Source organism: Macrosteles quadrilineatus, unplaced genomic scaffold (assembly GCF_028750875.1).
Source record: "Macrosteles quadrilineatus isolate MER2022 unplaced genomic scaffold, UCM_ALF_1.0 Scaffold_2__2_contigs__length_208266976, whole genome shotgun sequence".
NCBI classification, from domain to species: domain Eukaryota; kingdom Metazoa; phylum Arthropoda; class Insecta; order Hemiptera; family Cicadellidae; genus Macrosteles; species Macrosteles quadrilineatus.
Window position 1 is genome coordinate 192,057,318 of NW_026542595.1, and position 72,089 is coordinate 192,129,406.

Here is a 72,089-nt window from a genome sequence, read left to right on the forward strand (position 1 = left end):
TCGTTCAAAATTTAGAGGTACTGTATTTGGTCCAGCAGTTTTTGTGTGGTAGCAGTTAATTTTTAAGTAGCGGATATAACTAATTTATTTTTTTAACCATTAAATTATGCTTAAACCCCCCAATTTCATACATTACGTTGCAGGGCTACAATTATTATTGTTTACAGAAATGTTTGGACTGCAAAATACAGAACGTAATCTTCTATTTTACCTTACGACCAAAATAAGCATTATAAATATATTTTCTGATATACAACGGCTCTTCAAATTGAAGAAAAACAAATGGTTGTTCCCCGCGTAGCAGCACACCTAAATACTCTTTCACAGTGTTATTTTTATCGCGGAACATTGCTTTTTGCCTCGTTGCCTAAAAATAAATTTCGATCATGCAGGTTTGCAGCAAAGGGAGGTGTTGTATTTTATCTTACTATCGATTGTCTAAGATCGTTAAGTGCGTGCCCCTGACCTACATATTAAACCCTAACTTGAAGAGCTTCTTTCCTAAAATAACATTAGTTTAGATTATTAGATAGCGAGTATTTGAAAGAAAAAAGTTATTTTGGCCAAACATTGATAACACCTATGTTCGTAGGTTCAAAAAATTATATTCCCTTAAATTAATGTACTAGCATAGATAAAAGGAGTTGACACTACTATTTATCTATAGTCTACTCCTTTTATCTATGGTACTAGTTACTTTTCAAGGTGCATAAATAGTATGGAATATTGAGTTCCTCCAAATGTTGAGTTTACCTTCTAAATGTATTATTATAGTATAGTTTTAAATCATTCAATATTACGGCAGTATAGTTTTAAATCATTCAATTTCACTATTTATTTGAGAAAGTTGTTCACAGTTTGGATGCCAAGGCTCACGAATAGGTAGTTTAATTAATCTTGTAGTTTGAAAAAAAAGTCAAAAGGGAATTCAAAAAAGAAAAAAACGCCGTTTTTTAATATAACGCGTATGGTCTTTTTCCATGATTTTGTTTAGCAGAAATTAATTTAGTTTCTTTATTGTTTAAAGATTCCATCCATTGATTTAATAATTTTATTGATTAATTCCATCAACAAATTTCAATTTTCAACATTGTATAAAATATATCGTTTGGTCACATAATAGCTAAAAGGTAAATAGAGTAACAACGCAAATATAAAATATGACTCTCAATCCTAAACCATTATAAACCGACGTCATTAACCAACTCATACTTTGTTTGGCTGAATGATTCAGAATCGATAAGCTTTACTTCAAGGCAAGTTAAATCACGTTCATGAACTGATAACGATTACCCATGTAAGGTTTCAGAAGAGCAAACATAACCTCAAACTCCGCATCAGCTGATTGTCGCAGTCTTCAACAAACGGTCAGCTGATCCGATGTGCACCGCCGCGGGCAGTTTGCCGCCAACCTCACAACCCGAAGGACAGGTTAGGTTATGTTTAAAGTGGTTTTAACTTGAAATATTACGAATCGAATTTCTTTTTAAGAGTGCTTGTAGTTTTTAGGATTTTCAGTCACGTAAGTAATTTTTTCTAGTGTCACAACTTTATAACTTTTGTTTTTAAGTTAAGTTTTCTAAACTCATTTTAAGGTAAAAAATGAAATCTTTTATTGACAAAAAATGTGATTGTATTAAATTAGCCTTAAAGACAATTATAGTGTTTTAGGTTTGGAGTTTGGATGGTAAAAGTACTATTTTTTATTTTGTCCCATAAAGTAGTGTTTATGGTCAGAAATATAGTGATTAGTTCCTAATTCAACTGTATAGTCATACACGTTTTATAGTTTAAGTAATAATGTCGAATGAGATTTAGAATTAATATACAAAAAAAAAATTCAAATAATAATAGCATCCCGATCTTTCTACTAATACCTCATGGTAGATTAAGAAAGAATAATCTCTAATAATAACAGTAGGAAGTAACAGTTTGTCCTAACTCTTACACCCTTGCTTAAGAAAATTCATAGTCATGTCCTAAACCTGTATTATTAAAAAAATCAAACAACTATATAATAAATATTTATATAACAAACTTCTTTTGGATAAACATCACTGAATTAACAGTAGTTTTTGTTATTACGTTGGACGAAAGTGAAAGTGTTAATCTTTTAAACCTACGGATTATTTCATAAACGCTTTTGTAAATGAAGGTGAGTAGAATCAGGTAAACAACTTACAATTTAAACTGTAGTTGTACGCCATATCTTGAAGATAAGATAAAGTCTATCTTACTCATTTGGCCCCAGTCACACGTAATGCTGGCAATTATCTACGTAAGTTTTGAGTGACAGCAAAATGTTTATAAATGTTGACATCATTATTTTTACTGTTTCAATGATAGCAAGTTAATTTAATCGTTTTTGTTTTTGTTGTGAGCTATTTGTTGATTTTACAGTTAATCAATTTACTTTAAAAGGATTAAAATTTATTCACTTGATTATTTTAGTAAGAATTTTGTTATATTCATGTAGAAATTCGTTGTGGTATGGGCACCGACTTAGTGATGATGACATAAGCTGATTTAAATCCACATCTTTCGTTTTGACAACATGTCGCTTCCATGAAAAAAATAAAATCAGGCCACATATAATTGGTATACTCATATACCTTACCTTGTTTGCAATTAAACCAATTGCCAGCTTGTTTCTGCAAGATTATATACATACAGCATGTACACGTTTCATTAAGTAATTAATTTCTATATTATTTAAAAAATAACAAACTTTTTGAAGAATGAGCCTACACGTGCAAACTTGATAGCGCTTACGGTGCAATAGGGTAAAGCACATGACTATAATTTACTGCAAAATAAGGAGAACTTATTTCAGTCAACATAAGCACATTCACACTAAACCTGAAACTTCTTGTTCTACCATAGAATTACGAGTACATATTCTAAAGTCAATGGCTATAAGTGTTGTTTGTACAGAAGTGGTTCCGTTGACAAAATCTGTAGATTAATCTAGGAACTTGACATCTTATCTTGTTCAACTACACAAACACATGTTTATAATTTCACATAGGCTGGTAGGTCATCAAAAGTGTTTTTTATCAAATGATACTAGTACAGGATGAAAACATTGATTTGACAAATTTTACAAAAATATATCCACTAACAAGCAAACTACAACTGTTTTCTTTTTATATTAATAACAAATGTTTTAATGATTAACATGGAAATTAAATGTAAAGTTTTTGAGAATTTTCTCCTAGCCCAGGCAAATTAGACATATGCTCCCCAAAAATCGTCTAAAGCTGGAAAGTGTTTTAATACCTTTTGGGGGTCCCAAATAAGAGTCCTGTGAGTTTGCGACGGATTCTGACGTCTGCTTAAGTTTTGGGAGTCGAAAAACTATGAAAATTTTGCACTTTTTTCAGTTTTTCGCTTATAACTCCTAAATAACGAATCCTACGGAAAATGTTGTTCATAGGTCTCTTTTAGTACATTAAATCCTGCGTCGATTGGTGTTAAATACGTCAAAATCGGCTGAGCCATTTAGCCGCTGTAGCTTTTTAAAGTTAGGTCATTTTCATCAACATGGCCAAAAAGTTGATTATTTGACCAGTTTTCGGCTTACAACTCCTAATCGACGCTTGCTATACAAAAATGCACCTGTAGTGAGTTTGGAAAACACAAATTTCTGCGTAATATGTTTTTTTACCAATCAATAATGGTAATTGATTGCTACCTACTTTGTATGGTCGCCATTTCATTGAAAAAATATTAAAGTTAAAGTTGGAAAATTTTACTAAAACTAATATTTAGTATTAATATTTTTTCAATGAAATGGTGACCATACAAAGTAGGTAGCAACCAATTGCCATTATTGATTAGTAAAAAAACATATTACGCAGAATTTTGTGTTTTCCAAACTCACTACAGGTGCATTTTTGTATAGCAAGCGTCGATTAGGAGTTGTAAGCCGAAAACTGGTCAAATAATCAACTTTTTGGCCATGTTGATGAAAATGACCTAACTTTAAAAAGCTACAGTGGCTAAATGGCTCGGCAGATTTTGACGTATTTAACACCAATCGACGCAGAATTTAATGCACTAAAAGAGAACTATGAACAACATTTTCCGTAGGATTCGTTATTTAGGAGTTATAAGCGAAAAACTGAAAAAAGTGCAAAATTTTCATAGTTTTTCGACTCCCAAAACTTAAGCAGACGTCAGAATCCGTCGCAAACTCACAGGACTCTTATTTGGGACCCCCAAAAGGTATTAAAACACTTTCCAGCTTTAGACGATTTTTTGGGGAGCACTCCCTATATTTGATCTAATTTGCCTGGACTATCCGTTAACTTTTTTAACTGTACAAAACACAAATTTTTTTTAAGCTCTAAACGATGGTTGCAAAGGAAATTAGGCATTTAAAGGGCAAAAATAAAAATAAAAACTTAGAATATTTCAAAGCCCCATAATACACCCGATCTTGCTGGTTCGCAAACTTATTCAAGTCAATTCATCCCGCCCCTCACCTTCAAGCCGAATTTTATCAAAATCTAACCAAAACTAATCGAGCTATCCCGTTCACGAACACACATATAGGCTACATACTGTATATGCGAATTTAAAAGAAAGGTGTTTTTTGACTTCTGGGGACCTGAAAAAAAAGTATATCGGTCCCGGGTCTATTCCTTTCACTGCCACCTACGGTAGGTAGGCCTAATAGCTTCGTTCCTATAGTGAATTTTGCTAAAACTGAAAGTTCCTGGTATTAATTATGAGAATTAAAATAGTTCGAACGTAATTGGGTCACAATTTAGCACGACAACTGTGAATATAGTAGTCTAGTTGGTGTTCATCATTTCAACGCGTAGGCTACCTTGTAAAACAATACGGTACCTTCATACAGTACTGATTTAATTGTATTGCTAATTTTTGTTGATGAAAATATTAGTGTATGTGGTTTTTAATGTGAATAGTTACATCCAACCGAAATTTAACTAGTATAATAAATTAATGTTTCGCATATTTTTCTGACTTTAATATGTGTAATTACAAGGTAAGTAATTATATTTCATTAAATGCTTGATGATATTGTAAACTATTTGAACACTATGTTGGTTAGTTTTGAAAAATAAAAAAATGATCGCTGATTAAATTGGTGTACTTTAAGTAGAAATATTTAGTAATATGTTCTATGAGAAAATATTTAAAATAAAATTAAGAATACATTTTTTCAAAACCACATTTTCTCATTGTTTCAATTTTTATTTTAAGAATATTTTTGTCCTAAGATGCTAGACACGAGCCTGGGACTATTTTTCACATTACTTCGGGCTAGACCAGGGGTTGCGGAATTTTAAATCAAATCCATTGGTGAATTGGCGGGATTTGAACCCGGGACCTCAGAGACTGGCTCACTCCCCATAATATTTCAGCATAAAAATATATATTTTCATCGGATTTGGTATAGCATATGATTTTAAATTTTAAAAACAATAAGCTATTTTCGGGAAAATTATCATTAAAATATTTTATGGTTAAAAAATGACTGCTATTGTAGTTTTTATAACTTAATTTACTAAAAATGAGGCTGATGTTAGGACAAATGTTAAGAACATTTTTATTTCGACATGACTTAAATTTAGTTCAGTGTACTGTACATCCCATTTAATCGTTGCCTTTTCCAAGTTGTAGGTAATGTTAGATCGATACATGCTGTTTGTAAAAGTATTCATTGTTATTGGTTGTTATATTTACCTATTACTGTACTAACACTTTCAAACTATTATTTTTTAGTTTTACTGTATAATTTTTGATGGTTTATCTATTGTTTATGTCTTTCTTATCAAGACTAAATCTAAATCGTAATAATCGAGTGTTTCGTTGACAACAGGGTTTAGACTAGGAATTTTATACTTTATCTTGTTAGATTAAAAACCATGCGTATAATTTCACATAGGCTAGATATTTGACGATAACTTACCAGTTTGACTACAGTATGTGTATGATTCATTTACCTCAATATATGATGTTTTCCACTGCGTTGTCCACACCATGGATTGATTCCAAGCAGTTATTGGTAAAACAGACAAAGGCGCCTCCTACGTAAATATGTAAGCTGTAAGAGGGAATAACATGTATTCACAGGCCTCTCAACAAACACAGAATAGGTTTATTTATTCTATGGAATAGGCCTAAAACCGTGTTATTCACAAAATTCTGAATCGTATGTGAATAAGGGAAGGTGACAAGTGATTTGATAAACCTCTAGAATATTGTCAGCAACAGCGTAAGTATTTAATACTCGTTAGAATTTAAATGTTATATTTATATTTCTGTCAATGAGAATTAAATTTTTACAAAAACTAAAATTCTTCAACTTTCTTAAATTTTGTTAAATTTTCATTTGCCTGTTTTTGATTGATTTGTTCCAGATTATAAAAGTTAGATATCGTTAATAAAGACCAGTTCTGCCAATCTAAAAAGGTGGTTAGAAATTGTTGCTATCTACAGTTGACATTATTAAATATTATGTCCTGTTCCGGTAGAAGATTTGTCAAGCCTATGGATCCGCCAAAGGCAATTTTAAGTTGTTTGTTTTTTTCGGTGTGTGCTGAGTATTAATTTCGCTCTTAAAATAGTTTTAAGACTTTTTCTGTGATGTGCAAACTGCGATTTAACGCTTTGTCACGTCTTGTTATTTCATCCATAGACTATTTCACGGGTAAAAATAAAATGGCTAAAGAAAACTCCCATTAACTGTTGTTTTTTCTTGCATTATAAAACAAAAACAAAGCGAACCTTGTAAAGTCTAACCTTAAATTAACAATGTAGTAAACCTTAGTGATCTCAAACGTAATTGAAGGACATGGAACACTTGCCGAAACTTCATAGATCGTACAATATGATGAGACGTATGAAGTATCTAAAGTCAAAATAAATACTAGGGAAATCTTGAGCACAAGTACAATTTCCTCATATGAATATTAATCCATCCATCTATTTATCTATTCATCTTCTATGATACAATAAGGGATTTCTCTGTAACATCCCCTTTTCAGCCATCCTAAAGGGTGCGCACCCGATTTTAAAGATTGAATTGCCATTGTAAGCTTATAGTTTAGCTTAGTGACGAATAATAACTAAAAAGCTAATTTCCTTAGGTCTTTGTCCACCTGTAGTTTGATTATTTACACTTGCTTTCGAAGATTCAGATATACTGACCAACTCTCTTAATAACCGTTTAATTTGTGATAGGAATTTAAATGCAGCTGATCATTCATTTGAATGTCTGACCAACAAGAGTTTAGTAAACAAGAGACAAAACATTTGAAAACTAATGGATTTTAAATAGCAACTTTTTAAACTGTAAGCTCATTGAGGTAGGTAAATCTCTCTTCTTGCTAAAAGCAAACATTTAATTTGTTGTACATTAGTAGTTTATCCCCTAATAACTGTCTCAACCATATTTTAAAAATATTAGGAAATTGCATTATTCGTGTTGCCTCGGAATTGAACCATTTTGCACAATTTGCGTAGGGGCCCCTTCGTGTTTATTTATTTCATTAAGCTGGGAAAAAGTTGAAAAACTATAACCCTTAATCAACAGTTTCTCAGGGTACCTATACAATTGTCCAAACGAGACTGAGCCTTGTAGAGATTTAGCAATGATTGCAAGGGTCATCTTGACCACCTGATTGGTAGATTGCTTTAATTAGCTTTGTCCCCTTGTCTACAATTAGAGCATAACTCGCAATCTGGCCGTATGTAGCGCTAGTGCAGTGCGTAGGGCCTACCTAGCGTTGACTGACTATGACACATTACTACAATAATGTTAGTGAACATTCCATTCTTGTGTAAAAGTTGCAACCTAGATTATAATAAGAGCATCACTGAGCTGCCAAAAAAGTGCGATTTTATTGTAAACCTACACTATAAATAGTTATTAAGTAGGCTACTGTGAAAAGACGGAATGATCCAATGCTTGATTGTGTTATTCCATTTATAGTGTTTTAAATGGGTGCATCTAATAGACATGTCATCGGCGAAGCCGAGGACGGGGGTAATGGATCAATTGCCGGGAAATAGCTTTCGGTACGAGTTATAGGCGATACTTTTCATCACGACGCAAATATGTACACAAATACCCTACAGAATATTAAAATCAGTAATATTCAAATAGTTTTAGACCACTCTTTATCAGTAAAAATCTACTTCACAACGTATAATGGTGTTATGATTATATTTTTTGGATAAATTATATTAATAAATACTTTCACCTACTTTATTTGGTTAAACATTTTGTCCGTTGTAGGCCTACCAGTCCGTAAACTTCCTGTATTCATCTTCATCTTTCCCGTAACTTCTGTGTTGCGAGGTGTTTAGTTATCTCTAAAGCTTTTGTGATAAAATAATTAGGAATTCAAAACATGTGTTTTAGCAATTTCAAACACGCATTACGCTAAACACACAGCAAAACAAACTAATGCCGGTTTGTGGATTCATTTAGATTGTGCAACAATGAAAACAGCTGATTTAAATCATTAAAATTGACCGTATAAACACTATTAGCCTGCGTAGTGGGTAAATGGAGAACTAATTGAGAGCGAGGGAAAATCAGCTGATAGTTTCTCCCTCGCACTAAATCAGAGCTTGGGAAACAACAACTTTCATTGATGTCAGCTGTTATCGAAAATGATTCCTTTCGACTTGGCGAGTGATGAAAAAATTGTTTCGTTTCGCATTTCTCCTAAATTCTGGAAATTTCTTTACGAACCCGGTGTCAGTACACTTTGTTTTGTCAAGTGTAACAAAACTTTGTACACGTTAACAGTCTATTTACTTCAATGACTCCTAGTGTTTCCAAGAAGGCTGCGTAGCTTTACGTAATGAGTTATACAAGCTTTAATAGCCTACCTGAAATGCTCAGAAGTAAGCACAACCGCAATCGGACAATTTGGACACACGTCAAGGTCATTTCCTCACTCATATAGTCCTTGTTACGCAGCTGTTTATAATTGCTTATTTGGCACATTTAAGGAAGAAGGACGTGAGAAATAAAATGAAATGAATGCAAAAAGGAGTAGTAGAATAGAAAGGAACGAAGAAGAATGGAGTATGAGTCTGAGACCATTTATTTGTTTGTTTTCCGAAAACAACAGTGGTCTATGTGAGTCAAACCTATTCTACAGAATTTTACCCCCGCTGCAGCAAACCTGCCGACTAAGCGAATTTCCATTTGCCTGGATTGATTTTCAACTAATCTATTAAATTAACATTTATGTAACGAGTACCTAGGATAGCTGCTACAGGGAAACTAATAAAGTGTGTTTTAAGACCTGGCCCCGGGACCGATTTAATTTTTCGTTTTGAGGCCAAAAACACCATCCGTTCAAATTCATAGGGGTATGTGTCCGTTTGTACAATAACTCGAGCAAAAATGATCCGATTTTGACGAAATTTGGTTAAAACGTGTAAACCTACATTTATTCGAACGAGTTTGCGAACCAGCATGATCGGACTATGGGAACGGGGTTTTATGGGGCAAAAATTTGTTTCCCCATTTTTTACCCCAAAAAACATGGAATTAAGCAATTTCTTTTCAAACCATTTTCTAGAGCTTAAAAAACAAATAATGTAGTATGTTAAAGCGTTATTATGCGCCTAATGATTACAGAAAAAATTCCAAAAAATGGTAAATTTAAAATTCCCAAGTTATTTTTATGGAAAATAAGTAAACTGTTGTAGTTTGCTTGCTTATGAACATAAAATAAATTTGCCTACAGTTTACTGACAAAGTGGGGTTTTTGCACTGATTATAGCACGCAAAGTAGCTAATTTCTGCATTTAATTACTTTGCCACACTCATTGTTTTACCGAACTCCAGTATTGCTACCAAAAATACACTAAAACAGTGTGCTTAGACACGCATACTAGACTAGACGCATATTTGATACGCAATGCGTGTACGCTTGAAAATAAGTTGGCGACACAGATGCTACGACTAAGATCAGCTGGTGCAGAGTTTCCCATTTCGTTTAACACTTGGATTTAATCCATTTAATCTAACCTAAAAACGTGTTGTATAGTGTTTGAAAGACTAATTATTTATATGGTTTTTTAGTAGTTTAGTAACTGTAGAAAATATAATGTTATTGTTAACGCGACGCGCGAGTGCAAAGTTCCACTTCACACAGTAGTTATACAAATGAAAACTATTTCAACCGTGGCGAAACAAAAACAAAACTACATCATATAGCCCCATAAACGACACAATTTTACCAAAAATGTATTTTGTACTAATTAAAGAGTGTAATTGCCATATTAAATTAGAGCCTTCGACGGTAGCACAGGCGGTCGCTCGGTGCGGCGCTCGCGAAGGCGTACGGGGGTAAAATATACCGTGACACATCATACATCACTCCGTACATCGGACCCAAGGCGTATAACTTGCATCGGACCACAGAAAACCGGACCGATCTTTTATTGAATTTTTTACAGAGGGCTCATCTTCCTGCTCGGCCTGATGTCTGGATCGGTATACGGGCTCCTGACTATCTGCACTATCGCACTGTCTGCTCCTTTCGACCTGCTCGATTCGGGGTTTTGATCGGGGAAAATCTGTAGTGTGTTTGTATCATGTGTGTACGTTTGTGTCTTTTTAGCATTACTTTCATGATTTGTGCTTTACTGTTTGGTTATAACTAGGGGACGAGTTGTTGTTTATGATTAGATCGTTCTATTTGGTTAAATGAGGCTTTTGATGACTGAAATGATAATGAAACAAATTGTAAACAAACGACTTCCACAGTGCACTGGACAAAATTAACATAACTACAGATGATCTGATAAATGATAAAAATCTGATAAACCACATCTACCAAAAGAGTATGTTTTATCTTGGAACTAACCTACCCTTTTGTATTTGCTATGACTGAAATACAAATAAGAACCTTTCTTATCAGTAGTTTCTTTATCTATTTTCTACCTCTGTCTACCTCCACGTTCAGTATTGTTTAGGCTGTTAGGTACACCTTCAACATGATCAAACACTGTTTCAAACATGAGGTTTTCTGTTCACGGGTTTCGCTTAAGCACCAAACTTTATCGGATTATCACTCCAATATGGAAGGCACTGGTAAGTTTAAGCTGTTTTGAAATGTGTGGGAAAATCTCTGTTGTTCAAAAATTCTGTCCTTTAAAGAATGAGCAGGGTCAAAAACAGTCTGGGCTGTATTTCTTTACATCGTTGGGTAAACGCTAAAAAATAACGTTATTTTGACTGTTTTGAAAAAATCAATCTTTCGATTAATTTTAAGTTAAACAAAATAAATATCATCTCACTATAGCTATGTACACCCATATGTATATTTTACTACTATTAATATTTAAAAAAATCTTTGTGTTGAAGCTTCTTCACCGATTTAACCGTCTTAAGAAGCAATATTACAGGAGCCGGATAAACTTTTTGTAATTTTCTTATTTCCACTCTTGGTGGTATTTTCCAGACCCGAAGCTCGGTCATGCTGGAGATTGTGATGATTGCTGGAATAAGAATGTGCTTGTAATGTTATATAAGCAAGGTCATGTCTGTTTAGGAAATCGTCTTAACTTGTTGGGAATAACTCATCGCTAGCCCAGTGCATATGTATAAAAAGTCTTTGAATTTTAATGATAAGTAGGTATGGTGTGAAAAATGCACAACTGAATAATTGTTCAATGTACAATTACCATAGGTAAAACTCCTCTTTATTTGTATATTTGTCAATCTTTTGAATTAGCTGAAGCAATTGCTTAAGTGTTTCTGCCCGCTATTGATTGTATATCAGGTTTCCTACTATTACATTACCACAAAAAAATTCAAACAAATAAAACTACCTTATTCTATTAGTCATATCTTTGGAAAGTAGCAAACACGACACCTTGGATATATTTCCAATGTGATAAGCTTTGGGACACTTGATCTAAAAATGTTTGGGATTCGTGAAAAGGTGTAAGGTAAAAGCACAGAAAACGTACTACTATAACCCAGAATGCCAACCGCATGGTAAAAAGCATTAAGCGGTTTGAGAGAGCTTTGCCTGTCAATCCGTAGGCAGCGCCACCAGCGTTGCAATAGCATAGCAACGTACGTTTTCTGTGGTAAAAGTGATCAAAAAGTACGTTGTATCATAGACAAATAGAATAAATAGTTGTATGCATGACACCTTAATCGTTATTGTAATTTCCAAAGAACCGTCAATCTTTATGACAATTATTACTGGTAATGGGTATCGTAGATTTTAAAACAATTGTGCCAGATGTCACAAGTTTTAAATGGATTGTTGTTTTTTTTTATGTTTCAGAACAGAATGCAGCCCCGGAAGGTGCAGTGTATGTCCCGACTGAAAATCCACGCTCTGTTCTTGCTTGGTTTATGCTTCATAGTGTTGGCAGCCGTGCTTCCTATGTTTTGGCCAACATACTACAAGATATTTATTGCAGACGTATGTATACATTTGATAATGAATAATATAGAAAATAGACCTGGGGTTAAGAGGTTTTATGTCAGTGTTCAAATGAATGACTTAAAGATCCAATCAAATATATTATGTTTGTACGTTTTTATGAAAATATAAACAATACATGAGATTTTACCAATATATATCAGTTAAAAAAGGACCATAAGTTAGTGTAAAATTAAATTAAGATTTGCATCCTTGGAATTACAGGGAAACATTTTGTTAAAGCACCAACCAAACCAAAAACATCTTGGTACTAACAAATTAAAAGAAAATGCGTGGAAATTCACTGGAAATCCATTTTAAGACTCCAATGAGGTAAAACTAATACTGTACCTTAAAAGCAATCAACTTCATGGAAACAAGATCAATTTACATGTAAAACAGACAAGTAATAAACAAATTGACGGGAAACAATAAAGGCTTCTTGTGGAGGATGACTAAATAAATAATATATATATTTTGATCAAAATACCCTTTCTTTGTTAGTTATTCTCGTTCATACCTTAAGGTAATAAAAGTCTACGATTTAAATATCAGAATTAAAGAGCTACTGTACTACCACAGACAATATAATACTTTATTGTCTGTGGTACTACTTTTCATAATCAAAGGGAGTGGTGGTTTTTTTTCTGAGTAAGCATTCTACGGATATACAACCACTCAGCTAACCAGCTATCATCCTTTGATTTGAGATTTTGTAGATAAAGGTGTTTTTTTTATACATATCCTACCTTTAAATTGCATAAATCAAACACTGAATACAGATCTAAGGTTCCAGAATCCAGACTTATATTTCCCAACAATATATAGGTAGTTCATAATTTTTGTCATTAGTTTTATTTGTTTATTATACTTTTTACAGACCCTGAAGATGTCTCGAGGTTCAAAAACTCATCAGATTTGGGACGACAATCCGGTTCCAATTTACATGGATTTCTACTTTTTCAATTGGACAAATGTGAATGATTTAGAAGACGAGGGAGAAATGCATATACCACAAATGCAAGAACTCGGTCCCTATAGATTTACGTAAGCATGTTTCAATTGGATTTAGCATATTTATCATAGAAAACGTTTAGAACATTGATGCTGAGAGCGAATCTGGATATCTCCATTGAATTTGGAAACTGCCAATATATTTATGTGGTGTTAATCTGAAGCCTGCTTTTAGGGGTGTTTTATAGCTTGAAGTTTTCCTCTTATTTTAGGGTTAAGCAGTGTACACATCATACACATAGTATAATAATGATGATTTCAATTGTAGTTAGTAATTCCATAGAATCTCAAGCTTAGTTTAGATGTGGAAAATTCTGTTTGATCAAATTTAACATCCCTAAAAATTAATAACTTCACCTATGTAAATAAAGTAAATAAACTATTACTATAGCTCATTTTGGGTTGTCTTAAAAACGAATAAATCAATATTTACTTATAAATATCAAAATATCGCATCTTTAGGTAAAGCCACAGCTTAATAAGACTGTGGAAATGTATTATACATAGATTTATTAGTTTCATGATTTATCTGTAAAATAAGCCCATTTGGTTCGGTAGTTTTTGTATTATTCCAGATAGATCTTTGATGATAATTTTATCATAGGTAGATAGGTAGCCGAAAAGAAAATTTTTCTGGGGAAGACATATCTATTTTTCCATAACAGCTAAAAAGCACAACAGAATTTAATATAAACAATGAAGATTGTAGCAAAGATAAAGTAATATGAATTATATTATATAATATCTATATATTTTGTATTATTCCAGATAGATCTTTGATGATAATTTTATCATAGGTAGATAGGTAGCCGAAAAGAAAATTTTTCTGGGGAAGACATATCTATTTTTCCATAACAGCTAAAAAGCACAACAGAATTTAATATAAACAATGAAGATTGTAGCAAAGATAAAGTAATATGAATTATATTATATAATATCTATATAAATAAAATTAGAGTTTTGTCTGTACATTGCTCAGAATCATAAATCTTTAGGTTATTTTTACGTTTTATACATTAAAGAAGCCAAACAAGGCTCATCTAAATTTCTGTCTGTCTGTCTGTAACACTCAAGATGGCATTTTACGCAATCTTCTCCAGGAAAACGAAAGTACCTATCAAGATCCAAGTCATTTTAATGTATTCACTGGATTGGAGAGAGTGTCTTTGTAAATAATGGCCTCACTACTTTGTAAATAAAATTACGGACGTTCAAAAATGCAGTTTTGTGCAATTTTTATCACATAATCATCTATGAAATAACGGATCAAGTTTATTTTTCTAGCTGTCACTGATATGTTTACAAATATTGTTTACAAATACCACAACCATTTCCGATCACGTTTTGAAGGCAAATCCCAACCAAGTGAGATTAAAATCGTTTTTCTTACATAACGGATTTAATTAATCGCAAGTGGAATAATATAGTGTAACCGTAAATGAAATTAAATAACTAGGCATCGTTCAGGTCATAGGAACCAGGGATTCTTTGTGTTTTGTGTATAAAACACTGTTCTTGAGTTTTGATAACCAGAAAAAGACCTTGAATCAGTGTTGTATTCGGCTGGAAACTTTATTTAAGTCAGATACTGTATTTGCGAAGGTTTATATATAATAGTTTAATAGTTTTGCCAGCATATCTGAAAATATGCAAACCAACTGCTGTTCTTAATATAAGAAGGTTTCAACTGACTACAATAAGATCCCCGTGCGTAGAACGGGCACGCAGCTAGTAATTATATTATATTATATAATATGAATTATATTGTATAATATAATATGTATATATTGAATTATATTACTTCATCTTTGCTACACTACGATTAGAAACATAGATTACAAACGATTACACTACAATCATAGATGAAGTAATATGAATTATATTATATAATATAATTATATTATATTATATAATATGAATTATATTATATTATATAATATGAATTATATTACTTCATCTATGATTGTAGTGTAATCGTTTGCTGATGCAATCAATAGTATCTTTACGTTTTAGTTATAATATCCATGGTATGATTTTAATCACAAATAAAATTTGCAAACATTTAAGAAACTATAAGCTGTAGATTCAGACTCCCAAGCAAGTTGGCATGTTAGATTGGCAAATGAATAATTAACGACAATTAATTGATAGTCATTAGTTGTGACCCTTTGATTGTAATTTACATGTTATTGAATGTCAAGGAAAGTTTGTAGGTTGGTTTTGCTTTGATGAACTGGTTTGATGAGTGGTTATGCTTTTTTAAACGTTTTTTCATTTAGTTTTAATTGTTTAAGTTAAAATAAAATATTTAGTGAGTCAGGGAGCACATATTACAAGTAACAAGGCTTTGTAAAAAGAAAAGAGACGTTAGGTTCTAGTTCATATATATCTTTTTGTGCTAAAACACAATTAACTTGTTACCAAATACAAACATGTTATAATGATTACTTGTGTGCTATCAAACATACAAAACACAAAACCTATGTAATGATGATAGGAATAAATCTAAAGTTTTTTTTGTAGCCTAAATATTTCACAAAAAGAACTCACAACACAAGAAAGAGAGACAGACGGAGAGAACTGAGGTGTGAATAAAGAAGCCCTTCTGGCCAAACATTCTGTCCCGCCAAATCCAATAATTCCCTCCAAAAGTTAGGCTGATTATGTATGTTTTTTGTAACATTAACTGAATCAGAGCTTTAAACTGTAACGGGTTTTATTCTTTATTACATCTTGATTAATTGTTTTAGCTCCAAAAAACAATTACATTTTTTTACAGTTATTACCAATATATGCTTAAAATTTTTAGAGTACCGGTATTTAATACATACAAATGTAGAGGAAGATATGAAATTTTGGATTTGGTACATAAAGATAGAAAACCAATTTTGTGCCCACCGCAACCTAAATCAACCAAACTTTAAGGCTGTCATAAACCTTCAAGGCCTTATATTAAAGCCAATCCATAGATTCTCCCTGGTTTGGATTCAGTATGACAAAAAATACTAATAACAAGGTGGTATAGTTATTTGTGCAACTAGTGAGAAAAGTGAGCAATTGACTCACTCGAGAGAAATCCTTACTCACGAGCCGTAGGCGAGTGAGGAATGGTTTCTCGAGTGAGGCAATTGTACTTTGAACTCGAGTTGCACATTATACTTTTCCTACAGTTACCATAAAACAAATAAATTTGTGAAGAAACATAACCTATTTTTACACAAAAGTTAACTTTTGACAAATACAACAGTACAACAGCTGACCAGCTGATTTACAGCCAGTGCTGCCAACGTATTTCGCGCGCATACGATGTTGCCTGCAGGTTACGCGCTCACTATTTCGTGCCTTCACGTTGCAAATCTGGAGTGAGACAAAGTAATTAGAGTGAGACAATGTTAACATTGTCTCACTGATGAGCGAATTGGCCACTTTGCTTTCTCAAATCAGTGAGAGAACATGTACATTGTTAGGTAACTGTAGGAAAAAACTTGTATTTATTTTTTAATGGTATGTTTTAGGTTTAATATGTCAATATTTATTAACTTTTTGCTGTAAAATGCGTATATTCAAACAAAAATGTACATATTTATTTAGATTTATGCACACTTACATTTATTCACAATAATAAAAAAAAATCATATAAACATGCCTATAAGTGTAAGTGGTTTTGCCTGTTTGTATGTGATCTTTACAAAATGTAACCATAACTTTTGAATCCGGAGCGATTGACTTCAAACTTACAGGGTACATTATATAAGTACTGTAGGGACAAACACTAAATTGTACACTAAGTTTCAAATTTTGGTCTGTACCGACCCAAAATGACAGCCATTAAAAATTTTATATCTTGATATTTAAAATTAAACGTTTTAATATTATAGATAATTTATATTTTTCCAAAATATCCTTTCTTCCAGAATTAAATAAAAGAGTAATACCTATACTTTTATATGTTCCGTTGTCACTTGTATAAAATAGAATTCTCTTGGGAGTGAATTCAAATTATGATTTACTGTTTCAACCTCCTGCTTGTTCAGGCAAGGTTGATTTAATAAGGACCCGTTGGGTCTGAACCCAGGGGCACAAGAGGGTTTAGGTTTGTTGGGGGGTTGAGGAAAAGAAAATTCCCCCACACAATGGTAGGTGGAGAGGGCGCAAGTATCTCTCGGACCCATTGCGCATCACATGCCAACCATTTGCCTATGTACAAGAATAATATGATTGGAATAACTTAAAATATTGTATCCTGTTGTTGCAGTGAAAAAATCAAGCGGGTTAATGTAACATGGAACAGTAACAATACAGTGACCTATCAGCAAGCAAAGTATTGGTATTTTGATCCTGAAAACTCCAGAGGAAGTCTGGACGATGAAATCACAACACTCAACATTGTTGCTCTGGTAAATATAAAATCACAAACACAAATTGGGTATCCAAAGAGCTAGAGATAGAAGACCAAATCAAACTAATGGACAAACAATCTAACATTTTTGAAAAGAAGGCTAGTTTCATGGGCATTAAGTTTTTATTTGCACTACCAATAAACATTAGAGAAGAATCTGATTCAAAATTTAAAATAAATAAAACAATTTTTTTGCCAAATTTATCTTTGTACTCGCTAGATAAAAGTTGAAACAATGCAGAAGTATCAGTCTTTGAATTGTTATTTTCCGTAATACAGCATATTAATCTAATTTGTATTATAATAATTTGTAAGCAAACTTAAGCATTATTGACAAATACATTGACAAGTACACTGGCAAATAAAGAAGTTTTAATTTGATACACAGCCTTATTCTATTCATAATAAACTGACTGAACTGGTTTGTTATACTATTTGCCATCGAATTACACAAAACCAATTGTTATAGACAGCAGCTTTCACTGTAAGAGATTGGATGTTCATTTTACGAACTGCAACGAATACTGCGATAGTCGGGACAAAGCAGAAGATCCATGTTGTTAAGAAAGTGAGAGAACTGCTTTTTGAGGGATATTCTGACCAACTTATTTCAATGGCCAAGAAAATGCCGTCGTTCGCAAGTGTCAAAGTGCCTTTTGACAAGTTTGCTTGGTTCTATAAGGTAAGGAAAGCTGGAATACGTTGATATTATAATTTGTATATAACTTAGAAGTAGTTTTTAGAGGCTACACTCTTTCAAATAAAACAAAAATTAACTTATAACTTTTTTCAAGATTTATGAGGACTAATAAATAACTTTTGATTTCAACTGAGGGTAAAACTCGCTGAGTAATTGATAGTATTACGCATAAGATGAAAGTTGGGGTGGGTGTGAAAAATTTTACATTTTTAAGGCAACAATTTTCTATATCTTTTGACCTGATAGAAAGTAAAATCACTTGGTATTGTGAAAGTTAAAGTAGATCTCTCTTTTATGTAAAATAGACCCTGTTTCATACCTCTGTTTCATGCTGAATCACTTTGTTATTGACTAAATGTTTCTCTTTTTACGGTGGATTTTATGATTTGCGCACCAATCTCGGATTATAATACAGTTGAGTCCCGCAAACTCGGCGTAATGTGGACTGGAAGGGTGCCGAGTTTGTGAAATGCCGGGTTATCGGGAACTAGGGTTAAAAATAAGAACAATACAATTTTTATAACTTTTAGCTGCCTTATTTATTTATATTTATATTACAAGTCAGTATCAAGTCATCAGAGTACAACAAATACTTGGTACGAGTTGCGAATGATTTGACTTGAGCCCATGTTTATCTCGGACTCAAAAAATCACCAAGTTTCTGAGTCAGGTGATGGCCGAGTTATCCAGACTGCCGGGTTGTCGAGTGCCGAGTTTGCGGGACACTACTGTACCATAGAACTAGCAAATTATTTATAGTTAGATAGCTTTATTTGGCTTATACATGTTTTAAATAGATGAAATAAAATATAGAAAACAACAGAGCATCTCTACATAAACTGGACAGAATTATTAAAACCTTCCTTGGCCAGTCTAGAGGATGATAAATCTTTAAGGATTAATAATTTTTTATCCGTGGTAATTCTTACAGAGAAATGGGACATCATTTATGGATGGAGTTTTCAATATGAACACTGGAGAAGAGGACATATATAAAATAGGCAAGCTTGAAAACTGGAACTATGATAATTCTACATCGTTCTATGAAGGAGATTGTGCTAACGTAGTCGGGACTACAGGACAGCTGTTTCCTCCTGGACAAACAAGAGAAAGCAAAGTTACCATGTTCTCTCCGGACCTCTGCAGGTATCTTCATTTTAGAATTTGGTTGAAATATTCACAAATATACAGAAAATCGAGCCAGTTTAAATAAGATTATAGTGTATGGGTGAGTTTTGAATATGAGACTTTCTGTAAAATTGGCAGCTCCAAAGACCACGATAATAGCATATGTGGTTCATATTCTGTGAATACAGCAGCTTGTAACTTTTGTTCTTTGCTGATCTCTATTTCGTTAAATATTAAATTTTTTATTTTAGTTGTTGTTAAACATTATGATATGGGAGAAAGAGTGAGCTTTTTTACCCTTAGATACAGAATCTTTACCCATCTCCTCGTGAACCCATGAAAGCATGATTGACTGCCGATACTTATGATTTATCCTCTTGTTTCAGATCAGTTTCGTTTGAGTACGAAGAAGACACAGAAGTGGAGGGTGTCCCAGGTTACCGTTATGTCGGTGGAATGTCCATGCTAGACAATGGAACTGTATTTGAAGACAACTCCTGTTACTGCAATGGCGAGTGCACTCCCTCAGGCGTGCTTAACGAAACATCCTGTCGGTTTGGCGCCCCTGCCTTCGCCTCATTTCCACATTTCTACTTGGCCGATCCCTTCTTCACCGACAATGTTCGAGGCCTAAGACCAGTCAAGGAGAAACATCAGTTCTACCTTGTGTTGGAACCGGTGAGATAATCTGTAAATTAGTACCGGTACTTTAACTGTTTAGTGTACGAGTTTCGAGACTTGTATGAATATTTGTAACAGTTAAATCTCGATTATGAACCCACTGCAGCTAAGTCTGATAAGCGGATTGCTCGATAAAAATTATGAAATGACTTTTATCCATTAGTAGTTAGTATTCATTCTTAAAATGTTAACAACATTCAACGGTAGAATAATGAATAATTCATGTGCCACCAACTTTCAGATTCAGTATTTTTAAAGTGGTTTAAATACCTGCATTTAAGTAATCCAATTCGTTGCTTGTGTTGCAACCGGTTTCAACTCCGTGGAGTCATCTTCAGGCGTCCAAGGATATAAGTTATCACTTCATTTGAAGGTCGTCATAGTTTTTAAAAAACGAATATACACGTAACACGAACATTGAACACTGAGTAATAGTAGTTATGTTATTATATTCAGTATTTTTGTTGTTTCAGACAACTGGAATCCCACTAGATGTTGCTGCAAGATTTCAGATTAATCTGCTTCTGCAGCCGTTACCAGGAATGGGGTGAGAACAGTTCAAATAGTCTTACTGTATGTAGTACAGCAATGTTAAACTATGACAAATACAAAACCTTATTAGACTGACATTTTAAAACTCTTATTATGCAATTGCCACACTAAACCATTGACTATCAGTGAAAAAACAAATTACAGAACTGAATGCAACATGTAGTTAAAGAGTGAACAACTGTAAAAAAAGGTTGGGTGGTTTAGATCCTAGCTATAGTCTTCAAAACTTTGAGCGACTTATGCTTTTCAGCATAAAAATATTAGAAGTCAAAAGTTTTACTTTGAAATTAATTGTTAGCAATAATCTCTTTGGCACCACAACACATTAAAATGGACTCAATACTATTGCAGAAATGTCAATAAACATTAGTTTGCACTATGAAAACAATTAAGGGGCTGGTACTTAGTAGTACAGCACTCCTTATACTCACTCATTACACTACTTTTACTCCTTGCCACTTGAATGGGTGGTGTTGGACTTTGCCCCCGACACCAGCAGCAGAATTAGTGCTAGACATCACTTTAGAGTAGGCCTACAATTGAGTGTCTCCTCCGAACCTTACTCTTCTATGTGATAACAATCACTATTTTGATCTCCACAGTATTAACATCACTTATGTTGCAGGCTATACAGCAATGTGCCGACAGTATTCTTCCCCATGTTGTGGTTCCAGCAGCGAGCCACCATCCTGCCCTCCATGGCCTTAGGTCTGAGACTACTGCTGTTTCTGCAGCATCTGGGGATCATCCTGTGTATACTCTCAGCTCTCTGTGGCTGTCTAATGCTCGGCTACTCTCTGGTTCTCTGTCTGGGCAACCACAAAGCCCGCACAATGGAGTAAGTTAATTTCTAAGTGAAAAAGTACAGTAGTTCCCTGCAGCGTTATCAACACCGTTTGTATTTTCTTGTTAGAATAGTAGTTGTATAGTAGACCAGGAGTCTACAGCCTGCAAACAGATTTTGTCCGGCCCAGAAAAGCCTACTGAGAAAATATTTTCATTTCATAGAATATAAACTGATTGTCATCACACGTGATTGTGGCCACACTCATAAGCCTCTCTCACGGTCTTCGCAATTCCGTTAGGACTGGGTTTTTCAAAAGTAAAATCTAAAATGTGCAATACTATAGTATAGAACATACAGTTTTTCTTCAGTATTTAACCTAAGCTTGGACCCATGAGAGTTGATTAAGAAAGTGGGTATTTAACTGTAATACCTACTTTCTATTCTACATGTTTTAACATTGTTTTGTACGAGCGTGTCAATAAAATTTTAAACCATCATTTAATGAATTCTGCTTTCCAGGATGCAGAAAAACAAAGATGACTACAACATGTATGTAGCCGCAATGGAATCGCCCAAGAAAGAAAGTAAAAGTGGCAAAAAACAATATATAGTGATGAAACCAAGAAGTGAATTGAATTCAAATGATCTATAACAAAAAATGAAAATTGAGTGGTTAAGTTCCTTTGTTGTGCTCAAGCAGTACTCTAAACACCATAAAATGGTAAAAATTTACCATTCTTTGTTTGGTCAGCTGACCAAGATTTTGCATTGGTCATATTGATTAACATCAAAATGACAAAGTGTGACTTAAGTTCTTGGACGTTAGTAGCCTAGGTAGTGAATATTGTAAACTTGTGTTACAAGTTATCATTCCATTTATGTATGTGATAGTTGTTAATGTATTACTTTATTTAAGTTTCATCATATATTTATTATCATTACTAGTGGCTTTTTTACCAGATAAATGTTAATTTTTGAGTTATAATAGTTTGTTTCATTCCTCACATTAAATGGAAGATGATATATTTTAGCTGAAAGAAAGTATATTATCCATCTAAGTGATAATGCTGTGACAATCTGGGCCTAGCCTAAAGCAATGTGTAGATTTAGTTCAAAAAAAGGCTCTTGGCCAGGATTTTGAATTATACAATAAAAGAGACAACCGTTGAAATCGGTGGTTGCTGGAGGTTTCAAGCACAATTACTTTGATCAATCGATGATAAATGACTTCATTCTTGTAACAATTTTGGTTGCTCATGATTCAGCAGCGTGATTTAGGTACGTCCCATCTTAATAATCAATAACTCAAATGAAAGCTGGTATTTCAATGAAGGTTCTTAGATCAAAACATATAGGATAACGTAACTAGAACTGGTAAAAATACATCTTTAATTGAAGCAAGAATTAAACAACAAAATTTATGTTTACAGTAAATGAATGATGATGCTTGATGGCAAATCTCTGTGTGCACACCTTTCATAAAATATTATAAAAATCGGTCAGGTAGAAGAGCCAAACAATTTTAGAAAAGAAAAACCTAATTCAACTACCATAAGAAATGTACTGGGAGGAAGTTGATTTTGTGCATAACTCAAAATATACGCCAGATGAATTAATGCCGCTGCTTGATGGCAAATCTATGCTTGCATGCATACCTTTATTTCAAGACCAAAATTTATATAATTGGTCGGGTAGATGAACCAAACCGACTTGGAAAAGAAAAACAAATATTATTCAACACAGGCCTACAAGGTGTTTTTTTAACATACTTCTTTATTTATCTAAAAACTGCAATAGATAATAATATGCATTTTGTGGGAATCGTCTATTGACAAAGGGGACCCTATTGATGTGAATTCAAATTTAAGTTCTCATTCGCCCCCTTCCTCCTCTACCCTTAAATAATTTGTTTTGATTGCAAGGTACCCCTTGTGATATTTTAAATAAAAGGGCATAACAATTTTTTTGTGAAGGAATCTTTGAAATTGGATTAATACTTACAACGTTAAGTTAAAATATTTTAAGTTTCAAAATATTAATTATTATTTTAAAGACATGTTATTAATACTATCAATTAAATTATGATCTTTTAAACTGTACTATTCATTATTAAAAGTTCTCTACCTACCGAGTAATTGCTTTTCTTGAAGTAAACCACAAACCAAAGCTGACAGTAAAATTTACAGATAATCAGATTTGAAAAGTTCTTTCACAAAAAAATTTCTTTTTTCATGCCCTTTCATTTGATTTGTCACAAGGGGTACCTTGCAAAATAAAAACTTAAAGTTACATGCAGGAGGAAAAAAGGGGTTAATGGGAACTTAACATTAAATTCATAACAATTTGAGGCCCCTACGTTCCTGCAAACTGCATATTTCTATCCATTGCAGTTTTTACATAAATAAAGAAGCAAGTAAAAAAAATACACTGTATGGATAGCATCTATCTTACCTCAGATTTGTTAACCGTTTGTTCTATGGCCTACCTGTACTTCTTTTGAGGTAAGTTATATATCACTGCTATCTCTCCTTTATTCTATGATTAAAAATCCTGAAGCGCAAAACCGGGTGGGACAGGAAGGTAAAGAAGTGTCAGGACTGTTTTACAAAATTTTATTTGTAAGCACTAGTTCATTCGTTATATATGTAGAAATATTAAATTCAAGCAATGCAAATTATGTGAAACGAAGACAATATAAACCTCATAAATCAATAACTTTAGATTGCTTGAATTGTTTAAGTGGAATTTCAATATAAATTTCTCTAAAAACCAAAATTGGCAAGCAATTATTTAACTGGCTTGAAATTCCTATGTACATTCATGTTTGTACTTTTAAGTACATACTGATGCAGAGTATTTTAACTCCAAACTTCAAATTGTTTTACAATATTATATCACTTTTATCATTATAGATTGGCTGTTCTGCTTTAATAATACCAACGGTTACTAAAAAAATAAAAAAAGACGTAACAAGTTTTTTAACGAGGAACGATATAATAAAATATGATTGGGACATGTAAACAGAGAACAAACTTAATGCTTAGGTTAACTTATAAGTGATATATAGAAAGGATCTCAAATATTTGCATATATAAAATTAAACGTAAATTGGAAGTTAAATTCAAAACGAGATTTTTAAGATCCGATATTCAGGAATGGACCTTGTTGACAACTTCAATATCCTTAAGACTCTTCTTCTTCTCAGTGGATGGCAATCAGTCCAGACTCAAGTAGTTTTTGAATTTTCGCTGCTACATCAGGATTCTTCAGATGGCTGAAAACAAACAATGAACATGAAGGCCATCAACAAACAAAATGTGGTTTTCAACATAACAATCCATTGGTTTTTGTGATTACCTCTATATTAGAATGATGATCAAAGATTTCAAGAAGAGGTTATTTTCCAGGGTGTTCAGTAAGCAATGGAAAACAAATCCAGATTTTAAAAGTTCAAATTTCCAAGAAGAAATTAAACAAATAAAAAGATGAAATTACCCGTAGTCACCTTATGGTCCAAGCCCTTTTTCCAACAGATAATTTAACCTTTTTTATCTGTCTACTATCTGATCCCAAAACACCACAACGCAAATAAATTTAAGCTAAACAAATTATTTACCTTATCTATTGGTATGTTAAAACATTGATGAGAGCAGTCAAAATTCCAGTTGTTTTACTTGGCGGGACAGCTTTACATAAAACATCACTAAAAAACTGTCTTTTTAAATTTTACTGACATTTGATTGAAACAGTATGTTTAGTTTAGTTTCTTGTTCATAAACTGTTACACTGCACTAGGCATGGCCAAATCCAGGAATTTTAAATTTTAACTATAGACAGTATAGACAGTGGAGCCCCAGATCTCAAAGCAAATTACAGTTCTTACACGGCTTAATCCTAAACAATGGTCAGAGACTTACTCCTGGAGGGCTTTGGGGTCGTTCTGCATCTGTTCTAGGATAAGTCTCATTGCAGGGTCCCTCAGGATGGTCTGGACCTCTGGATCATTCATGGCTCTCTTCCGGACTTCCTCGGGGTTTGAGTTGACTGCCACACTGCACTGTCTGTATCCATCCAGCGCCTCCTGTAAAATTACTGCAGTGAGAGGAAGTAAAAAGTATACAATTTACAATAGGTTTAACACGCTCGCTACTGCAATAATACTAAATGTTTCATTCATATGGACTAGCGACACACATATGCTACGGCTGGTTTCTACCCATAGACTGCCGATGCATATGTATGACGACGGCTGGTCACATTAAAGTAGACTGACGTTGCATTTTTGCATTTTTTCGGTCAATCAAGCTTACATCTTTGTAATTGTCTATTTGAGAAGGCCCTGAATTTTCTGCAGTTGTCTACAGAGATGTCTGTTGCATAAGTGTGTCACTTTGTCAGTGGATATGATATTAGTGATGTCATATGATAGTTGGCAAAACTGTTTTTTTTTACTTTGCTAAATCACTGGCCATCATGCTAAAGGTCTGCATGTACTGTGAACCAAGTGACAACCCTCTTGATGTTTAGTATTAAAATCCACGCTGTAAATAAAACATGTGATTGGAATTTCTTCCATTTGTTTAGATTTTCTGTTATTTCGTCACCAACATGGCAACCCATAAACCCACAATGTAATGCAAACTATTCAATAGTCCGAACTACCCCCGGTCCCAATTAGTTCAGATTAAAGATGTTCTACTGTACATGCCTACTTATTTACTAAACAATAATACTGGTGAGCCTATGACCTCGTATTGATACAAATTTAAACACAAACAAAATGTATTTATCAACTCATTGGTTCTGTAGTCGGTGCTCTGTAAAGTAAACAACAGCAACTCTATAGTATGCCTGCGGGTCTCCTCACGATAACATCTTTGGTCAAGGTTGTATTGTACAACGTATATTTAACTTGCGTAGTATATTTTTATCTAGATTTTTAGCAATCAAGGTTAATCCACTCATGGATAGTCGGAAGTCTACTGTAGTTTGTTTGACCAACCTGGTTGTTTGGGTCAATCTCCAGAGCTTTTTGGTAGGCAGTGATGGCTTTACTGGGTTGTTGCATGCCTTGCAGAATCTTCCCTTTCCTAATCCAGCCTTTGACTGAAGCAATACATGTGGTTAGTTAAGATAGTAATTATCACAATTAATGCATTTTTCCATATTCATATATTTAAAAAAAGCACAAGTAAAAATTGAAAAGAAAATTGTAGGTTTTTCCAAATATTTAGCCTAACCATGTAGGCCCCTACTCTATTCCAATTTTTACAGTAATTTCTTATCATATTCAAGTCAAATTACTTTTAAAATATTCCAGACAATCATTTACTGATTCCCCAACTACTTATTGTTAAACTAGGATCCAAATAAAAATATCACAGCCACAAATAAAACTTCAAAATGATAACTATATAATTGTAAATTGACTTACTGAATTTAGGTTCTAATCTGACACAGTCGTCGCAGTCCTTAAGGCCCAGATCAAACGCAGCCAGCTTCGTGTAGCAAGCAGCTCTGTTGCTGTAGTACTTTGCATCATCTGGGTTGCGTCTGATGGCTTCTGTGTAGTATTTGACAGCTTCTCCGTAATTTCCTAAACAAGTGATAAAACACAGGTAAATGAGTGTGTCATTAAAAGTAAATTTCTACAGTTTTTTGGGTACAGTAGACTCCCTCTAGTTCGGCTTCGGTTGGATCGGCCGCCGGATGGTCCGGCCCGGTCTCAGGAGGACAAGTTATATCGTCACGGGCGAATGACCTTCGACAGGATTCAACTTGAATGTTTAGTTTCCGGCCATAGTAGTAAACAATTCATGTCAGTTTAGTTGACGGGTGCTTCTATGGGTGAATTATTGCATATTACCTACGTAAAACTATGTTACATAACCTCAAAAATACCAAGAACATTTTTATAAATAGTTTTTCTTCAGTTTAATATGTTGTAATGCAGTGTATATTAAATACTTCGAACCATTTTTTATGTGGTAGGTTCCCCCATTATTGTTTTTGAAACACCACGGTTTATTTGACAAAAATAAATTAAAACAAAACAAAGAAATAGCCATCGTTAGCTTCAAGGTCAAGCTATCCGCTTGCACTGACAATCATCTGCTCTTGCTCTTTACACAACTGATGTCTGATGTGCGCTTGCTATCTCACAACAGTTTGTGATTGGGTGATTAGTAACCATGGCAACTAGTTTAATGTGTTGATGAAGAGAAACCAAAGAAAGAATAGAAGAACAAAGAATAAAGAATAAGTAGTGTTTTACATCATCCATTTCTATCTTTATCCTATTTTACGACTGTTGTTATTATCTTTATGACTATGTACTATGATTTTATGAGTTATATAATGTTTTTATCGACATTCTTAAAGTTCTGAAACAATATGTAGTAGTGGCCTATGCTGACTACGGTAGGCCTAGTAGTAGCTTGCAGTACTAGACTTTCTATTGTTCTGTTCTTTACGTGATTTATTGCTGTACGTACAGTGTTGTGTAATTTTTGTTTTGCTTAAGTAAGTGTGATTTTAAACGTTATAGTTTTGATTACTGAACCAAGGTTAATGACTTAACATATCACAATTGCGCAACAATATTATTTGTATTTTGTTTATGTAAAATGCACTACCTCCGGTTAGTCTGGCCGTTTTGTAGTCCGGCCAGTGGTCCGGTCCCGAGGTGGCCGAACTAGAGGGAGTCTACTGTATGTGGAACATTGCAGACCGTAGACTCCCTCTTATCCGGACACCTTTCAACCGGACTAAACCCGGCGGAAATGCCATCTCTTTAACCGGACAGTTTTTACCAGTAAATGGTTTAACCGGACTAGATCGGCAGGAAGTGGGCGGTACTGAAACTACTATTCTTGTGAGAAAGATTTGAGACCAGTGATCACTTGTCTAAAACAATGCTCTCCTAAATTTAAGTCTAATACTGTATACAGTATGCATTTAAACAGTCCGTTTTAACGAGTTTTAGGGGACGTTGGTTTAACCAGAAAAACCGTTACCTGGACTGGCCTCGGACCCGAGGAGTCCGGATAAGAGGGAGTCTACTGTACATGCAATACGCACTTAAGGTAGTTTAAGCACTGTTTTACAAGCAACAGGGTAAAATGTTAAACACAGGATTTAAAAATATATGATATTAACTTGTATGTTAGTTTTCATTCGGTCGAATGATAAATATGATCCTAGTTCCAAGAAGTGGTAAGATTCCTATCCCCGCAAGTGATGTAGAGTGCTGTACTGATGAAGGTCACACAAGGGTGTACTGGTGCAGGCGTGCATTGGAGATAGGAAGAAACTGGCATTAGACAATAGACAATAGACAATAGACAAAGCTTTATTGTACATAACGCCTGATACAATAATTACAAAAGTAATTCCCAAGCTGGTACATGGTCAATTTATATCTAATTTATATCTAGGTTCCTTAATCTAATTATACCCTGACAAGAGTAAAAACTATTACAATTTATCTTTAAAAAACGTCTGAATTTTGTAATACGCTTTTTGGCTCAAAGTCTCTTTCAGTTTATATGTAAAATTTGGTTTTGATAAAGTTCTGTATGAATTAGGTAAATGATTGTAGATTTTTAATCCCATGTAAAGAGGCCCAGTTTCAAATTTTGTGTGCGAATGTTTGGGATATTGAAAAGTTTTGTTATTATTTCTCGTTTGATAGTTATGATTTATTTTATATTTTTCAAAAAAGAAAGGATTTGCATGAACATACTTTGCTATTTCAAATATATAAAGAGAAGGTAATGTTAAAATGGAATGTTTTTTGAAAAAAGGTTTACAGCTGTTTTTAGACTTCTGGTGATAAATAGTTCTGAGAATTGACTTTTGGCAAGTGAACACTTTCTTGGCCTCTGCAGAGTTACCCCATAAGCCAGCAAAGAATGAACATACACATGATATACTGTCAAGCAGACTTCTAGCGGTGTGACCTTGGATAGTATACTTAGTGAATACCTTGTTGACCTTAATTTTTTATTTAGATGATGAATGTGAGTGATTAGCTTTCCTATTGGAGTGCACTTGTTGATTTTTAAGCGGAGGTCCCCGTTTTTTTTCATATGTGCTCAAGAAAATCTCAGTAAAGAAATCAGAGGCTAGAAAATAAATATATTTTTTGTGGCCGCGTTTAAGATTTTCCTAAAATTGCTGTCTACAGAAAATTCTAATTTTGCACTGAGATGTTTTCCATTTTGCTGAGGCCGTGGAAGATCTTCAAGATTTACAGTGACGGCGGTAGATGTTCACAATTTTATAATGATGTGGGGGTATGTCATATAAAATATATGAGGCAATTGTTGTATACCAAATACTATTTTTAATAACTCGTATAAATAAATATTTTCATTGGGCCCGAGATCCAAGGACAACATTTTTTGCCCGAGCCGACCCGACTCAAAAAGTCTGACCGGCAGATGGGGATAAAAATAAATTTAATAAGGAAAATTCTTTAAAAACAAAGTTTTTATGCAAATAATCTAATCTTTTATATTAGTTTCAACAGCAGTGGCATTTTGTAAAAGAAAAACCTTTACACCTTCAAAGGAAACAGTACAGACTCTTTTAACATTTCTATGGATATGCCACGAATAAAACCTAGCCTTCACTTACCTGAATTGCTAGCCTAGAGTAACACACCTTTTTGAGTTAACCGTGAGAAAAAAAATACTTTCAAAACCATCTTACCATTTTTAAACAGTTCATTTCCCTTCTCTTTGGCTTCTTCTGCTTTGGCTGGGTCTACATAGGCTTTCCTCTCCTCGTCTTTGATTTTCTTATCCAGATCGGAAAGTATTGTTTTTACTTCGGGCGTTCTGTGCTCTGACATAGCTTTCTCATAGTAGGTTTTTGCTTCTCTCCATTTCTGGAAATAACAGAGAAACTAGTGACTTTTGATCAGAAATTGTAACATTAAAAATTACTCAAATTAAACGTAGATGTGACCATCTAAGAAGGTCAATCAAGTGATAAGCCGCTGGTCAATTGATAAAAAAAGGCAGAATAATGTAAATCATTTCCAAGCAAACGTGATCAAATCAATCAAATTGGACCTTCAGGCATTATTAAGCATTATTCAAGGATGGTTTGTGTGAAGTTTGGTGCAGATCCGTCAAAAGGGCTCCGCCCCAGTGGCTCTGGAGTTTCCCATGTTAGCCTTAAGAGTACTTTATATTTAAATGGAATTAAAGAATCTTAAAAGCTGGTTCAACTAAACAATTTGAATCTGTGATGTTCAATAGCATTAAAAAGTTAATAGGTTTACCAACAGGGTGCAGCACTATTATTTTTTTAAATTTATGACAACAGCTAAATTTGCGACCAAAAGGTGAGTGAGCGTAGCGAACGAACTTCAACCTGGAGGCGAGTTAGCGTAGCAAACGAGCTCCAACCTTAAGGTGAGTAAGCGCAGCAAACGAACTTCAAACAGAACGTGATTGAGCCATGCGAACGAGCTCATCTTGAAAATGAAAGAGCATTTGACATAAAACCACATTAGGACAGGACGACGTCTGTCGGGCCAGCTAGTTAGTGTATAAATAAATGCTGGATAAGAAATTGAGTTTGTTCGATTTTAAAACATGTAGCCACTATAATAATGATAATAAATGATTGGTTTCATAGTATGAAAACCAAATTTTTAAAACCAATTACCTTTACTAAAAAAATTTATACTCACCTCTAGTTTTCTATAACAGTTTCCAACTCTCGAAAAAGCCTTGGAGATAAGTTTATAATCTGCTCTATTTTCTCTGCCAACTTCAACCGCTTTCTCACACTGTGCTATACACTTTTCATATTCTTTTTGTTCAAAATATACCGCTAGAACAAACATAAACAGTAAATTTAATCTACATCAGCCACTTTGTCCAATAAATTCAATAAGTAGGTTACAACACAACAACAAAAATACAGCTAAACGGTAGAACCTTGATAAAAAGTCCCTCGACAACAAGTCACTAAATATGAAATAACGAGTGTCATTTTCAAATATCCTTGATTTACCTGGCCCTAATAACATGTTACAAACCTCTATGAGAAGTCAACCTTGATTACAAGTCTTTTTATAATCACATGAGAGACTTGCTATCAAGGTTCCACTGTATTGGTTTTTTGTCAATTAAAGGAATAGTCCATTAGCCTATCTAACTAGTGCTTAAAGTAGTAGTTCGCTACACTCAAGAGAAACGTTTACTTAAAATTTAAAATAGTTTCTTAAGCGCTTCAACATACTTTACAAACAAATCAAATGATAAATTTAGCTAAAAATAACCAGAAAACTATAATAACATTTTATTTCTCTTTACCTATTAGGGGGAAAACAGTTTTCTCCAGTAATTTGAATTACATTTATAATATAGACTATGCTGTGTAGTTAATTAAGTTGAATCTACTATTGATACAATGTACTCAGCAAAAAGTGTAATTGATATTCTGTAAACAGAACCCTGATTTGAAAGGTAAAATAACATTTAAAAAATATTGAATGAAACATTTACGGTATTCTTGTAGCTAACCTTACCTGCTATGTTGTTAAGATAAGTTATATCTGTTGGGTCTAATTCAACAGCCTTATTATAGTGGGTTAGTGCAGTCTCAAAATCTTTCTTCTTGTACGCTGCATTCCCCAACTCCTTTTCTTCTCTTGCCTGTAAATCAGTCATTGTAATTTAATTTTTGGAACAATAACTTCTACAAAACTTAAATGTCTTCAAAACTAATAAAAACTATTGAAAACTAAATTTATGAAATTATAAATAAAAATTCCCATGTGTAGGAGTAAATAAGTAGTTTAAAATTTAAAAATCATTGTAAATATTGAAATCACGGTATCCTTTATGTCTGAATATTAAAAAGGCACTTCAATCTCGAGTCCAATTATCTTTTTAGATCATTTTAAGGCCTCCATGCAGTGTCTCTCCTGCCTCTTCAACTAGTGATGTAGCCTATCGATACTAACTAATCAAACTTGATATGTTTACTATTGGACCACACTATTTGCTCAGCTAGTGCGGCTGGCCAAAGGGTCAAACCTATTCACACACACAGGAATTAGGACAGACTAAGCTGCCGCATGTTTCATCCCAGCCAAAATTCGACTGTCATTTGTTTAAATTTTACCTTTGTTGTAAAATGTATTGATACTTTAAACTTTTGATCAACATGGTTAGTAAAATGATACCAATCAATATTTATTTTGCTTAAATCATCGAGAAGTTGCAAATATTTTAATCTCAATTTCCGAAACTATTTCTTGTTAAAATTTATTTCATGTTCGGGCTTATGTACATGGTATCAAACAAAGAATTTAGTAACACAAAGCATGTTGCTGAAACCTAGCCTACATCCCAGCGTGATATGAATTGTAATTATGAGGTGTCACACAACAGGTTATATTTCTAGGTAGTGAAGGGGACTGAGGCTTTCAGGCAATTAGCACCGTGAGGGCAGCTTTAGTGGGATCCCTCGTAGGTAAGGCCAAGCTTCAGCCTCACTCACTACACAAACAGACAGTAAACATCGATTTCTGGTACCGGTATCCATCTCAAGTGTTACTGAATTGCCTTCAATTACCAACACATCTAACACAAGAGAAAGCAATTACATTTTTCTCATGGTTCAGTATTCAAGCAAACAAACATTCATAAGTGTGAAATCCCAAACAATTAATTTACTGGATGTCATACCTTTCTCTGCTCTTGGGTCAGGTTGAGTTCCTCAGCAGTTGGGGGAGGTGTGGGAGTTTTCTTGGGAGGAGGCGGGGTAGAGCGAGAGGGTGGGTCGACATCCATGGGTGACGAGTCATCGTTGTGCTCCGCCAGGTTCACTCCCAACAACACACTGAGGATGGTCAACGTCCGCGGGTCACTCAGCTTCTCTCTGAGACAATTCATTACGGTTTATGAAATTTAAAAACATAGTGGTGTAACTGTCATTCAAACACAGAAAAGTCAAAGAAATTGTCATACAGAAGTAACCCTCTTTTTCAGATCCATTTGGTTTGACATCAAATTGTTTAAATACTCTCACACTAACGTAAACAGAAATCAGAAAACAAATCTTTATTGTAATGAAACTATTTTGTTTAGAGTTGAGAAACGTGGACAGAGTGTGGAAAGAATGTAACAAAAATTGTAATACCGTACAGTAAAAATAAAATTTCGGGTTGTCAATGGCCAGGTTAACAAACGAGTAAAACCTGTTTGTTCCAAGTTTAACACATACCGGTACAGCTACATGTTCCCGTGTCCATATATTTTTCCGGTAGAAGTTAATAATACAATTTGACTAATACTGCCCAAATAATTTAGGCATAAATCTCAATTTTCAGTTATTGAGCAACATCCACTGCTCATGTGGAAGACTTGTTTAACCAAATCTGGGTTGTGAATTTCAATTGAAGGTTAGATATATTGTCAAATTTTTAAGCTGCTACACAACTTTATTTATAGGATACAAGTTAATATATCCTACTATATATATATATATAATATTATAAATGAGAAAGTTTGGATGTATGTTTCTGAAAAGTAAACGCGAAAAATACTGGTCCGATTGGACTGAAATTTGGTGTGATGATAGCTCACATTCCCGATTAACATATAGACACACTCTTATCACAAAAGTCCTTTCGGGCTCCGCCCCATTGGCTCTGGAGTTTCCCATGTTAACCTTATGAGTAATCATATTTAAAAGGAATAAAATAATTTCGTCAGCTGTTTCAAATACACATGTTGGTTCTATCATATTGAATAGCATTAACAAGTTATAAGGTTTACCAACAGGGTGTAACTATTTTATACAACAAAGATCAAAATTTCTCTATTTTGTGTCCTCTTCCCGTTGCAAAGCACGGGTACAACAGCTAGTAGTTAATATATAGCCCAACTTACCCCATATCACTGTATATTGTTTATACTTTCATGCTCTTATGTTACTTACCCTAAGGTGTTGGGGTTGTTTTGCAGAGCGTTTATCAACTTGATACACTCCGGATCATTGAGCATGTGAGAGGTTCTAGGATCATTTCTTAGTTTGACAAATATATCGGGCGACTTGAAAGGATTGGACAACGAATCTAGAAAGAAACAAGATAAATGTTGAGTGAGTTGAAGGAGACAGGCTAACTGCTTAAACCATAACAGCTTTACTTATTTTAGAATTACAACCATTTAAATTAACTAAACATCAAAGCTGTTTTCTGTCAACACAAAACTAAAAATTTACAAAACTGTGATTCGTCCAATTCTGCTTTATGGTTCTGAAACATGGACTCTGGACAAAAGTACTGAAAAAAAACTTGTCACCTTTGAAAATAAAGTACTTAGAAAGGTTTTTGGACCAACAAGAGAAAATGGTGAATGGAGGATCAAACATAACAGAGAAATTAGAGACCTGTATAAAGCACCAGATGCGGTGGCGAAAGCAAAAAGTCTACGAATAAGATGGCTCGGGCATGTGTTAAGGAGAGAAGAAGATGCATTGATAAAGAAAGTTTGGAAAGAGAACCCTTTTGGAAGAAGACCTCCTGGGCGTCCAAAAATGAGGTGGAAAGATGAAGTGACCAAAGATATGAGGAAGATAAGAATCATGACAGGAAGATGCTGAAGATCGGAAGAAGTGGAGGCATTCAGTTGGCGAGGCCAAATACCACCTTGGGTATCGATGGCCATGGGAGTAAGAGTCTTGAGTAAGAGTAAGTAAGTAAGTAAATATTAGATCTAGGTTGTTTAGAATCAAATTATAAATTGGTTACAGTACTCAGATAGGCTATAATTTTTAACAATTAATTTAGGCTAAAAACCAAAATTAAGTTAATAGGTTACAATCACTTTGAACAATTTTAGAAGCTAAGCCTATATTTAAAATTTATTATAGTAGGCCTATAATTATATATACATATATATATATATACCACCACTGGTATATATATATATATATATATATATATATACCACCTTAAAAAGTCTCAACCTGAAGTTAAGAGTCCCTAGAAATCTAGGCCTAGGCCTAAGTTACTAAAGTTTTTCTCTAACTTAAAATTTCATCTGTTTGAAAGATATGAGTTAAGTATTAATGTATTGATAATAATACAAATTTCAACTCGATCTTACCCTTACCTCCAAATGGGCCCATCACTTGGGCTTGTACCTCAGCCAAACCCTCCTTCATTTGGGCATTGTTTGGGTCGAGTTTTAAGCCTTCCTCGTAAGCTTTTACAGACTCCTCCAGCCGGCCTAGGTAAGCCAAAGCACTGCCTTTCCTGGAGTAACCCTAGAAAGAAAATGACAACAAGTGAGTTTGGAATGTAGGTAAATGTAGTTACCAGAATGAAAAAAATGGTTGGGGGAAACCATTTGGAATAAACTTGAAATAGACCTTTACAGTATTTTTTTCCTATATTTTGGTGAATAAAATTGAACCTTGAGGCAAAAAAATCAACTAACATGTACCAAACATGTATGGATTGACAACCCTAGAATTTACTTAAAATGCCAAAATTACTAAATAGGTTTAACCTAATTTAATGTAGGCTACCCAACATAACACCAAAAGATTTATTTGACCATAGGCCTAAATTTCTTAATAACAAGTTTTTATTATGCTCACATGACGCAAGTGTTTAAAATGGTTTAGGTTATGCGGACCTGAAAGGCTTCACATTATTAATAACCTATATAAAATAAAGCAATGAAACAATATCAAAAAGTATGATTTGATTAAAAAATATATAAAATATGCTTTTATAGATATTCCGCATTATCTAGTTATCTTGATTTTAGGCTACAGTACTTCTTTACACTGTGTTGGAACCAAATTTTAAAACCTGTAATAGCCTCAAGTTAGTCATAGGGTTATAGGCTATATTGAAATAACATTTAAAAATAACTTACCTTCGCCCAGTCTGGTTTGATTTGAACTGTTTTTTCTGCATCTTCCAAAGCTTTCTCATAGGATCCAGCTTTTGCGTGTGCTGCTGAACGATTTGAAAAGAGGACATGATTGTTAGGATCCAGAGTTATGGCTTCAGTATAGAATTTGACAGCTTCTTCAAAGTTGTTGGCTTGAAGAGCGGCATTTCCTTTGTCTTTCAGCTCAGTAACCTGATAAAATAAATTAACAATTAAGCGACAAGTAAGTTACCACTTTTATATGCATTTTCACACATTTTGAACGTCAACTGAGAACAATGCATTTTTGTAATTTTTAAGTTAGTCTAATAAATGTTTGACATCCTCAGACCTTTAAAAGAAAAGGACTACTTGTTGGATGGAAGGGAAGTTAACCACCACTATTGCATTTGTCAAGCCCTTTGTCTTGATATGTCGCGATCTGGTCTCAGCCGAACCCTCAAGAGCTATTCTCTATATACCTATGCAATAAAGATAATTTTTTTAATGATCTGTTATGCCTATAACCTAGCAAATTTTCTATAAAGGGAATAATCTATATTTTACTGTAATCTTAAGTATCATGGTAAAAATCCTAAGACCTGGACCCGGGACCAATTTAATTTTTTTTTATTTTGAGGTCCCCAGCAGCCAAAAACCCAATTCGTTCAAAATTCATATATGCATGTTTAGGCTATAACTTATAGGTAGGCCTATATATGTTTATTTGTGTTAGATGAATTCAAGTCAATATTTGATGAAATATTTCCCTTGAAATAGGCCTACAGGAAACAATCCATTTAGTAGGTTTACAATAAAGAATTCTGGAACTTCGGGTCCAAGAGGGAAATCATGGTAGATGGAGGAGTTGACTAGGCTAAGCTCATACATTCTGCTCCAATGTGACCTAAGTAAAGATAGTCCAAACTTTCCTGACCTATACATACCTTATCACAAAAAGATTTTACAGGAACAAGGTAGATGCAGCGAAGAAGGCCGCCAACATCACATTTATTTTAAATATTTTTAAATTGCAACTTTTAAATAGTTACAGGCCGATTTATATCACTACAATTCTGAGCAAAGTAGGCCTAGTCAAAACACTACCGTAATCAAGATCCAATTAACAGACTTTTTTAAACAGAATTTGATTTTCTCAGGCTTTTAAACAACAAAGAATAGGAACAAAGATCAACTTCAACGGCAGTTAAAGATGTGATGAGCTGCGTATGCGAGGCTTTTGAAGGTGATGAGGCGGTTGCACTCACCCTGTGCGATCTGAGTAAAGCATTCGACTGTGTTTCCTACAAAATCCTGCTAGATAAACTTCATCATTATGGCAAAAGAAGCACAGTCTTTGCTATACTCAGGTCTTACCTTGAGAGCAGGTTAAGATTTGTCACAGTAAAGGGCTCTAGTAAAAAGCTAATTGAACATGGTGTTCCACAGGGCTCATTTTTTGGGCCCCTATTTTTTCTAGTCATGATAAATGACCTTGGCAATGATATCAACTGCCTTTTATTTGCTGATGAAACAACGATGGTTAATTTCTCACAACAATGACCTACAGATATGCTGCTACAGGGGGCTAAAAACAACCTCAAAGTGCATGGTTCGAGCGTAATAAGCTAAGTATCAACGAAGACAAGACTCGACTCGACAAGACCTCGCGGGAGTTGAATTAAATCATCATATAATCCAGTAAAACTGTTTGGATTCTATTTAGACAGCAAGCTCTTTTGGAATGATCATGTCAGCGTGGTGTGCAAGAAACTGTCAAGAGTAATTTCCCTGATCAAAAATTTGGTGACTTTGCAATTCCTATCTTGTTGTCATCTATCACTCCCTGTTTCATCCACATCTCCTATGGTCTGCTTTTGTGGGGGCACTCTGCAGCATGTGTGAGAGTCCTCCTGCTCCAGAAGAAGGATTTGAGGATTATGACAGGAGCTGAGTATAGGCAACACTGCAAACCTTTATATCAAGACTTTGGCATCAAGTTATGTAATATATGTTTAAAGTTGTTACTTTTAATTTTGTAAGTTTTAATGATTAAGCTATAGGCCTAAGTTATGTATCATTTTACAGATGCAACCTATCCAAAAATGGTCAACAGTCAAGAGAATGGTAATTATGAGGTAGGTAGGCTAATTAAGTTATGTGTCCTTTAACTTCAGGATAATTGGAGCTATAAGGACCGAGTATCTCTACCTGTATGATCCGCCACATACAGGTAGTGAGGAAGACAAAAAAATCTATCCTTCAGTTTCAATAAAAAGTAGACTAGGCTATTGTAGGTAAATTGTATTTAATACGTTGCTGCTGTTGTTGTTGATTATTTGTAGTAGGCTATCACATCTTGCCTTGATTTTTATTGTTATTTCTTTGTAATGAATCAATGTAATGGGTTTCCCGTAGGAATAAATAAATGATATAAATTAGTGAAAAAGAATGGTTAGGCCTACAATTCCCGGTTTAGCCAATAGATTCGGTGATTACTCACAAATAAACGTTAAATTATTGATCCATTAACTCCTAAAAAGGTAGTTTAGCTTACAGCATTCAAGGACTCAAGGTCTCTTGAAACCCTTAGTCTACGAGGAAAGGTCCAAAGTTTGACTTAACCAATTAGGCCTACCTAGTTTAACTAATTAGTCGATTGCACTACATGATATAGACGCAAGGAAATTGTAGCTGATTCAATATTTTAAGGGTTGGGAATTGAAAGTTAAGTAATATCTTTGTACTTGACAAAATTCTTTTCGACCATGTGAGGAAAGGACTAGAAACTTCCGTCTCATGAGGAGTTGCGGGAGCTAGAACATTGAACTGGGTTGATAGGGATTTGGTAAGGTGAAAACACCTTAAAAGTAAAGAAAATAAATTTACCTTGTCCATGGTAAAAGTCTTGATAGTTTTCTAATGATACTCTTTACAATCTCACTATTATGAAACCGGCAAAAATTAATGTTATTCCGAATGATTCAGCTTTTAACAACCATTACTCGCTCGACGCTCGATGTCTCGATTAGACGAACCAACGACCAATAGAGGCAGGCATAATAAGTTTACAGCTGCTGCTACATACTTTTGTCTGCTCTTTTTGTGCAAAGAGTATATCGAGCAAAGTACACATGGTGGAAGATGTAAATATCATTGATTATAATAACACACATTTTTAACATCAACAAAATAAATGCTACTAAAAATAAATCAATAAAAAATAAATACCAAGTAATCGTAAAAGTAATGTGTAGAAAACGTAATCTATAAAGAATTATTTGGATGGTATCGTACCAATCAATTTTATGTAAAAAATAAGTAATAAATGATAAAAATAAAATTACTAAATTAATATTATTGCAGGAAAAATTCAATATTAAATCATAATTCATTGTCTTACTTCTGGATATTGATTTAAATTAATAGAAATTATTTTGTTACCTTACTCATACCTACTCATACTTACTCATACCTTAATGTCATTGTTTGAAGTTTATGAAACTACATGTTTGGTAACTGCCACAACATAGCAGGTTCGAATCCTCTTCTAAGATACATCATACATTTAATCATAGATGAAAGATTTTGATGTCATTCAAATTGAGAACACAAACTCAACACAAATAGAGTCACCGGGGCACCACCGGCTTCACAAAATGCGTGCACGTACCGCGATGGTTGTTCTAATTTTTAATGTACAGTTTCATAGATAAAACATACTCCTGTATGTTTTATCCATGATAGTTTTTAGGGGATTTCCCTAAGTACTCATTACCGTAGGTAACACGGTAAGACCTGGGTCAGGGTCCGATATGCTTTCTCATTTTGGTGTCCCTATAGGCCAAAAATCCACTATTCGTTCCAATTTGTATATATGATTTTGATAAAATAGTTTCTCTAATTTTTGATCCTCAAAACACAAAATTTCCCAATTTCTCTCTAGACCATTTTAATAAGCTTAAAAAACCAAATAAAGTATTTTATACTAAACTCCATATTTCTATTTTGCTAAAACACACTTTAGTATTATTACCCTCCCTGTACCTAAGCCTAAAACCTAGACACTTGTTAAATCTTATGTTATTAAAATAGACTTAATTAAAAATCCAATCAGGTACTAAAAAAATAATAAATGGAAATTCGCTTAATCTGCTGGATTGTTGCAGCGGGGGTAAATGTGTCATGTCAACAAAGTTTTTTTGTTTCGTGTGCTTTCAAGGCCGTAGCCAGAACAAACTTGGGGGGGGGGTCAGGTCAGAGGCACCGGTTCAGGTCAGGACCTAGTCAAGGGGGACTTGGAACACCCCCCGATATAAGAGGGGGGTCTGGGGGTACTCCCCCGGAAAATTTTTATATTTTTAAAGTAGTTTAGTGACTTTCTAAAGCAATTTTTTAACGCCTAAAACTGTATCCAATCCTAAAAAAAACTCCCATTTAACCTGTTGTTTGTCATAAGCAAGTAGACATTTACAAATTTAAATTATGACGATTGCGTTCATAAATTTGTAAGCCATACAGTAGGCTACGGCCATGGCTACGGCCATATCCTCCTAAACACCGTTTGGTACTTTCTTCAGCCCCTTGTAGCCCCCTTCCCTTGAAACCACCACTGGGTCAGGTCATGACTGTGGATAACAGATTTAAGCACTTTCATTCAAACACCAATTCCCATGCTTATTTCTAAAAGGTTGATATAGTTACATGTAAAATATTACAGGATGATAAATCTCTTTTGTTTGAGTAAAGTATTTTTGTTGAACCTTCATAGTTTTATTACTTCTTTAATAGATCAGATTTATTAATAGAATTATTATATATATGAAATATGAATAGTTACTGCAAAACATAATAAAACATATAATATAATCCTCCGTTGCGGTTTCTATTTTATAATTTAACTTACACTTTTTAAGCCTAGTGTTAATATTTACAACTAAATTTCGGGATTTCGGATGGGGGGGGGGGTTTGATCCCCCAAACCCCCCTGGCTACGGCCTTGTGTGCTTTACTCCTATTTTAGTCATTATAACAGTATCGGAGGTAGAGGTCACATAGTAGCGGCAACGGACTTTCGTTATAAATCTGCAACTAGAAAAAAATAATCTGGATCCAGAATAAACCAAAATGTTTACTTCTTGTGATCAGAGCTAAATGAAAACTTAATTTTATTATTTCATGTATATGTATAATCATAGATAAAACATACTCCCTTAGTAGATTTTCCATCCTTATGGAACAGCTGAAGCCAATTTTATTGTTAGTTCTGTACGGTTTTCTGTAGAGGTCGTGTTTTGTTTACAATTTATTTCCTGTTACAGCCATTTAAAACCTCGTTTAACCAAATAATACGGTCTAATCATAAACAATAACTTGTCCCTTAGTTACATAACCAAACAGTAAAGCACAAATCAAAAAATTAACCCTAAAATAAAGAAACAAAGTTTCGTCGACACTAGCGCCTTTGTGTCACGTACATGAACTAGACACGAAAAACGTGCTTCAAAATTTACAATGGGATGAGAAGTCTACTTGTGTTGGTTAGTCTATGGTATAATCTTTACTTTCATGACATTGTACTTCGTAAAATATACATTAAAAGTTATACAGGATCAAAATCACTTTTAAAATAAAACTACTCTTATATATATGAGTGTTTCCAAACAGTGTTTGGGAGAGATTTAGGTATCGAATGTTGGACACCTGAAAGCTCATACTACTGTAGCCAAATCGGAGAGATATGTCAAAAAACTTGTTGAAAATTAAGTAATGATAATTTTAACACTTTGTGATTGTGATTTTGTTTGAAGTTAAACACATTTATAATCATTGCAATGCTCATTTTGACTAAATGTCTATCTCTTCTTTTGGTTCCAAATACAGTAATCTTCATAAATAATAAATCTTCAATGGTTCTATCAGAATCTTCTTGTTTTATTTCCGAATAAACAGGTAGGCATAGGCATAAGCAAAACCATTGTTTAAAAAGAATCAACCTTGAAAGATTGATGAGGCATAATAAACAGTTTAACTTTTATTTTATTTTGATTTATACAATATACTGTGTTTTCAGGATGCTGAAAAATGGGGTGTGTTACAAGCAAGACCGACATCAATGATCTTCACCCTAACATATTTCAGGTGGGTTAGGCTAAGTAGATAATTTACTTTCAAGCAAGCTAGGCCTATAAAGTAGCCTACCTGCTAAATACAATAAAATACATACACTTTGTATACTTTACCCCTGGACCAATCACGATTAAGTTTTCCACAAAGTACATTAGGCTCGTCATTTCATATAAGTTTATGCCTAAGTTTAGCCTATTTTTTAGGCCTAGGCCTAGGCCTATAATTTTAAAGAGGCAAGCAAGATGCTCTTTTCTAGATTTTCAATAAATAGGCTATAGCCCTACTTTGGCCAGGTCTCATAAAAGGGTCATTCCATATCAAATCAACAAGGCTCTCAACCTGACCATCTTGGATTTTGATGAAATTTTGCATACTTGTAGTATTTTGAGTCCTGAATCCAAATATGCCTTTTAAAAAAATCTATCTTTTATAGTTTTTATGATATAAATATTTGAAAATGGTAGGCCTAAAAATTGGCGTTTTTTACCGTGCGCGCAAATCTAAAATGTTGTCTAGGATGAGTTCTATTAGTCCTATCAAGTTGTACAATGGCTCATTTTAAAGAGCATTCAAATGCCTTTAATCTGATACCAAACTCAACCTACTTTGGTAAAAATTAATTTTTTTTGAAAATTTCAAAATATGTTTTTGAAAAAAAATTTAAGATAGTGTTTTTTGAAAAATTTGAAAATTACATATGTTAAAGAATGTAATCTAGTAAGTACATTATAAAAATTTCAAGATGGGATGATAATGGGATCAGCAGTTATGATAAAAATACTTGACTATGGTTCACTGTTTCCAAGCGTTTTGGTGCATACAGCTTGTACATACTAACCTAAATGTATCATTTAATAAGAGTCTATTAACTATATGATTAAAATAAAAAATATCTGCCTATATTTGAACTATGTATGTCATATTTTGCTCTAACTAAATCTAGCAAATAAACAACATTATTCAAGTTAACAGAGTTTCCGTCAACCTTTGAACATGGGGGCTACTTTGAACAAACTTTCCACTTTTCATATTTTATTTTTTTTCATATTAATTTTATCTTTCAATGATAATGTTTATTATAATTTTCTATTCCCAGATAAATACTCTACTTAAAAAAATATTTTATAGTGCACACTATGGTTCTGCAAAAAATAAAAAATACTTATTTTTCACTGAAATTTTTTAGTAAAAAAAAGTCGTTCAAACTTCCATGTCTACAGCAAACCCCGTAAGTTTATGATTTATGACTTAAAACCATAATTGAATAGCCCATTTATCTGGGATTAAGAGAATACCTGCTTTGATTACTTTATAAGCAGTAATAACTTTAAAAAAAAGAAAGAAAAAATTACCCAATTTGCTGACCTTTACTTATGGCGTCGCGACCCTTAGTTCTGGAGCAAAATTTCCCGGACATGAAAAAAAAAAATACTTGGGTTTTAAGTTTTAAGTGTTATTTTTTTAAATGATTTTGCTAATGAAAACAGATGTAATTTGAGCTTTAGTTATTATTAGCAGCCATAATCCAATTCCTTTATTTGACTGCTATGATATTTAAAAAATACCCTTGCAAAGTTAAAAAATAACCGGACGGACATTTTGAAAATTCTCCGTAACTTTTATTTTATTTTGGACATAGGTCTATCAAAATAGAAGTTATACAAACATGTGGTACGGTATGTGGTTTGTGGTATTTAATCCACAAATCAGTTTTCACTAAAAAAATTTTAATTGTTAAAGTGAGAATACATTATTTATACTTATGAGCAGACATTTCCCCAAAACTAAATAATTAGGCTATCATGGAATATTAATTATCTATGTATCAATAATATGGTTACTACAGGATTTAAATAGATTGATCACAGTATATTGTGTGACAAAATTATCAATGCTTGTTTGTCTCTCTCTCTTGTCACGAGAGGAAAGACAGACAAACATGGACCTATTTGGCTCAGGTTCCTCAGTATTTTCCAGTTGTGTTGCAACGATTTACTGTAATTAATCTTTAAGTCTGCCTTTTCACTAGGCTGGAGACACTAGTCAGCCACTAGATCTGTGCAAAATCACATTGTGAAGCACTCTACGTTTACACTATCAGGTCGCAGCGACCCACCTCGGCAGTAGCGACCCGGTCTTGAGAAGTTGTAATTTGTTTGACAGGTACACAGGTCTAACTTATGTTTGTCAGTCTTTCCTCTTGTCTCAAGACCGAGTCGCTACATCAGAGATGGGTCGCTGCAACCTGATAGTGTAAACGTAAAGTGCTTCACAATGTGATTTTGCACAGATCTAGTGGCTGACTAGAGTCTCCAGCCTAGTGAAAAGGCAGACTTAAAGATTGATTACAGTAAATCGTTGCAACACAACTAACTGGAAAAGACTGAGGAACCTGAACCAAAACCCATTGGTCCATATTTGTTCAAAGGTTGACGGAAACTCTGTTAACTTGAATAATGTTGTTTACTTGCTAGATTTAGTTTATATATAGGTAGCAAAATATGACATACATAATTCAAATATAGGCAGATATTTTTTATTTTAATCATATAATTAATAGACTCTTATTTAATGATACATTTAGGTTAGTACTTACACGCTGTATGTGCCGAATTGCTTGGAAACAGTGAACCATAGTCAAGTATTTTTATCATAACTGCTGATCCCATTATCATCCCATTTTGAAATTTTTATAATGTACTTACTAGATTACATTCTTTAACATATGTAATTTTCAAATTTTTCAAAAAACACTATCTTAAATTTTTTTTCAAAAACATTTTGAAATTTTCAAAAAAAATTAATTTTTACCAAAGTAGGTTGAGTTTGGTATCAGATTAAAGGCATTTGAATCCTCTTTAAAATGAGCCATTGTACAACTTGATAGGATTAATAGAACTCATCCTAGACAACATTTTAGATTTGCGCGCACGGTAAAAAACGCCAATTTTTACCATTTTCAAATATTTATATCATAAAAACTATAAAAGATAGATTTTTTAAAAAAGCATATTTGGATTCAGGACTCAAAATACTACAAGTATGCAAAATTTCATCAAAATCTAAGATGGTCAGGTTGAAAATAATTTTTTATTGGTTGATTTCATATGGAATGACCCAAAACATAGGCTATGCCAAGTCTTTACCGTACTATTTTTACACCTTAACTTATGATTGCTTTGACCCAATCACAATAAAACTCGATCCAAGTCAGGCAGCTAAGTTTTGAAATAGGCCTTTCCAAGAGAAAAAGCTAAGCAGGAAAATTAATTTTAAGTTTATTACAATAAGTAGGCTAAACTTAGGAGAGTGTAGGCTAGATGTAGTTTCATGACACTTTTTATTAGGTTGTGAGGTGTTTATTTCGGGTAGGGTTAACCTATCCTAAACTTACCTCCGATTTGCTCGGACAGCTCGAGTAGTCCAGGGTTCTCGCTAACAGTCTCCGTCGCTCGCTAACCACTTCTCGATCTTCGTAGATGTTATCTTCGTCGTCCTACACGCACACTATACTATGGTTTTATGTCAGCACAACGACGCACTGACTAGGAATATATTGGCACTAAATACGATACTTCTATGAACTAATAAAATACGTGACCAGCTTTTAAGCCTAACAAAAGTTATCACTTCTAAAATAAAAACTAAAAATAATATTCTCGTAGTGAAATAAAATGTCGTCCCACGCAATAACAAAATAACGAAATAAAATACTTTTGGATAAAATAAAATAAAACCACTTTAGATAAACAAACTAAAAAGGGTAGGCTACTGCGGCACTGCACTCGCAGTGCCGGCCTGAGAAGTACAATACGCTAATCTCTTACCACTAAGGTGATCGAAAGAATATTAACTTCTACTCGCCAAAGTAAAACAGGAAAATAATACTAATAATGTAAGGATACAATGCAGTAGGCTACTTACGCCTATCAATACTTATTTTACTTAATATTATTGCCTTTATTTTCGCGTTTGTTGCGTATCGCATCCACAACTTATTCTCGCCGTAGGTCCGCTATATATCTCAGGAGAGGGTGTGTAGCAAACATGCGCTCGCCGTCGACTGCCCGGTCTTGAGGGAGGGTGTTTGGCGAACGAGCGCTCGCCATCGACTGTCTCAAGAAATGTCCACTGCCACGGCAGCGCTACGGGGTGGTGACGGCCGAGTCACGAACTAGGAGACTTGACTTGCCGTGGACATGTTTGACATTGTTGTCGAGCGCGCTCAAACCTTCGCGGCCTTAAAATAATTAAACTAACCCCCCTAATAAAATTTGACCATTACAAGGTATGATCACTAGGTTTGTAGGCCTACAAAAACTGGTTTGCTGTTGAAATATCTACTACTTTCCTAGTTTTTAGCTGAGATGCAGTAGTCTTCAAGCTTTCATTGTTCCGTTTGTGATAAACAATTTGCCATCCATTTTCCTTAAAGTGAGTGTCAAGTAGCCTACAGAGGAGTCGTAATTTCTGCATTCTCAGGCGTACTATTCTTTTTAACTGCATTAGTGTCCACAGAACAATGTACAACTCGTTGACTGTTATTATCTAAGACTTGAACAGCGGCTGATTTAAAGGTAGAGTTGTGTTTCTGTATAGCAATTGTTTCAAAAGGTTTGTGCTCGAAGTAAATATAGTTAACTGTTGTAGATTAGGTAGGCTATAGTTGGACGTTTACAAACAAAACCAGGATCATCAATTGTGTACTGCTGGAAATTAATTTCTATATTATGGATCTGTTGTGTAAGTATTGCTTTTACGATTCAATCAACAAAATAAATACCCCCGCTGCAGCAAACCTGCCGACTGAGCGAATTCCTGTTTGCCTGGATTGATTTTCAATTAATCTATAATCTATTAAATTAACATTTATGTTTAACAAGTACCTAGGTTAGCTGCTACATGGAAACTAATAAAGTGTGTTTTTTATTAAAATATTAATAGCTTAGTATGAAATAAATAAATCCACCAAGTTTGATTAAAATATAACTACCTAAACAAGCCAATACAACATTTTACAATATTCTCCATACGAATAACATTTTAAATTACCTAACAACTTTTTAAATTTTCTCCGTAACCATTCACCTTACAATTTAAACACTTTGATATACCTACTAGATTATTTGTTATTTTAAGCTCTTTAAAAAGGTCTGGAGAAAAGTTGATACATTTTGTGTTTTAAGGGTAAAAATTTGAAAACCCCATTTTTACCCCATAAAACCGATCCCATGGTCCGATCATGCTGGTTCGCAAACTCATTCAAGCTTATCCTGCCTTTTCAAACCAAATTTTATGAAAATCGGAGAAAAGTTACTCAGGTTATAAGATACATATCCTATATAGCCTATCTCCATATAGGCTATAGATATATATATATATATACATTTATAAACATTTTAACGAATGGTGTTTTTGGCCTCTGGGGACATCAAAATGAAAAAGTAAATCGGTCCAGGGCATAGGTCTTACAATGAGACCTATGGTAATAGCTACCGGTACTTCCTTTTATAGGGAAATTTGCTAAAAAAAAAAACATAAATATCCCACAGTCAACAGAGTTATTTCCTTACTGAGGGCATTTCACAATGTTTAATACAGGTTCATTACATGTGACACCCTTCTTGGGACTAGATGTACCTATTTAGAAATTCTTGATAAAATTGGCCTGGCTGAATTCAGATTGTAGGCCTAATCACTGATAGAGTCAAAATAGTAGGCCTACCACAAGTTCTTAGGCTTTGATAATAATAGCAAACTCCAATGAGATCCATTACTGTTATTTGCTAACACATCATTTCGACAGGAATTATTTAAAAAGATTTTTTATGCAGTTCTAGAGGCTGGACAACATGTTCAAAATCATCCAGACATTTAATCGCTTGGCTGATTACTGGATTTAATAAAAATATGTATCACTGTTACTTATACCCCCAATGATCTCGAAATACCTTTGTATAGTGTCTAACCACTCTTTTTACATCAGATCATTCACAGATTTATGCTGGCATAAATTATCCGTTTTTTTGCATAAGTGATGAAATTAAATCAGAAGCACAAAGATCGTTTTGTGTTTACTCAGTTTAATCCTGTGTTTGTTTTTCAGGTGATGAATGTAGATGAGATGTGTAACCCGCTACAGCCGGGACAGTTGGAGGTGAGTGAGGCGGATCTAGTGCTTCACCAGCGAGGCAAGACACCTGTCAGGTGGCCCATCAAGTCTCTCAGGCGCTACGGCTTTGACGCTCAGCTGTTTAGCTTCGAATGCGGACGACGCTGCCCCACCGGTCCTGGCATATTTGCATTCAAGTGTTCTCGCGCCGAACAACTATTCAACCTTTTGCAAACTCAGGTACAGGTCAGTGGCATGTTGGTGATTTTCTCAATTTGTAGAGCGTGGCCTTGTCTGGTAAAAGTAGATGACACTTTCATTCCCATGCCAAAATGGGTTACCAGTTTTCAACCTCGTTAGGCAAACCAGCTGGGTCTGCAATAACTTTTTTGACAACAAACATCTGTGTGGGCCGGAGAAACAGAAAATAACAACAAATGAAAATTTACTTTTAATAATTTCCTTTACCAAGGGACTTTAAGGCACATTTTAATAGAAGAAATCATCACCACCTGTTGTAATTGCAGCAATATCTTGACATTCCTTATAGGCAGGGAGACATCATCACCGCCTCCCGTGATCGCAGGAATATCTCTATGTTCCCCCTGGTCACGAGACATACCCATCGCCTCTTTTCACCATGGCAATATCTCTACATACGACAATGTCTTTGTGCTTGCAAAGACTTCGTCATTTTATGCCGCGATTGCAATAAAGTTAAGAACATCTGTGAGACATCATGTTTTTGCGACAAAGTTAATTAGCGTATGAATAACAAAATGTTGCAATTGCTAATATCAACCAACACTTGCAAATAGCCTAAGGTTTTTGCAAGTATGGAATCAAACAAAAACATGTGTTAGGGCTACTGACAAAAACGTTTATATATAAATCATCAACGGCAATATGTAACCCCTCCAAAAAATCAAAATGGCGGAAATGCGCCTGTAGGCACCCCTGTAGAGGAAATAGATTTTACTGTAGCCTATTGCAATTTTGAACAAAAATCTCCTTGTTTAGGCCTAACTATTTTAATCAAATAAAATACAGTGTAAAGGTGGCCCTTATAAATAACATTTCTACTTCAGTATTCAAAATTCAATAATTTTGTTGTTTGGTTTGCAATATCTAGCCTAACTTTGGTGTGGTGTGTTTGACTGGGGATGTAGATGAGATTGCTGATATTCCATTTTTTCTTTGCTAGATTGTGTTACACCTGATCATGTCTATGTAAGAGTCTGTGTATCTTTTTTGGACTATTCACATTGACTGTCTGGCTAATTGAGTGTTTACTTTCTTTTGTACAATAGATGGTTTTTGAGACTTTCATAAAAAAAGTAACAAGAAAATCGATCACAGGTCTTTTGAAGCTGCAAACTTGGTTTTACATTACTCTCATGTATCCTAACAAAATAGTAAAAAATCATAAATATGCAATTTTTTGCGTACTTTGCCTTTTAAAATGTTTAAGGTCTATATGTAGAAAGTTTGGTTTCCATAGCTTGAGTTGTTTGGTTTCAATAATTCTTGAGAAATAAATTGTTATGTAAAAAATACAAAATAGCAGCTAGCGGCTAAATAATCTTTTTTACCCATCGTTATATGAACTTTTTTGTTTAGATTGATCAGTATTATCAGCCCCTGCAGTTTGTGACACCCCTTTATGAACACCCTGTATAGTGTAAAGTTTTGTGTATCCTGTACCAGTTTGGAATCTCTCCCATTCAGATAAGCTTGCGATCCTCACAAAAAATCCTTGAAATCTAGGCCCTTGTGCTCTATGTTATCTCCTTAACTGAATTACAAGTTAAGCCTTTTGTTTTAGATGCGTAACAATGCTGCTGGAGATGATGCTGTCTCTAACTCGACGGACTTCAGTCAACGATTTGCCGAAAGTAACTACCTAGAGCCAGCTCCAGTTCAGTTTAGACAGAATGGTAACCGATTTTCAGTCCACAACGGGCGTCTAGGGAGTGTAGGTAGCAGCAGCAATGGACCGCTGAGTCCCCTGGCCACTTCCCCTTCTACACCCCCTCCTCCTCCAGCCTCAAACAACAACATAACAGCTCAGGAAGACAAGCATTGCACATTGTCCCACTCCTACAGCAACAGCACTGCTATCTCCGAGGCCTGTCCTGGGAAAGATCCCCCTCAGCCACCTCTTGTGCTGACAACGTATGCCAACGTAGATATCACCCCCACCTCCCCCAAACTGGAGGCGGAGCCTGCCGTCGAAGATGTCAGCAACGAGTTGTCAGAAGAAAGTCAGTTTTCGCCGGTCTACATGAACGTTATTCCCAAACAGGAAATAATTTTGCCAATTCCTTCGGAACCCCCTCCCAAACCACAGTCACAAATGGAGGTGGACTTGGAAGAAAGGCATTGTTACGCAAATTTGGAACCCGGTGAGATCGAGATTCTACGAAGTAAAGACCGATATCCGCCCACGTTTCAACTCAACACGGTCACTCAGCCTTCTACTCCGCCACCGCAGCAGATCAACTATATTCTGTTGGACTTGGACCAAACCTCCTCATCTTCGTCGTTGACGGGTCAAGGAAATCAACCGACGTCACCGGTAACATTGAACTCTGGATTGTCATTGACTCCTGAGTCACCCAACAAACCTACAGAAGGATACGCTACCATCGACTTTGATAGGACTGTAGCACTGTGCGCAGTGACGTGTGCGGTCGATGATGAAGGGTCGCGGAAAACGAGGCACGACTCGACAATGAGTGACCTCACCCTGGCCGAGGAGAAGGAGGTTAAAAGGACAAGGCACAACTCTACCATTAGTGAGCTTATGGCTCCTCTGGCTTCTCGTTTAAGCTCATCCCTTAGTGATTGATCCATTCCCCTGCAACAGGCGCAGTAGAGCTACGGGTATGTCGATTGTAGGGACCAACTTGTACACAACGTGAAACACTATCTAATCAGTAGGCAAACAGAATTCTTTAGGCTTATGAAAAGTAAAGTATTAACATTACCTAATTTTTGTTTTGGCCTATCTATATTGGAGTAACTAGGTCATTTATTGAGCCGTGACTACTTTCCACCGACGAATGTCACGACTCATTTTCTGTTTCAGTGTTCAAGTTGTTTTGTATAGTGTGTGTTTTGCCATGTAACTGTTTGACGTGCCCAGTGAATCTGTGTGACACACACTTCTTCCTCCTCCTGCCATGCAATTGTCATAGGCTCCGAGATCGCATAATCGAGAACTAGTAAGCTGCTTCTCCAGTTCCTCTTTCTCATGTAACAGATTGTTGATTTGGGTCTTCAACTCCATGATATCCTCGACAGCGGTAGCTTGCAGTAAAGTCCCCTTAACACTGTTACTTTGAGCCAGTTTAACTGCCAAAGCTTCCTTCCAAGCCAGATCTTTATCTAGTTCCTGGATTTCATAATGTTTCCTTGCCAACACAAACACTTCCCTGCCCTCATCATCCTCTTCTGCAACTGATATGTCAGCTCGGTGACTTGACTCGTTCAAACTTGTCTCCGCCGCCCAAAGCTGTTCTTCAAACTGAGTTCTTTCTGTCTCGCTTTTCTCGATTTCAGTTTTGAGTTTATCTATTAGCAAATTTGTTTGCATTAAGGCGCTGTTGAGACTCGCTCCTAGTCTCTTATTCTTCTCAATCAATAGTTTATTCTTCTCCATCAGCTCAGAATGTTCAGGCGGACAGGATGTGCCAATCTGGTTGGAAACTATTTCAAGATGGAGTTCATTAATTGTTTGCTTTAGCCTGTTGATTTCCTGCTTCTGAGGATCCTGATTGACAACTGGTTTGTTCTTGATTTTGCGCGCTCGGTCTGCGTACTGCAGAGTATTGACTGTTTCGTCCAGGTTAATGTCAGCAAGACTTACACAAGCTAACACGAGAGTCAGGGCGTTGCCACCGAGAGAGTCTTGCATCAGCCTAGTTAGTTTGCTCTCTCCATAGTTAACAAATGCTGACCTGTCGCACAATGAAGAGATTAGTTACCCAATACAAACAACTCTTTGTTGATGTTCACACCTTCTATAAAAAGTTTTCCTTCAGCTCTGGTCCTCTTAGATCGTTCCGACCCAGCAAGATCTACCAAATGGAACTTGGCAGATATCGATTCATCCTAATCTTGTCGTTTTGTCTGACGGATGTAGATGGTAAATATTGCATGACTTCAAGAAGACTGGGTATTCATTGCAGTTGCTCCAGTGGTTCTGTTTTCCGAGCCCTGCTCACACATTTGAGGACATCAGCTGTGGTGAAAGCTGTTTTTTGTGTGAGTCAGGAATTATGATTCCTCTTTTGCTTTCACGCAGATCTACAGTACTGTTCTTGTTGTTCTCAGCAGATCAATCAGCTGTTTGTTGTACAGCTCTAGGAATGAGACACTATCGTTGAACATCCAGTCATCATCATTCTCTATATTAGCAAACATGTCGTTGATAGCTCTTGGAATAATGCCCTGATCTGCAGGGTTTGACGAGGGACATGTTCCCATGCTGTAAGTCTTCCCAGAGCTGATTTGACCGTACGCCAGTACTGTGACGTTGTAACCTTTAAAAAGCTGATTTACAAGGTTCTGAACAGCTGTTTCATATGTACAAAGTTTTAAATGAGTTCCCCCCCTCCTTTTTTCTACATTTCTTAAGATATCAACTCCAGACCACGTCAGATTATTGTAGAATAGTAATTACTTCATTTTGACTCGGTATACATTTTTGGCCGCCATCTTGGATCCGCCATATTGTATACAAAGTTTTTTTTTTTAAATGTAAAGGTAGGGTTGTGACCCATCATTTCAAACGAGAATTTTACGCTGATTACAATGCCTATATTTGTTTTAACAAATCTTGATCCATTCTAAAGTTATGAGGACTTTTTATATCTTTATTTTTAGCCCATTTTAACATTGTGCTTTTACATACTAAGACCATAATATCAAAATTGTGCTAGATAAAGATAAGTATACACCACCAGTCATTCTCGACCTATTTTCACTCGGCTATGACAGATTTTTTTTTACCGGCATCTTGGATCTGCCATTTTGAAATGTGGTAAATTATTTTAAATATAAAGGTGGTGTTGTGACCCGTCATTTTGAAATACTTTTTTATGTTGAACTCAATGCCGCAATCCGTTTTTATTTTCATATTTGGTTTTTGATTTATTGACATTTTTAATCAAATAATTGTAATATTTCATCAAGAAAGATTGATAGCAAAAGACAAATTGCGGCATTGAGTTCAGCATAAAAAAGTAATTCAAAATGATGGGTGACACCACCACCTTTATATTTAAAATAATTGAACACATTTCAAAATGGCAGATCCAAGATGGCGGCCGAAAAAATACAGTCGTCATAACCAAGAGAAAATAGGTTGAGAATGAATGGTGGTGTATCTTTATCAAGCACTATTTTGAGATTATGGTCTTAGTTTGTAAATGCACAATGTTAAAATGGGTTAAAATAAAATTATAAAAAGTTCTTATAACTTTAGAATGGATCAAGATTTTTTTAAACGGATTGCAGCGTCGTTTTTAGCGTAAAATTCTAGTTTAAAATCATGGGTCACAACCCTACCTTTACATTGAAAAAAATAAATTTGGATCCAATATGGCGGATCCAAGATAGGGAACAAAAATTTATACCCAGTCAAAATGAACTACTTACTACTCTATTATGATCTGAAGTGGTCCGGAGTTTATATCTTAAGAAATGTATAAAAAATAAGGGGGGGGGGAACTCATTTAAAACTCACCCTGTATGTCAATTTGTGGTGTGCTGCTGTCGAACACATATTTGAATGTAAACTTGTCATTTCTCATCTTGGTTATGATTTGCTGTGCCTCATACCACACAAGATCTATACCCACTCTCCAACTCGTGAGGCACTAACGGCCTCACACGTACGGCAATTTGAATGGAATCCATATTTTTTTAAAGCTCTTCCAAATGGTTTAAGTTATAGATAATTTGGGATAGGCCCACTAAACCTATGTTTGAAGGTCAATAATGAGAAAAACCAATTTTTACCCTATAAAACTACCCACGAAACCACTCGATTATGCTGGTTCACAAACTCGTTTGAATAAACGTAGGATTACACAGTTGTACTAAATTTCAAACAGTCAGTCAGCGACATCAGTATAATATTGTGTATACATTTGTTATATAAACTGATTAAATAAAATGAGTTTATTCAAGTCTTTTGGCCAAGACACATAAAGCAGCTTCTGGCGACAAAGCCGCCTTATATGCCCTGCTTGACCACAAACAAAACAAACAATGGGCTGCCTCTGCCACTGCGGCGGGTTAGTCCTCCACTGGAACCCTATCAGGCATCCTCGGCTGGTTTAAAACAACATATTAAAAAACAAACGTAGCACAAATTTAAGTTATCCATCAAAATTAGCATAATGAAACACAAAAATATTGATGTAATTGGATACTTAAATATTTCTATGATGTTCGCGATTACACGATCTCGGAGCCTATGACAATTGGAGGTAGAAGAAGTGTGCGACACACAGATTTACTGGGCACGTCAAACAGTTATGGCAAAACACACACTACAACTTGATCACTGATGGTCGCCATTTCATAAGAAAGTATAAAGTATAAAGTATAAAAACAGAAAATGAGTCGTTACATTCGTCGGTGGAAAGTAGTCACGGCTCAGTATTAAAACCTAAAGATGGAGAAAGCATCTGAAAAAGCTATAAGGGTCAAAATATAAAAGGAACTCTGGATTTAAACAGATATTTTTCACCTACAGTGGAACCTCTCTCAACTGAAATAAGGCTGGACTGAGGAAAGCTGTTTTAGAAATTGTTTTGGTTAAAATTATTTTTTTCAGTATTTAACGTTACAAAAATAAGTCATTGAAGTCCTGTTGAGTGTTCTTTTAAAGAATAGAGTGTATACCTTACAGTTATTGATCATACAGTTATACAAATTACTGCAGTTATAGGCTACTGTCTTAGAAAAATCTTCCATTTGTCCACCCAACGTTTAGAAGAATGATGTTGTAATATTTTAATGTAATTAATTTTGTGCATTGGTACTGTGTTTGTAGTTGGTATTGTGTAGCAATCATCAGCCTTAACTCCAAACATTTTGTCACTTCTCTTTGTTCGTCACTTTACTGTTTCTTCCTTCGTCTATAACACATTTTGGTGTTCCTTCCTGAGAGCGTTTTCATTAGTCGTTCTAACAAAAAAATCTTTTTGAATAAATGAGGTTCTACTGTATCAAGTTGGGAATGTTTTTATGACACACTTCATCCTTTTTTTCTGCTAAGTCTTTAATTTGTTACTGCTTTGTTTATTATTGCAATTATACTCAATTTTAATTTGTGAATTTTATACCCTACTCAAAAGACACATTTCGCGAGTAGGTAATTTAACCTTACAAAAATAATGGATCATAAACATTACATGTGGATAAAAAATTGTATTTCATAAACTTATTTCAACGAAGAATTATTTTCTCTGACACTGCCTGATAGCTCTGCTGGGCCTAAAAAACCCTTGTGATGTTAAGTCTAAGACAAAACTTAGTGTCTATAATACTTGCTTGATGTATCAGCTGGTTTATCCCCACCCAAGCTTGCTCATACGTTCTAGTAACGTTATTTTTGTGCCAAACTTATCTCGCTCGTCAGGTAAGTTTACTTCCCATTGTAAAGTTGCGGCCTAAATTTGATTATTTGTGCTTGTATCATATTTGTTAATAGTGATATTAAAAAAATAATTATTTTACTTGCCCAAGTGTTTTTATTTTTTGTAAGATGAGATATAATTTAATTTAGTTATGATATTGAACATAAATAGTGTTACATAACAGTGTTTGTACATAAAGCCTATCAACCTTTTGCTGATTGATGTAAAAAAAAACCATTTGTTTACTACAAGTATTTCTAATTTCTGTGGGTTCTTTTAAGCCAATGATTTAATTTTTCTGTTGAAAAAGTTAGCAACCAGATTTATAGTTTTTGCCAGACTCTAATTAGAAATTATTTTGTTGTTGTAAATCTTTGCAAGCAGATGGTTCTCACATTTTTGAGTACTTCTATTCTTGATTCTTAGTTTTAAATTATATACCATTTAGCTATGTAATTATTAGAAAATGATTTTTTATGTTTTTCTATGTGACTGTCCAATATGAGAGAAATCACTTATTTATAGGAAATTTGTAGGATCTTAATTGATTCATTATAGGAAAGCTAAAAAAACTTATTTTGACATTTTAGGAGGTTCAGAACATTTAATTGTTCTTTTGGGTTTCAAAAACTCTATCAAAGATTGGGGAGTTTTCTACTTTTGACATTTAATTTTCCTTGTTAAAAGAAGCACAAAATATTTTGTACCTTGCTAGTTAGTTATTAAATTGTGTACCTCTATGTAAATTTAGGGCTTATGTAAATTTAGGGCTTATGTAAATTTATTCTTGAACTTTGATATAACTTATAGTAGTTTATTTTGAATATGACAATAGAAGTTGCGTATTGATTTCAATGCTCATTTTATAATTTAAACTGACAATGCTTCCAAAAAGGCTCAAATTCCACTTTTACTGCATTATAGCATGTGTATTAAATTTTTTCAATGTATGAGCAGTTTTTAAAATAAGAAATGGAAACAGTATCTGGTTAGTAAAATCAAATTAATGATGTAAATTGACTAGCATTTTAAATTTACACATAATGCAAAAAATGCAGCAAGTTGGATATACACATGTGTTTTATATTTTTTTCTTATTAAGTATTTACATAAGTGTCTGCACAAGTCTTTATTATTTGGCATATTACATACAGTAAATCGTTCAGTTACCCATCAGTTTCTTTGAACTAATATTTTACATATACCTCACTGAAATATGCAGAATTAATACTAAAACGTTTAGTGAATGTTTCAGTGACTTAATTGGTTTGTCTACATATTTAATGTTTAACTTACGTTACCGGAGTTTGCAGAAGTACTGAATTATGTGTCTCACTCGTGACCAATTACCTTCTTATTTCATATTTTTGAAACAACTCAACGCATCATGTCTTTTGTCAATTGTTGGCACAAATAGGTTAACGTATTAAGGTAGATCTCATTATAATTTAGAACGTTAAACTTTATTTGCTTAGCTTCTCTGAGTTTCTAGAAGACAGTGCCTGGTTTAAGAGAGGCAGTGGCTATTCGACCATGCATTTTGCTCAAAAATTAGATTCTGAATGTGTTATTAGAATAGATCAAGCTGAATTTGTAGGTTTGAAACCAGTTCAATGTTTGAGTGTAAATAATGTATTGTTAGAAATTATCCTGAGATATATTTTTTTGATATTACCTATGTAGTTATCCCAAATTTACCACATATTGTCCTTAAAGTTAAGATTTTTTTGTTTCTGTAGTAGTTTTTCTAGTTGTCTTTTTTAATTTTGATAATTTCATAATAGGTTTAATTTTGGTTAAAATTAAATCGATTCGAGTTAAATTGTTTTAGGACCTTAATGTATAGAGCCATAGATAAATAAAGTTATTTCATCATCACTAGAAACTATTTATTTTATAAATAATAATACTGTAACATTTTATATATTGATGCTACATTCAACTATGTAATATTACTATTATATATATAGTTTTATGAATAATGATAGTATGAGACAATTTGTATGGATTGAAATCGATCGTTTAAGATAGGCCTATTTAGTTGGGGTAACAATTTAAAAACCCTTAAATGCTAGTGCCAATCAACATTTTAAGTTATACCATTGATGTTTAAAAAGTTGTTAAAACCTAATGTTTCATTAGTAAATATGTAGTTAAAAACAATGGAAATGGTTTATAACGTTCAGGTACACCAAAGACATGTTACCAAAAACATGGGGAACTTGCAAAACCCACCACAAGGCCAAAGACTTGATATGTAAATATTAGAAAAAAAATGATATTTTTCTGTCTTTCACCTGATGTACTGATTTCGTTCCAAATATAGTTTTTGTATATACAAAAATGTCCATGTATAAATGACATAATATTGTAAAGTTTGTTTTATATTAAAAATATTTGTTACATAGTATAACTATTTATGTACATATAAAAGATCAGGTATGATATGTTTTAATTATGAAAATATTAAATACAATATACAAACTCTTTTTCTACTTACCTTACCTCAAATGTTTGACATAAATCAGATTGAATTCAGTAGAAGGAATTGAGACAAAATATGAACTCTTTTGTCTTTATAAAGGAATGGGAGTTTTAGTCCCTTAACAGTTGAGTGATTCTTTTCACTGCATTACTATAGTTATGGTAGAACTGCAGGCATGTACAATACAAGGCAACAATGTGGATAATATTTGCTGGAAGAAACATAACTCCAAATATTGTGCTTGACTCAATAGTCTCGGAATGTCAAAGGTAACTTAGCTATGTTCTTTTACCTTGGATAATATTCTTTGCAGCAATATTTCTTTTCAAAGCTCTTTTCCAACAGTTTCAATTAAACTTTAATAACACTTTTGTTTAGAGTGAAACTTTTCTTGGTGCATTTTCAATAGCAACTATCTGTATTATGCACTTAAAATGTTAGGTTATAAGAGCAAGGGTATATAAACCATGCAATTTGTTTCAAACACTGAAAAACATTTCCTAATGAAATTTATTTTAACTTAAGTGAAGAACTATTAGTAAACGTTTGGCATTTTTCATTAATATCCATGTTTTAGCCCCTGAGCTGTATAATAACTAAAATAGGCTTTACCTTCGTCACTGCAGCTCAAATTCTTGTGGTGTAACTACGTTACGGCCGTTTCGGCATTACAATGCCATCGTCAGACTACGAAAACACAAACTCGGCTGAAGTAGCGTCGTTGAAGTTTAAACAAGTAACACATACGAACAATTACATACATTTAAAATATTTACAAAAACCGAACAGGCCTGTCGTACTAACGGGTGACATGTTCCCGTTCCGAGCAAAAACCTGACTGGTTCGGTTTTTGTAAATATTTTAAATGTATGACATTGAAGTGAAGTCACAGTGTTCTATTTTATTGACAATTACTATAAAATGTTCACCCTGAATTAAGTACAGTAGTAAAGAAGGAGTAAAAATATTCAGATATTTAATGTAAAGAAAAATGCAAATTTGACTCCAAATACAGTACAATATTGAGTCATTGAACTGTCTAGCCACATGCAGTATACAGTATAATCAATGGTTATTGTGCCCAACGCTTTTGTCTGGAAAAGCAAAACCTTGCTTTTCGCTCTTCAATGGATATCGCTGGGAGAATGTAAAAATATTCGATGCATGATGTAAATAATATCCATAAACTTTAGAGTACAGTGTTAGTTTGGAAATTGAAGCCACACATTCTAAATCCCGCGAGAAAAAAAATATAGTTTAAGTAAACAAGTTTTTTAATTTACCAACATTATTGTTAGATTAATTTTCTAACTTTATAAAAACTTTACTAAACGTACATAAAATATTATAAAGCGTACATTGAACTCAAACCGGAGATAAAATATTATTAATTAAAATCACAAAATTGCCCAAAGAAATTCCATATTTCACTCAGTATTAATATTCCTTGAATTTGAGTCATTATGAGAAATAAGTCTTACTTTAATATTTGGTTTCAATTTCATTCTGTAAATAGAAATTCCTGAAATGACTTCTCTGGCGGGCTGCTTTTATATTTCACAAAACAAAATTGGATTTAAATTGTGTTTAAGATAGATAATTTTACTGCCATATCTGTTCAATTTTTTGAATAAATCGATTATATCAATAACATTTTGTGACTAAAAATATATACCAAGGTTATAAAATTTATGAGCATTATTCTTTTCATTCGTGCTTAAAATATCTTATTCGTAAAATTTTGAAAAAAACTGTTATTTAGATTTATATCAGATTGATCATATTTACTTCTGAGCATGAAATGGTTTGTTTTGTATCCTGGTTTTTATTTCCTACCATTCAAAAATTGTGTATCTAACCATCATCGTATTTTTCACATTTAAAACAATGTTAAAATTTCCAATTCAGTAAAATATATATTTACTTCTGGTTTGCAATTGCTCATCGTCTTCACCATTCTACTCAGTATTACCAAGCTGAGCTGGTCAGACAAAAGCGAAAGAAAATAAGATTATGTTTTAGTGTATGAAAAGTTCCCTAAAAGACTGATTTAAAATTTATTTTTCCTTTACAGTTTTGCAATAGGTTATTGAACTGTGGGTATTTTCAACTGAAAAAAGAACCAACTTCAAATATATTAGAGTCCTGGGTCTATTATACTTGTTCACTTCAGCAGCGGGGGAAAACTCCACAAAATTTTCTGTCTGTTATATCATAGACAAATAGAATACCTAACTGATAAAATTATCAGCAATTGAAGGGATACGGTCCTATAAAAACCTTTAAAATATGTAAACGACAGTTTTGTATTCCATGGTATTTATAAAGGTTGATGTTTGTAATATAACTTTACTCGAGTGCAGTACTTTCAACAGGATAATCCTCGCTTCCTATTTAGGGTTCCGAGGGTTTTGGCGTAAAACGTTTTTAAGGAAAAAGAATTTGTTTGTTCTTACTTATATTCACCTGTTCTAATTAAAATGTAAATGTAACCTGGCTGCATGTAAACTTCTTCATAAATATGTTATGTATTAAGTGTTAGTAACAGCAACGGTATACCTGATGGCATAATAAAACAATAGGATAAGCCAAAAAGACTCACTTTTATATACGGTATTTATTAGTTGATTTATTCGAAATTTCAAATAGTATACGCAATGTTTTGAAATTATTTGTTTATTTGACTAAAATTCATAAAGAATGAGCGTAGAATAAAATAGATGACATAATTTGCTCCAATGGCGAGATTATAAATTTATGAACATTGCACAATTAATTCAATGGAAAGTGGAACGGGATTTAAATATGCACAAAGTGCAATGAAATTTCCTAAGACTATTCACTACGCGACCTATAAAATAACAAACACTGTATCACAAAGATACCCTGTTCAAATTTCAAGCTATTTACAAAATATCAGGAAATTAGTTGCAGTAAAATATCTTATACAGTAACAACTCAACATACTCTACCATTGTAAACCTTATAATAGCAAAGTGGTAAATCAAATCTATATTGTTAAAATTTTGCAACACATACAGTAAACTTATTTATTGAAATGGAAATTATGTAATATAAATGAGAATGCAAGGAACTAACATTGTGTTTAAAATTTAAAGCTTAAGTACAATAAATAACTAATCTTATCCATTCTGATCATTAATATTTAATATTCCGAAAATTCCCTCTTAAATGTCTTCTTAGAGGATAATTTTAAAATATTGTCCCTCTCTGGTAAACTCTGTGAATGATGGGGTTTCCATAATCTCTGATGTCCTTTTTGCACCGATGAGATTATGAGGGTGACTGATCGAGCTATCCAATGTAAACTAGGGTTTGGCTGAAACTCTATCCCTCGCTACCTAATAACATGTCCAAACTGAGGAATAAATATTACACCAACTTTAATGGGCAATCAAAAACCTTTGGATTAAAGCAGCCACAGTCACTTTTATTGCAAGCAAATTTCTAAAACACCGCTGTTGAAATTGTTAAAGGACACTTCAAGTGTTGGTATGCCAAAAACCTCTCACAATCATATCATTCCTACCCAAATGAATATTTCAAATTATGTTTTCTGTAAACTAAGAGTTATTCACTATTTAAAATGAGTAATAATCTATGGTTTTGTTAAACTGCTTTTAGCGAATTTCCCTATAGGGAAGTAGCTATTACCGTAGGTGGCACGGTAAGACCTAGACCCGGGACCGATTTACTTTTTCATTTTGATGTCCCCAGAGGCCAAAAACACCATTCGTCCAATTTTGTATACATGTATATATATATATAGACTTAATATTAAATATTTAAGTAAATAAGTACAACTGAGCACCCTGAATATTATATTTTATAAAAAGAAGTGACATGTTTCTTTTTAAAATTTTTTTTTTTGAAGTTTGAAAATGGACTTATGTCCGAAACATGTCACTTCTTTTTATAAAATATAATATTCAGGGTGCTCAGTTGTACTTATTTACTTAAATATTTAATATATCAGCAGCCCTATTAAGTGAACACTTAAATTAAAATATAGACTTGTGTATATATATATATATACGTCTGTGAACGCGATAACTTGAGTAAATTTTGTCCGATTTTGATGAAATTTGGTTTAAAGGCGTAAAGCGGGATAAACTTGAATGAGTTCGCGAACCAGCATGATCGAACCATGGGAACGGGGCTTTACGGGGGGTTTTATGGGGTAAAAATTGGTTTTTCTCACTTTTGACCCTCAAAACACAAAATTTCCCAACTTCTCTTTAGACCTTTTAAAGAGCTTAAAAAACAATTAATTTAGTACATAAAAGTATTTTTGTTTGGTTAATAGTAAAGGAGAAAATTAAAAAAATTGTAAATTTAAAATTCCCATGTTATTTTTATTGAGAATATTGTCAAATGTTGTACATAGTTTGCTTGTTTATGGATGTATTTTGTATCTTGATCAAATTTATTTATTTTGTACTAAGCTATCAATATTTTCCAAAAAAATCACTTTATTAGTTTCCTTTTGGCAGCAAACCTAGGTACTCATTAAACCTAATGTTATTTAAATAGGTTAGGTTAAAAATCTATTCAGACAAATGGAAATTCGCTTAGTCGGCAGGTTTGCTGCGGCGGGGGTATTTATATCCAGGCCTACCTTCGAAAATGTTTTTTTCCTAATTAATAAAAATATTTTTTTTACAAACAATACTTATAATTTACTAATAACTCATCCTTCAATCTGAGTCCAACCCATCAATTAACTATCTGTCAAAATCGAAACTTTTAAAACATAAGGTGAACAAATATTTTCACTTAGTTAAATTCTCGCGTTTAAAAAACAATTTATATTTTGTGATCTTAATTAACTAATATAAAATAAAATAATTTTCATACATGATATTACATCCTGTAGAGTTTGTTTGAATGTTTAAATAATTAATATTTACCAATGCAATACTCACTATAGGCAGGGACATTTCTAATATTTTATGCCGGGATGAATTTGATTGATACAGAGTAATCTTTCTAAAATCTGCAGCAAAGCAATATTACTCTGCCTCTATCCATCAGGGCAAGGACAAAGGAAAAGCTCTGGTTCAGACATTCATAGTAATCCCATATTCCCTGAGATTGACACATTAAATCCTCTACAGCAGAGGCAGGCAACCTGCCTTTCTTATATCATTTTGTGGCTTTGTCTTTTTCCTTAATTTTTACAATTTTGTAAAATCCAAAATTGTAAAATGTTCAAGGTGTTGTTTATAAATGCAACCCAAATTACAATTAGTAATAGTACATGGAAGATACTGAACAGAATTTTATTGTGAGAGGGGTGGACTCAGGGTCCCAGCATGTTAACGAAGCTTTGTGCATGAAGGAAAACTGAACAGTAAATTTATTTACTTGTAGGTTTCTGACTTAAATGTTGCTACATTGACATGTATACTCATAAAAAAATGTAAAATAGAGAGTCCTTGCTGACTGGGAAGTCCTGTTTGATATTACACTAATTTATCCATATCACAAAACAAATAGCATTACAAAACAAACTCTTGTAGTAAAACAATATTCTTCAGATTGTTAATTTGCACTAGATAATTTATTTGTAGTCCTACTTGTAAGATAACATGTTAAATATGCTTACTTCGTGGCACGTTTGGACACTAAGAAGTTAAACGCCTCCTACAATACTTTACATCATCTGCCTTACAACAGTGCTAACTATAACCAATAGAATAAATAGTAATAGACTTACAACTGTACACAAATCACATCCTACTAAACACATTTGCTCTTAATTAATATAAATATAAAATAATACTAATCATACTTTTGGTTCTCATATTTTCCTAATATTGTTTTAATGCTAAACATATCGCTTTACCAAATATTCATAAAATGACTGTACATGATAAGTATGAATTTAGAGAATAAATAGATATAGGGTGGTATAAATAACATAGTAAGTATAAAATCCAGTTTAATAATGTAAAATATTTTGCAAAATCAATTATAATTTATGGAACGCAAGTAATATACTTAAAATTATACAAAAAGTAATTTTTCCAAATGTTCTAAACTCATTAAAATTAAATATATTTATTATATATTTCATATTACATAAAAAATACCACTTTGCTAAATAAACATAAATAAGTTTATTCAAAACAAATAGAAATATTGAGAATGTAAGATGTTCTGAAATACCTTCAAAGGTATATCATTAAATCTGAATTTAAAATGTTTTCCAATCTTCTGAATATAAACATTTCTTTGATCTGATCCAATGTTTGCCCAATAGAAAGCTGCATTTGAATGATTAGGTTTTATGAAAAAATACGTCTGTGGGCTTTGGAGTCTTTAAGGAAACTTGTGCATACTACTGATTTAATGCGCAAGAGATGTTAAGAAGAATTAAATATTTCTTATAAGTGTGAAGCATTTCAAGTAGGCTAATTATTTTTGTAATTTGGACGGTTAAACTGGCTTAACATGTTGAAATAGATTTAATCACACGTCAGTGTAAATTTACACTTCTATATAAGGCGGATTTATAGTTTATTTTGAAAGTATGTAAGATGAGACTAAATTCAACAATGAATCAACATATTATTGTTCCATTCGTTTTAAGATTTCATGTATTTTCCTGTACCATAAGTTTAATTTAAACGTAATGAAATTCCAGTGGGTGAATTACCCATGAGAAACTCCAAAAGCTCCTGTAAAAATTAAAAATAAGAAGACGATCTGGTAAAAGGATATCAATTTAAAATATTTTGAATTCATTTTCTAAAACAGTATTTCCCCAAAGGTTTCGCTTATTGTTTATTATCTTTTTTAACCCAGTCTGATGAACTCAAGGAGGTGCCGTTTATAAAATAAAAATAATACTAAACAGTCATTGACCTGTATCTGAAAAATCCTTGAAACTCTTGTCCACGTCCTTGGAAAGTTCCCATTTAACAGGCCTATACGGAATACCCACCACCATAGGATATAATGTCAGAAAGATCATAACTGATCAATTCCGCAAAGAAAGTTACGAAGAAGTCACAGTTTTAGAAAAAGAGGGCTCTGTGAGGCGTGGTGATATTGCTATTGAGAAGGGTAGAGTCATTATTGACCTAACAATTCGTCTCGAGACAAACGAAAGTCAACCTATAGAAATTCACGAAGAAAAAGTGAAGATATACAAGAAAACCATCACGTAATATTAAAAAATATAAAGCATCAACATTTGAAGTTTGTGGATTACTGATTTGTTAAAGAGGAACAATTCCTAAACAATTCCAAAACCTTTGACAGAAATTCAATTTGGAAGATCAAGTGTTACTATTGATTATCTTTGACAGCCATACATTTACAATTAACATAAGAAATCACTTTTATAATAGTAATAATAATAATAATTAGGTTTGAAAAAAAAAACTTATTGTTATATTATATTCTTTGATCTACTGCAGAATGTTTAGTAAGATGTAAATAAAAAAGTTGAATTATAATTATTTTTACCATATTTTAAATTTATAAAAAATTTAATAAGAAAAATTACCGTATTTATTATAAAATTTAGAGCTACGAACGTAAAACTGCAGCACTTGATGCAATGACAATGGAAAGTGACATCCTTGACTATTATATCGGTAAATTTTTTATTGTATGCACACGATTAAAATGAAAACACAAATGAAATTATTTATGTATTGGATATTCTCAAAGATAATTACCAAAGAGGAATAGCGTTTTGATTGTACGCACGAGTTTGTCAATAATCCCTTATCAATAATAATTACCAATTACCTGACAAACTATGGCTTTGCTATTGTTCGACAGAAATTGCCAGGAATTTGGAGAATCAGCTATCCTTTGATCGGTTATGGATGTAAATAGCGTGTGCATCATAGCAATACATGTGTGCTGTTAGTATTGACAATCATTTGAATCATGAAAGTAGATTTCTTATCATATTACAAATTCGGAAGCCTATTTTTGAAATGCGTTTCATGTTGGTAACGTTTAAGTGCAACGTTGTAGAACGAATTATTTATTTTATTCTATGGTTGATTTGACAATTTGAGTTATACCTATTGGCTACAATAGAGAAGGATAATTGTACAGTTAATCTTTAAGAATGGCAGAGTTTTGAGGAAGAATGTTTATGTTTAAACTATAGCATTGTGTAAAATTAAGGGAGTATATTTAACTGATGGCATTATGTAATAGAAAAGTTCTATTCTGTGGCGGAAATGTTTAACCTATAATATCCTTGCTAAAATCTAAGGCTTGTCTTACGATCCAATTTATTTTATGTAGGAGACCTAGATTTTTACGTCGAAACGATATCGTCAGTCCTTTGTCTCAATGTATGTGCAAATTAAAAAAATCTACCAATTATATCTTAAGCAAGAGATTGAAAACTAAAAAAAAGTTCAGTAGCTTAGCTAACCTATGAGACAAGGTCTGACGATAACGTTTCGACGTAGAAACCTAGGTCTCCAATATAAAATAAATGGATCGTAAGGTAAGCATTAGATTTTAATTATTTTCAATAACAATCCAGAGGCTATATACAAAAATAACAAAATACCCCCGCCGCAGCAAACCTGCAGACTAAGCGAATTTCTATTTGACTGATTGGATTTACACTGAAATGTCTACTTAAAAATATAACATTTATTCCCGATTTAAATAGAATTAGTTTAACAAGTACTTAGGTTTGCTGCATCAGGGAGGGTAAAACTGTTCTTTTTTTGTAAAATGTTAATAGTTAGTAAGAAATAAAAAAAATTTCCAAATTTGATCAAAATATGTTCATAAACAAGCAAACTACAACAGTTTACTTATTCTCCAGAATAAAATGGGAATTTTAAATTTACAATTTTTTGGAATTTTCTCCGTAACCATTAGGCGCATAATAACGCTTCAATATACTAAATTATTTGTTTTTTTAAGCTCTACAAAATGGTTTGAAAATAAATTGCTAAATTTTATGTTTTTTGGGTCAAAAATGGGAAAAACCTATTTTTACCCCATAAAACCCCCCGTAAACACCCGTTCCCATGGTCCGATCATGCTGGATCGCGAACTCGTTCGAATAAACGTAGGTTTACACGTTTGTACCAAATTTCTTCAAAATCGGATCATTTTTGCTCGAGTTATCGTGCTGACGGTCACATATATATATATATATATAAATATATAAATATATAAATATATAAATATATAAATATATATATATATATGAATTTGAACGGATGGTGTTTTTGGCCTCTAGGGACCTCAAAATGAAAAAAAAAATCGGTCCCGCGTCCAGGTCTTACCATGAGTACTACGGTAATAGCTTATTCCCTATATGGGAAATTCGCTAAAACTGTACTATCCATAGAAAGTGCGTCTGTTCTAATGGATAGACCATGAAACATCTATCCAGGGAACCAGGGTAGGCTACAAATCCTAATCACCAATAGATTTCACCGATGATATAAGACTTTAAACAGGCCTTGTGGGCACTCTGTTAAACTATGTAGAAAAGAACAAAAGATAAGGTGACGAAAGAATTTAATATTTTAAATATCTTTCCGCACTTAAAGTAATTTTCTTGTTTTGTTAATATATTTACCTACAACCGTTTTTTAAAGTAGCCATTTCAGTTCCAAGTAGCCATTCTTAGAATTAAAAAGTTTCACTTAACAGCTGTTTACTTTCATATCAGCATAGTTTCATTTCATATCAGCATAGTTTTTCTCATATCAACACAGGTAACGGACCAATGAGGTTCAAGTATTGAGAGAAAATAATTAAAATTGTAATGCTTCGAACGTCAACTAAACAGCTGATCAGTTGACAATTTTAATTTGTTGATCTTACTTGTTCCTGTTGATAATCGCGTATTCTTAACCTAAGTTGGTGGAAGTTAAAGGAAGGTAGACTAAACTGTTTTAAAAATTTCATTTAGTGAAAGTGAAGTTGATGAGATGGAAATGAGAGCACAAACTGCTTATAATATTCTATAATATTCGATGCTGAGATCTAACTGTAAATTAACTCTTTCACTATAATCATTCAGTTGTAAAAAAAAAAATAAATGCAATATTTCCCTAATTGTACCTGATGCAGTATTTATGGTAAGAATGCTGCTAGCAGAACCTATTCCCTGAAAAAAGGTAACTTATTATTTAACGAAGTTTTACAAACACGTGATTACATGAAATCAGCTGATTATGCAATAAGTCGTTGCATCACTTTCAGTGACGATGATAATAAACGAAAACATAACCTCTCTAAGAAGTTATGAGTAGTGATTGTTAGTAACTAAAAACCAGATTGTTAGTAATTAAAAAACTGTCGTAGGTAAAGTAGTGTACGCAACTCGCGTTAGTAGTCTTTACGACACTCGTAGAAGTTTTTAAGGCACTCGCCAAGGCTCATGCCTTAAATTTTCTACTCGTGTCGTAAAGACCAACTTAACGCAATCGTTGCGTAAATTACTATTTCAACGAACAAAATTCTTTTTGGCGTTGATTGATGGGTTGTAATCACTGTATACCCTCGGGAAAGCAATCTTTTCTGAAGGAAGTCATCCATCAGAATGAGACACAGGAGCTGAAGTTTCAAACTTTTACTGAGACCCTAGACGTTTGCATTGACACATTCATCGATCAACGGACTATGGGTGCTAAAGTCATCTACTCGGGTACACAAGACGTGAGGTCGGCCAAGCTAACAGAGTAGAATAATCTACAAGGTAAACTTTCGCAATCTTTTTGTGTAGTCAGTTTAGTTTATTGAAGTCCGTATTTAAAAGAATATCAACTGCTTGAAGTGGCAAAAGTGAACCCAAGACATTTTACCGATTTCAAGAAAGGAATTTATTAATTTATTTGTAGGTTTTAAACTGCGTAGTCTTCAATCCTTTTTTTGGTGAGATATTCCCCTAAACATTTTGCAGAGCGGGTGGCCATAAACATGTATAAACGCTATCCATTCGTAAAAGTTCATAGAGCTATTTGTGAGTACATAGTATTTGAATGTTTTAAGTGATTTGATTTGATTAAATTTGACTGGATTACACTGTTACGAAATCAGATAGAGTGAGTGATTTTGTTACAGACTAAGATAAATTAATTGGTTATATGGCTAGGACAATTTTATTAAAAGCTCCTATTGCACCATGGATTGCTAGATCCAGTAGCTATCCCTCAAAAAGATACTGGTTTTTCTTAGAACAAAAACGGTGGTAGCCTGATTGGAGGATAAGAAAACTAAACCATTCCTTAGCAAGGAGAAAATTATGGTTTATTGTAAATTAGTAGAGTCTATATACAGGGTTAGTAAAAAGTGTGGAGACAGGAGACCTCTTGTTATTTTTGTAACGGCCCATACTAGAAAAACTAAACTCAGCACACCTTTGTGGCATGTTATGAAGTACTTTTTGGGCATAACCGCCACTTGGTGTAATTCCCCAAAATGGGGGATTTTGGGGAAAACTCAAAAATTTCAAATAGAAAGACCCATCGAGTGACGCCTCATTTTAAAGGTCCTGGTAAAAGAAAACCAACAACGCAAATTAGAGGTCTCTATCTCAATCCAGTAAAAAGTGGCAGCTAATTGAAATTCTCAGAAGTTAAATTTAACTTACAGCTTCCCAAGTCCTGGAGACCCCCTGTAAATTTTGTAACGGCTCACACTAGGAAAACTAAACTTGACACACCTTTTTGGCATGTTATTTATCATTTATCAGTCGTAAAAGTTCGATAAATATGTACCAGGGAGGCCCTTGACTCAAATCCCGTCAATCAGTAATTTTCTTTGGCTGCGTGATCAGTCATTGACTTAGTGGTTTAGAGGCTAACTTAAACTGTAATTCCAGATATGAAGAGTAAAAGTGATAGATCTTTAAGGCAAACATAACTATCTCCGAATTTTAAACCTCCCTCCGTAATTAACCGTGTGATTATATTTTAAATTCTATTCAATATGTGGGTGGAGAGAGGGAGTGAGCTGGTCTAGTGGTTGGAGGGCGGGACTTCGGTCCCTGAGATCCTGGGTTCAATCCCGCAAAGTCACTAATGGATTTTATCAAAGTGATAATGCCACAACCCCTAGGTCTAGTCTGAAGTAATGTGAAAACAATGCCAGGCTCGTGCCTAGCGTCCTAGGAAAAAACAAAACTATGTGGGTGGAGAGAGTTATAAAATGCACAATGTATTTTACCCTCAGAAAAGGCAGTTTTGCTCTGATGTTGAAGATGATTTATGTTTGTAAGATGTAGGATTAGAGAACAACGCCCGCAGATGTATCTGCCAACATACATCATTGCTGTGGCTTCTGTCACATTGTGATAAAGCAACTTCTGATTCTCGGATCAACAAACTCCACTTGGCTTCAGATTACTGGGTGAACAAAACGCAAAAGAAAAATACAATCTTGTTAAAAATAAACTTAGGATATATGGTTTGAAATTTTTTCCCTAAAAGAATAATTGAGAAACACAATTTAAAAAATTATGTAGTCACGTTGTATATTAAATACATGAATTTTGTTAATATGACAATTCAAGCTGAAAACAATAGACATACATTTATTTTGAAATCATAGTGTAATGTATTTTAAAGTTAAATATAATTTTCCTAGGACGCTTTGCTTACAATATGTTAACTCTAATAAAAAAGTAATTTTGTCCGAAAGAGCAACTTAATCAACTATATCTAAAAGATTTTTTTTTCATTTTGGACACTTAATCCTTGAATTGTGCCAACAATTCCAAAGGAAACAAGTAAACAATGTAATTTTGAAGTACCGTAAAACGTAAACGTAGCTATAAAGTAAGATTCCCTATCTCATAACAACTGTTACAAATAAAAATGGCTGGGATATAGTGCTCACCTAGTAATCGGAACATAGTTTGTTCGCTATAAAACAATTTTAAAACCGTAGGGCCTACTGAAATACACACTTTTTCGCAGTGAAAAAATAATATTATTTTTCCTACAGTCACCCGACAAAGTTGGCTTCCTTGTACTGTACAGAAAGCTTATAATTGCTGCATATTTGTACTTTGCCGTACGGTTTATACTTTGCCGCGCATCAGGATTCCAACGA

General features: G+C 33.7%; 3 protein-coding genes and 1 pseudogene across 7 annotated transcripts; 2 read left to right on the forward strand and 2 right to left on the reverse strand.

Annotated features, from left to right (window-relative positions):
* Positions 1–1,314: 1,314 nt before the first annotated feature.
* LOC128986040 (protein croquemort-like) lies at positions 1,315–22,689 on the forward strand. Of its 3 annotated transcripts, none has more exons than XM_054406128.1 (10): positions 1,315–1,431; positions 12,303–12,443; positions 13,324–13,490; positions 17,713–17,854; positions 18,326–18,538; positions 19,488–19,702; positions 20,071–20,362; positions 20,839–20,912; positions 21,543–21,755; positions 22,224–22,689. In XM_054406128.1, exons 1-10 carry the CDS (start codon positions 1,381–1,383, stop codon positions 22,354–22,356), a joined length of 1,641 nt encoding a protein of 546 aa, XP_054262103.1. In that variant the 5' UTR covers positions 1,315–1,380; the 3' UTR covers positions 22,357–22,689. The 3 variants fall into 3 exon arrangements, with proteins under 3 accessions (XP_054262103.1, XP_054262104.1, XP_054262105.1); XM_054406129.1 differs by having other exon boundaries at positions 1,379–1,522; XM_054406130.1 differs by having other exon boundaries at positions 1,390–1,522; positions 12,308–12,443.
* Positions 22,690–24,302: 1,613 nt separating this feature from the next.
* On the reverse strand, positions 24,303–39,631 carry LOC128987726 (stress-induced-phosphoprotein 1). 2 transcript variants are annotated; one of them, XM_054408726.1, is made up of 12 exons: positions 39,512–39,631; positions 36,626–36,835; positions 35,852–36,005; positions 34,674–34,809; positions 33,419–33,611; positions 32,254–32,380; positions 31,411–31,553; positions 30,420–30,597; positions 27,139–27,300; positions 26,707–26,810; positions 25,622–25,785; positions 24,303–24,978 (listed from the first exon to the last, which is right to left on the reverse strand). In XM_054408726.1, exons 1-12 carry the CDS (start codon positions 39,518–39,520, stop codon positions 24,906–24,908), a joined length of 1,653 nt encoding a protein of 550 aa, XP_054264701.1. In that variant the 5' UTR covers positions 39,521–39,631; the 3' UTR covers positions 24,303–24,905. The 2 variants fall into 2 exon arrangements, with proteins under 2 accessions (XP_054264701.1, XP_054264700.1); XM_054408725.1 differs by having other exon boundaries at positions 35,846–36,005.
* A 2,772-nt stretch (positions 39,632–42,403) lies between these two features.
* On the forward strand, positions 42,404–52,967 carry LOC128986281 (fibroblast growth factor receptor substrate 2). Of its 2 annotated transcripts, none has more exons than XM_054406555.1 (4): positions 42,404–42,574; positions 42,696–42,763; positions 48,858–49,109; positions 50,689–52,967. In XM_054406555.1, exons 2-4 carry the CDS (start codon positions 42,707–42,709, stop codon positions 51,712–51,714), a joined length of 1,335 nt encoding a protein of 444 aa, XP_054262530.1. In that variant the 5' UTR covers positions 42,404–42,574; positions 42,696–42,706; the 3' UTR covers positions 51,715–52,967. The 2 variants fall into 2 exon arrangements, with proteins under 2 accessions (XP_054262530.1, XP_054262531.1); XM_054406556.1 differs by having other exon boundaries at positions 48,858–49,103.
* On the reverse strand, positions 51,958–54,788 carry LOC128985238 (chromosome-associated kinesin KIF4-like; annotated as a pseudogene).
* Positions 54,789–72,089: the final 17,301 nt, after the last annotated feature.

Excerpts from the sequence above, each read along its gene's own strand:
- LOC128986040 (XM_054406128.1), top strand. The coding sequence starts at position 1,381 with ATGTGCACCGCCGCGGGCAGTTTGCCGCCAACCTCACAACCCGAAGGA. Across the intron at positions 20,363-20,838 it reads TCTACCTTGTGTTGGAACCG|ACAACTGGAATCCCACTAGA; the intron begins GTGAGATAATCT and ends TTGTTGTTTCAG. Across the intron at positions 21,756-22,223 it reads CACAAAGCCCGCACAATGGA|GATGCAGAAAAACAAAGATG; the intron begins GTAAGTTAATTT and ends TCTGCTTTCCAG.
- LOC128987726 (XM_054408725.1), bottom strand. Across the intron at positions 34,810-35,845 it reads GGGCCCATTTGGAGGTAAGG|ATTCGTTGTCCAATCCTTTC; the intron begins GTAAGATCGAGT and ends GTTTCTTTCTAG. Across the intron at positions 30,598-31,410 it reads ACTGTTATAGAAAACTAGAG|AAATGGAGAGAAGCAAAAAC; the intron begins GTGAGTATAAAT and ends TGTTATTTCCAG.
- LOC128986281 (XM_054406555.1), top strand. The coding sequence starts at position 42,707 with ATGGGGTGTGTTACAAGCAAGACCGACATCAATGATCTTCACCCTAAC. Across the intron at positions 42,764-48,857 it reads TTCACCCTAACATATTTCAG|GTGATGAATGTAGATGAGAT; the intron begins GTGGGTTAGGCT and ends TTTGTTTTTCAG. Across the intron at positions 49,110-50,688 it reads TTTTGCAAACTCAGGTACAG|ATGCGTAACAATGCTGCTGG; the intron begins GTCAGTGGCATG and ends CTTTTGTTTTAG.